The 60,948-nt window shown below is 45.1% G+C and overlaps 1 protein-coding gene across 1 annotated transcript; it reads right to left on the reverse strand.

The window, feature by feature from the left end:
• Positions 1-21,887: 21,887 nt before the first annotated feature.
• On the reverse strand, positions 21,888-59,386 carry atp2a3 (ATPase sarcoplasmic/endoplasmic reticulum Ca2+ transporting 3). Its single transcript, XM_070843193.1, has 21 exons — positions 59,201-59,386; positions 48,061-48,078; positions 47,649-47,731; positions 42,940-43,044; positions 42,267-42,405; positions 37,593-37,673; positions 37,275-37,360; positions 36,625-37,089; positions 31,495-31,583; positions 30,362-30,464; positions 29,236-29,367; positions 27,574-27,690; positions 27,238-27,456; positions 26,119-26,454; positions 24,978-25,198; positions 24,690-24,892; positions 24,330-24,415; positions 23,832-23,965; positions 22,980-23,097; positions 22,553-22,670; positions 21,888-22,308 (listed from the first exon to the last, which is right to left on the reverse strand). The coding sequence occupies exons 1-21, from the start codon at positions 59,316-59,318 to the stop codon at positions 22,265-22,267; spliced, it is 3,015 nt and encodes a 1,004-aa protein (XP_070699294.1). The 5' UTR covers positions 59,319-59,386; the 3' UTR covers positions 21,888-22,264.
• Positions 59,387-60,948: the final 1,562 nt, after the last annotated feature.

Genomic DNA, 60,948 nt, shown 5'->3' on the forward strand with positions numbered 1-60,948 from the left:
ATGCATTGTGTTCTTCAGGATCAATAGACTTAAAAAGATACTCATATTGTTCCTGTTTCACGTCAAGTCTTGTGTAACAGGAAACAAGGGGGTCGATCAAGGGGCCAATCTTCTCAAATGAGCAGAATTGCTGCTTTTCCTGCAGCAAACTGAACATTTTTGGATTTGGACAAACCTGAGGAAGCCATTTTTCATTTTTCTAACGTTTCATAAGGTCCACCAAATGACTAATCTACTGAGAAAGTCATTCAAATTAAACACAAATAAATCCCTTTACAACTGCTGAAAGAATGTTTTCTAATCGGACATCCCTACGAACAGGATGACGTCATTTCTCTCCAAAACGGTTACAAATCACTGGTGGAAATAAATCTTAAATCCATGTAAAAAAAGGGATGTTTGTTGATCCGTCCTGCTACGACCTCCTCTGTGGACTTTGTAGCTCTAGAACAATACCTGCTCACTCCCTCTTTTGCTCCCATCACAATTACTACTGTCACTTCTTCTTCACCCTCTTCGTCTGAGGGCAGTCTAGAAAAGTACTAGATTAATGGAAAATAATTGTTAGTTGCAGCGTGCTCTCAACGACCTGCAACATGGATTGAAGAACAGTAAAACGATCACATGTTGCAGGGTTGTCTCTTGCATTCATTTTCCTCAAACGTGTATCAGCTGCTCTTCACTGACTTTTCTTTGAGATATCAGGTTAATTTTCTGTGGAATGCACGTGGAGCAGAGTGACTGCTGATCTGTGTGGCACACAGACCCCAAAAACATACAGCAAAGTCACCTAACCACACAGAGGAAATGTCAGGCTGTGCTCTTATCTTACATTTGATAGTACGAGCTGAACCTTTGATCCCTCCTGCGCCAAACTGAGACGGGAAAGTTCTAAACATTTACATTCGTGTGGCTGCTGAGGCAGCGTGCATATATCAGACTGTTGGATTTGTGTGTATTCTGTTGACTCTGCTGGGTCCATTTGAGTCTTTGATCTGATCTCAAGTTGACCTGTGGGCCAGAGGGACCGTTACAGTAGACTTCAACAGTGCAGCTTTATCTCCACTGTTCACAGCATTAAAGAAAAAAACACATTCAAAGCTCATTAACGGACAAATGTCAGGAATAATTGTGCGTCTAATTAAAGGGCACCGTTATCACATTAACTTCATCCTCTAAATAGACTATTTCAGCAGATTAGTGTCACAGTTTGACCACTATAGAATTTGAAGGGACACCGTGAGTACAGATGTTATGATATAACATTTTAATTTGTGACCATTTTAATGTCAAGTCAATTGCGAAACAACAAGGATTCAGCGCTCCCCCTCCAGTGTTCAGAGCCTCGGCCGATTTGAAACAGCATTTATGCAATCAAGCGATGATAATCTGTACTAATTAGGCACTGGGCATCTTGTTCATCTTCAATAAAGAAGACACAGTTTTCCTGCAGGGTTTTGCACACTACAGACACTCCTCTCACCGGCCCTATTTAAGTCTTTCTCATATCAAATCAGAGCTCATACACTGAAGAGGTTTTTCCTTCCTTCTGCTCTGCTCCCCCCCCCCCACAGGTTGATCAGGCCTCGTCTCCCGTTGCCTTCTCTTGTCACATTTCATATACCTCAAAATGAAGGCTAGGTCACATTTACTGCCAAGAAAACAACACGCAGGAGAGGGAAGGGTGGATCGCCCTGCAGGAACGTCAACTGGCTGCTCCTGATGGATGATAGAGCGTGCCTCAGGAACAGCTTGCATTTGCATGGCTTTTGTGTGCATGCACACACGCACCTGCCCACTCAGACAAACCCCCACACACACATACACACTTGATTTTGTTTTTTTTTTTAAAGGATTATGGGAGACATTTCATCCCCCAACAAATACACACACACACACAGTAGAATTAGCGTTTTCCCATGTTCCTCCATCCTGTAGTGGTAGCAAACAGTTGGCAGTGATTATGTCTCATCATCTTTGACTGAGTGAGCCTCATTCATATGGAGCAGAGAGCACAGCATCTTAAGGGCCTCTGGAAACAGTGAGAGAGCATAGTAATCAGATATCAACTGTGATCAAGGGAAACTCTCAGCGGTACCAGTGATGATGACTATATTTCAAGTCAAAGACAACTTCTTCAGACAACATATGCAGGACGACACATCTAAAAAAGCCTCATCAGAGTCTGTGATTCTGCAGCCGAGCAGACTACAGCCCCCAGAGCGCACAAGAATGAACTTAGTCTTTGTATAAAATGAAAAGTATGTTCCCTCTGGTCAGAACTAGTCAGAGACAAAATTGAGAATAACTGAAATGTTCTTACTGGAATTAATTTATTCCAACTAAATTCATTCGTTTTACATTTGCTTCCTGTTTGTAACCTGGTGTTCTTGTGCAGAAGCCTAGTCAAACCTGAAAAGCGCTCCACCGATTTAGTACTGCACTCCATAAAACCTGTCAGACTCACGATGGACGTGGCATCTTCAATACCCACAATGTGTCAGATCAGGAAAGGATTTTAATTTCAAAAGGCGACGTCCTGTCGACAGGGCCGTCTGATGGGAAGCACCATATTTATTGTGCTGGAGGGCACAGACTAATGATGGACTCAGTCCTTTACCTAAGAACACTTGTTGATGTGATGTGTACTGAATGAAAACTGCAGCCAAAGACATACGACACTAACACTAGAGCTAAGTGCTCCGTTCTTTGTCCTGTAATGCTGCCATTTATATATTACTATTATTTATATGTCTACATATATTTAAAAAATCTATTAATAATTATCTTAATGAAGTTACATCTCCCCTCAGGACTACATAGGAGTGTCATGTCTTGGGTGCAATGAGTGAAAACAGTGTTCACAATGAGAATATGTCAACAACCACTGCTTCAGTTTAAGCGCTAAGAGCCCAAAGCACATACAGCCCAGGTCCTGGTTCACACAAACACTCTGTTCTTCATATCGCTGATGAGAAACAATTAGAACTGGCAGCGGAGGAAGTTCATGTCTGTTAACGAAACCACCTCCACAGAATCTAGCTTTAAACCCACGGGAACAAACACCGGTGTTCGTACTTTCCAGAAGAAAACACTTTCCTGTGTGTTCACCTGTCACAGACTAATCCCTGGAACTCTTTAATTCAATCCACAGGATTAACAGGCAACTGTACGGGACACAACCAGCTGTAGCTGCAAAACCTGTTAAACACATTCCTGTAGAGCCAATCAAAGTGGTGTGATGGAGAAAAGGGACAGATCTGCTCCCCGGGCTAGACACTGGATACAGGATCCATGAGCAGCGATCAATCTGACTAGACAGAAATACACTGTAGGACAATCCTGACCAAATCCAGGGCCACCCTCTCTGAGGCTGGCTGCCTCTGGCAATAATAAGCCCAGGATTACACAGGATATAAGAGTGCAAACCAGCAAGTTGGATGAGCCAATTATTTCTCCTCCACTCACACTGACAATGAGTCTGCAGCTTCCAGCATGACTGACCTTCCTGGAATCCTAGAAATGTCGCCTGACGAGGATCCCTCTAACAAAGACCCCCCCCACCACCACCACCACCCCCAGTCAGCAAACAGATGAAAACTCATCAGCAGATTTGTCTTGTAGAGGACTCTCAGGTGGGGCGGGCCGTGGTGGTGGCTCCACCCTCTGTCCTTGTGGCACTGCTCAGGTTGTCTGATAGCTGGACCTGCTCCTGTTTGATCATCTATATTTAGAAGGAGTTAGTAGCACTGGGCTGAGTCCGGAGGAGAGAGGAAGAGTGGCCCAAAGAGGTAATATAGAGGAGAAACACAGTGCCACCCATCTTCCATCCACCTTCAGAATTCCCACTCACAGCTTTCGGCACGATGAAGCTGGCTATCTGTGATGATGTGAACCTGCCGAAGGATTAATCTGTTGCTGCTGAAAACAGGAAGCCATCTATCTTTTCCGTTGGGAGTGATACTCAGTGCCCTCTAAATCCCTCACAGAGACAGAATATCCCAGTGATCTCTATCCCCTCTCATCGCTGTTAGAAACCTGTGGTCAGGTGGCAGGCAGGCTGCCAGGGTCGTCCTGGTGCACCGAGGCTGGAGCTGACTGCAGCTTACTCTCATTTAACTCACCAAATCAGCTGTGGTGAGATGCAGCCAGAAAACAAGTCCAAAGTCCAACAAACATGGCAACAGATAATGGTAACACATCCGCTGATCATTCATGTCTCACTGCAGAGACTGCCCAACAAAGGCATTTATTTTGCAGGCACTTTTACCAACCGACACCTTCGGCAGGCTCAAACTTTGGCCTGATGACAGCACTATGGGACGAGTCAGGAAATCACCAAAGTTATTAGAATCCATCCTGGGGTCAACGTGCCTTTGTTTATGGCCCCCATTCGATAGTTGAAGATATTTCACTAAAAGTCAAGAACGTCGACCTCATGGTGCAGCTCGAGGAAAGATTAGTGGATCACTACAGTCTGTAGGATTCATCCTCTGGGGATCGTGAATGTAAAAAGACTTAATGGTAGCTGGTGAGGGATTTCAGTCTGGATTAAAGCGGTGGGCCGACTGATGGATCACCATTAATCCACTAGCACGGCTAAAGACGCAAACAAAACCCATCCTTGGACCATGCTAGGTGTGTCACTTCCTACATCTTTGCTGACGCTGTGGTCGGTGTTGTGGGACACTTGATCTCCTGAGAGAACACACTGTCTACATGAACTACAGCGGCACACGGGGAAACCCCAGACGTTCTCCTCACACAGCACACAGCCACAGGTGTTTTACCCTCAGACTGTCTATATGCATGTGTGTGTGTTTTACGGTTTAACACGTGTCTACTGGCTGTGAGCGTGTGTGTGTGAAGCAGATTATAGTGTGGGCGTCTAAAACAGCACCATGATTGACCAATAAGATGATGATGTTCACGGCCTCTGACTGTGGATAATATTCTAATGAACACAATTAGTCCCGTAATGACACTGGCTGCTTATGGCCAGCTATTCTAAATGAGCAGGGAACAGTAATCCGACTTAATATAGCCTTTGCCTCTGTGACTTGGTTTGATGCTTGTAACATGTGATCGGCACTACTTTTTGTGCCGGCTTAAGTGCGAGCTCCCTCCTGAACTGTATTTCAGAGAATCATCGCTGCAAAAGAGGATGAACAGCACTTTGCTCTAACTAATCTGTCTCGCACAGCATTTAAAGCATCCAAACAACATTTTAATTTCTCGAGCTCTTATCTTTTTGGAACAGGGTCCTAAATGTGCTTTTGGTGGTTTGAATTAAAAATGAAAAAACCCTCCAGGTTTGAGGTTGTGTTCTTTGGTTGGGGGAAAGGTCAGAGGCAGAGGCATCACCATCAGCAGGCTGCTGGTATCATAGCAGCACATGTTCAGCCCAGCAGCCCTTTGGTGACTTCTTCTAAAATGATCATCATTCACAGTATTTACTGATCAGTTGATTGAATGTCCTGGCCTACTTTCCCTTATTATGATGCCGAGCATGTTTGCAGCTTTGTTTAACACTGGCAAAACAAATCTTTTAATCTAACAAATGGCTGATAATTATGTCATCTTAATGGTGATGTAATGATGAGCCAGTTAGTAGATTAGTTGATCGCTAGGAAAGTAATCTGCAACAATTTTGATAATCAATTAATCGTTTAAGTGGTTTTTCAAGCAAAAATGCCAAAAAGTGTCTCTTTGTACCTGGGTTAAAGGGATGGGTGAGTATTAGTGGATTTTCAATTATTTCTATGTGTATATATTTTCAGTTTTCAGCTGGTTGGTCAAGTTTAGGCACTAAAACTACACTGGGACATGTTTTAAATAATAAATAACATTATCGAGATTATTTTGTGATTTTTTTCTTACATCCCATTATCTAAATCATGTAAACAGTCTAAATATTTAAAGCTTACTTTCTGCTGGGTGTCAGGAGGACGAACAGCTTGATGCAACAAGCACTGTTGACTGTTGACACCTGGGTGTAAATAGCATCTACCAAAAATAAATGCTGTTTTCAGACTCTCACATAATAGATTCTATGCTTCTCTCTAACAGAGTCTCTTTGCACTCGGAGAAACTGGGATGAATGATGGACTAAACGGCTAATCAAGAAGCAAATGAATCAATAATGAAAATAAGTGCTAGTTGCAGTCTGATAAAGTCCAGTAGGTCTTTTTTCTTAATAGTTCTGGGATCTATCTCAATGGTTTTTTTGACATCAAACATTCTCCTGTTATTGCTGAACTATCATTTTGTCAAAAAGGAAAACAAAGCAACCCACATTTAATGTCACACTTGATTTCTCCAGTTTAGAAGTCGTCTTGTTACGTTTACTGACAGCGATAACTGACTAGCGTTAGCATCTTTCCTTCATCTGACGTTCTACTTATATGTGCTTTTCTTCCTGAGAAATACAAGAGTTTCAGCCCTCTGAGCTGTGAGCCTCTCTCCCCCCTCATTAATATAATGTTAGCAGCCTTATTCTCCACCCTGGTGCAGGCTACAAAGAGAAATTTAGATGCAGGAGCCAGGAGAGGGGAGCTGAGGTTGGACGATTCTCCAGAACAGGAACGGCTTGCTCACTAAAATAGGTTGCCTTCTCAAAAGGAGAGTGCTGGTGTCAGCTGGCTCTGGGTCAGATTCTGCCTCTCACTCCTCCAGGATTTCATCAGAAACACTACCAGCTCTGTTCTTTCATACAATTCCATCATCCACACAGAAGGCTTTTTCTACCGGCCTATTGCAACGAGACCTGAGCAGAAAGCCGACAAGCATGTCATACATACACACTCACAGGGACTGTCAGCAAATATCCTAGTGCGGTTTACACTCCTCTTTAGCTGGCAGGACTCCCTGACATTAAAAAAAAAGAACCCACCTATGGAGACAAAGGAGACCGTTCCTCCACCAGCAACACCGTCACTGCTAACAATCTGCCAGAACCTCCTCCACCCCCGCTGAACACGTAGTTTGTAGTAGAGAAGGAGAACTTTTTAAAAATGTATAATTAGTGATTTTAATGTTGGCACGGCACAGGGAGCACTGGAAACATTATTTGTTGTTGCTGGTGGAATAAATTAACAATAAATCTTGCCAGGTACCTGCCACAGTCTAAATAAAGAGTCACACTGACTGGCTGCCTCACCTGAACCCTGGTGAGTCCTGGGTGGAGGCATCCTTCCTTTGGGTTAACGTATAAACTAGAGCCGAGTACTTCAGGGATGAGAGCTGTTATTCAGTGTTCATCACTGTTGCAGCCATAGTGTGTTCCCCTCTCCTTCCTCTAATAGGCTCACATTGGAAAAGGCACAGCAGCCGATCAATAGGAAAATGACGACTGACCATGTGACACATGCTGGTTATAACCAGCATATTTACTGGGGTTGTTTCTGTCACAGTTGGTAACACAATATACATATTTTTCTCTGTTTTTGTGCACATGTGTGATGAAAAATGAAAACCAATGTGGAAGATGTGGAGGTTGAATCAAGGATTTTGCTCTTTAAGGGATTTTAAATACATACGACAATTGCAATTCATACGTGTCTGCACGTGTGATCAGTCCTTGCTGATGCCACCTCTACAATGTTGACACCTTAACCTACAACAGCTATATGGATTTTCTACATATTACACACACACACACACACACACACACACACACACACACACACATATATATATACATATATATACACGCTTAAGGGTGCCACACACCCCCTGCTGTGTGCAAGTCCACCCATGTATCACCCAGATCAGACGTAAACAAACAAAATACCATCTGCTCATGCATATCTGTACTATGTACTATCTACTATCTACTAGTGTTAGATGGTTGCCACATGTGGGTTGGGTGGCAAACTAGAAAAGCCCCCGCCAGTGTGTGGGCATCCCTTTGAAATCAAACAGATAAGCATTTACTATTTTTAACCATTTGTCATTGGAGCTAAAATCAATCCCTTTCTGCATGTTGTTATGCCCTGCAGAGGGAAATGAAATGACATTAAAGTACAGAACAGAGGCTAACCCGGAGAGGCGGCAGGGCTTTGCCTGTCTGCAGTGTACCCAAGGGAGTGGACTGCGACAGGCGGCCACGGAGGGGAAGCTGGTGTCAGGGCTTGTGGAGTAGTTTTGGACAGCACACAGACAAGCCTCTCCAGAGGACAGACACAAACTCAACCAGCCATCAATTATTCCAGTTAGCTCACCGGCCATATGGAAATAACAGCAGAGCTCTGGGGACGCACAGCAGAATAACACCTTGAGCCAATGTCACACTTCGAAGATCTGAACAGATTTAAGTGCTACTACTTTTCTAGGGACTGGTATAGATGCTATGTTAAATGCGATGTGGCTAGAAAACCATGACACCGCTGCAGAGTCACATTTGAATACTTAGCTCTTTGTTTTTTCTTTTACCTTCTTAGAGCTCGCTCTTCCAATAAACATGTTCTGATAAGAGGAATGGTCTGGTGCGGGTTCCCAGCAGGTGTCCTATTCATGCTGCCGTCTCTCATACAGGCTGATGGGGATGGGGCTGAAGTGCATGTTGGGTGGAGTGCAGGCTAGCACTTGGAGGAGGTTAAGTGAAAGATCTGAGAGTCCCCCCCCACAGTCCCACCCCCCACCCAGTTCCCACTGGTCCTGCTTTGAATAATGAAAGCTAATGTGCAGATGTGGTTTTGCGCCTGGCACAGTATGAACTAATGAGGACCTGTGAATGTATTCATGTAGCTGCTCTCTACAAACATTTAGAAATGACTTGTCTCCTTTCCAGGTTCATGGTGGTGTTTCTTCTAGTGTGGCTCACATTTGATCAGATTTAGGATAAGATGGTTTGAATGGTAACATTCAGTTTCAGCATGAGGCCCATTTTCCAGGAACTTTGCCTTTGATGCATTCGACTCACAACATGGTTCACAGTATGTTGCAACACAAAAGCCTCATCTTAGTGAGGCTGTATTTAGGCACACCGGTGTTCAAGTATAGACAAATTAGGAATTATTTGACCCTTTTACCTTCTTATGAATAGTTATATCAATAGCAGACTGGCTCCATCGACCCCAACTTTGAGTCCAAGGTGTAAAAAGGCGGTACGACGGAAAAGAGCAATTTAGCTGGTGTCTCCATCCCATGATTTACCACTGTGAGCTCATGGCAGTAAAGCTCAGCAGATGACAGATGCATGTCGCAGCTTGTCTCTGCTTGTCTGATCATGAAACCCATATCAGGATTCTTTGACTCTGCACAGTAAACGATGTGAAGGTGACAGAGTGGATAAGCTGCAGCTCCCTCTGTCCACCACCGACGTCTGCATGCAGGGCGTCGTCACCGCTGCATGGGTGCACCCCGGTCGTGCTTGTGAGGCAATGAGAGCTGGGGATTGTCCAACCCCTACATTAGTGTTCTCTAGGGGGCGGGAATGTTTTGACCCGACACTGCTGGAACCAGTAGCATTACTATTACATCTGTGTTGGCAGGCACTAAAACAAGTTCATGGCTAAAAGGTGCTGCTTCTGTGTAGGGCATACTCCCTCCTGTTTGGATTGGAAACACATGTGGATTTTTGTCTTAATCACTGTCAAATCCAGCCGAATGCCTTGCTGGAGGCACAATCAGGACAAAGTGTTATTTAAAGGAATACTCCAGCAATTAAATTATACATAAGCAAAAAGTGGGAGGGAGGGAGAGCGACAGATTAACAAGACTAACCCTGCATTCACACAAATAAAGACATAATAATAGGCAGTCTGTCCTCTCACAAACCTGTGGCTCTGTTACGTCCTTCAATGGCCGAGGTTCCCTGACTTTTTTAGTCACTAGTACAGGAAATGACCCCCAAAACACTGGATCTTACCTTCCCTTAATCTGGAAAATGTCTTGTGCCAGACAGCTAAATGTCTTTCTGTCTTTCAAACACCAGTTGGTAACGCCGGCTTTCTCATATATATTTGTCGTCTCCCTGTCCGTGGTGACATAAACCAGGTGACATCACACTGACATCATCGGGGTTATTTTCTCTAATGCTGTAAAGCTCGGCCCAGAGCCCCAGAGGACATTATGCAGATGTTCTTTACTGGCTGAGTAGTACTCAACATGAGACGTGAACTGACCTTGATGTGTACAATGTGAAAATGGGGGGCGTCCCTTTAAGAGGACCACAGGGCAGATTTGTTGCATTTAAATTACGAGGAATTGATATAGAGCAGGAATTTAAGACTAAAGCCAGACACAGCAAACCCTTGACGTGCTCACACATCACTCCTAACATGCTTTCTACCAGTCAGCTCAAAGGAGACAGAAGGCCTGGCAGTTACCCTCCTGTTACCCTCAGACACTGTGTACACACTGGAGTGATTCCATGACAGTGGAGCTCCGCAAGCGCACCTTGAGAGCTTCCAGGAACGGGGGGCTGATTCCACAGAGGAGGTGGCGGCCGCAGTGCTGCCAGTGACAGAAACACTACAGCAGGTACAGCTGCTACTCTGCTCTCACAGCTGTAGTATAAAAGCCTGTCAGACATCAAATAAAGAGCTCTTTGCTGTGGGCCCCGCAGAGCTGAGCGCCTTGGTTCTCCAGACTAAGCAACACACTTCAGTCACACATTAGGAGGAGTCTTACATCTCTGGGGGAAACCAAGAAAATGACACAGCCTTTCGGTTTTAGTCGTGGGCCGTCTTTTCGTACGCCTCTTTGTAAAAACGATAACTCATACCTTTAATGGATGTACATAAAAGCTTTGAACCCTACCAATGCCTCACCCCTCTAGGTCAAGGCCACGCATGGATTGCAATTTTCATCTAGACTGAGTGCCTGTCAATTTGTCTCCATGGCCACACACACACACACACACACCCAGTGGCACCCAGAGGTGTATCCCACTGATGATGCATTTCACGTGTGGTATACATCGAGCAATCACACGTCGAACAAACACGGGTCTTTTGGTTCGACTGTATTTGAGAAAAGCACTTCCAAATTGCATGTAGCTCTGCTGTGATTTAGTGATCACAATCAATTGGCATGACGACCGAAAATAGAAAAGTGCTGCAATAAGAGAAGCAGCAGGGCACAGCAGCGTTCAGCAGCCAGCACGGAGCCGTCACAGAGCACAGACGCTCCCTGTTCATTCTCTGATTCTCAGAGTTTAGCTTTGCTTGCTTGACATAATGTGGGGCAAAGATGTCCAGGCCGCCAAGTGAAACAGTTTCTGACATTTATTAATGACGCTAATACAGTAATAACAATATACAAGCAAACCTGCAGATGTTCACTCGAGGATACAAACACACACAAAGCTGATTTCTTCCTCCCCCGCCTTACTCAAGTGATTTCCCAGAGGGGCCGAAGGTGCTGGAAGCTGTTGACATGTCCTTGTTTTCAGTAGCTGGGCCGTAGCTCTGCTGTGATGTGAAGAAATGTTACAGCCATCAGCACATTCAGCAGCAAAACGTGAGCAAAAGAAACAGAAGTGATACTGGAGCTGCTAATTTAGGCCAAGCAGACAAGTGGTCTGGAACACAAGACGTGTAACCACAGGTGGACGTGACTGGAGACATGATGACACCAACGTAAACCTTCTGTCTTTCTTCTTCCATCCAAATGCACCTTAGACTATGCATTGTTTGGAGGGTTCAACCCAGACAGAAAATCCATTCTGAAAAGCTGCTATTGGCAAGACAACATACATTTCTGGACACATTCTTCACATTCTGTTCTCTTTACTGGAAAAACCACAATTTTGCTGCAAGATTTGGTGAATGCACAGGTACAACAGCAAGGCAGACCCACGACCCTGGCTTATGTGCAAGACGAGCATCACAGCCCCATTTCTGGCATTTGCTGCTCACAAAATTGTAAAAAAAAAACACACAAACCACAAACACACTATGAACCTGTATGAGGGAAGATGAGCTGTTCAGCAGTAATATGTCAATACAGTTGCACTACAGCTCATTTCAACTACCAGCCTGTGAACATTTGGATCGTCACACTTTGTGAGTCAATCAACCAAAACCGCAACCGGTGTTCTCTTTGCTGAGCAGACTTGATCCATTAGTTGAAGGTTAAGAACAAAAGGAACGCTACAGTAATCTGTTGCATGTAATTCTTGTGTTCACTGCTTTTGAAAAGGTGCAGCACTGGAGAGCCAGCTCATTTTGAAGTCATTCTTCAAGTCAATTCAAAGGAACAATTCAGCCCTGCGCCTCATGAATGAGGGATTAAACAGACTTGTGAGCAGGGTGCCATGAGCACCACTTGAGGAGGACATGAAGCCATCGCTTGTTTTAATTAGACGACGAGCCACCGTGGAGCAGTGAAACCATGCTTTTTGTTTGGAAAGACAGAGAAACCAGAGCAGCGCTCTGTTAAAGGGGGTCATCTCACAAAATAGGCCTGAGCGACTGTACGGTGCCTACAGTCCTGCTGACATGCAGTCTGTGCTGACTTCTAACAAGCTGCTACAGAACACTGCTCTGACAAGTCCAACATCCCCACTCATCGTTTAATCAGAACTAAATGCTTGAAAATACTGAAAACTGCTCATTTCCTTCAACCACACATCAAGTCAGCTGTCCAACTAACTGCCCAAAACTATTTAATCATTCCAGTTAAAGACTGAAAAATGCTCTAAGCTGTCACATTTGAGGAGCTGGAAGCAGAGAAACACTCTCATTAACATTAGTGTTGCTGTTCATTCATTTAATATCAGTTGACTAATGGTTCCACACCCCCGTGCTAATAGGTCAGAGGGGGACACCAGTGACCAAACCGGACATCCCCGTAAGGCACTGGACGAACTCCTGGAGGGAAACTGGGGGCCACTTACCTCGAGAGGCCCCTGGTTCGTCGAGCTCCACAGTTAAATCCTCAACACGAGTCCTGTGTTCGCCAGAGCAGCGTTTACTGACAGGTGCATGACACACATCAGACCACATCACTGGTGCGCATGCATGCTGCATTTCGGTGCAGCTTCCAGTTTCATGGTGCAACGGGCGTGCCCGCACACGCGCGTGCGTAAAGTGGGTGAAATCCAGAGCAACTGCAGAGGATTCAATAGGGGAGCGATCCAGTGCACAACAATAAAACACGGTGAGGAAACACGTGCAGTGTGACCCAGCTGCAGTGCCCGCGAGCTTCACTTCCCCATTTCCCCACAGCGCACACTGGCCCCGCGCGCCAGCGAAACACCGATGCACTTGAAATGAGATGATCATAAAAGTTTCACTCACGCAGATGAGAGCTCGGGCGTGTTAGAGCCCCTTCCAGCGGTCCACAGTCAGAGGGATCCGGGTGGGGTGGGGGGGGGTCCCGTTTGGACGCACGGTGCCCGTCTGACAGACTCTCCTCAGCCGATCATTACCGCAGCGCATCCGCACGCGCTGCTCTGGTCGGTGTGCGGCAGGAGCGGCCGCTGACCTGAGATGTGTCCCATGTTTCACACCCTCTCTTCCGGAAAACACGGTCAGACCAGCCCACGCCACCAGCAGCCTCTGTCGAGCCTACAGAGCGAGGACTGCTCTGATGGATCCACAGCCCGCAGCTGGCTCTGGGGGCGCCACTGCAGCGTGCACACACTCAGCGGCACCACGGCTCCTCGGAGCACTTTGACACCGGAGCCACGCACGTCCACGGCGCGCGGATAAGCCCAACTTTTATTATTCGACAAGAAATGAAACCGTGGGTCCTAAGACCCGCCCTGTTCCCGCAGCATGACCAATCATCCACTGCACTACTGCACACCACGGGGACACACGTGATGCTTTACAGCATGAACTATAACATTATAGGTGCCTACAAAGGTATATCATTACACCTTTGTTCGCACAGGTGCCACGTGAAATGTTCCACAGCGCAGCTCTGTTATAGATTGGCTGGACTGGAGTGGATCTGTGCAGCAGGAGCACAGCTAGTGCCTCTGCTGGACAAACACGGTTCATCTCTTCATACTATTCAAATGAACGTGTGAGCAGTGGACACGAGCAGAGCGGTGATCCCACTGCAGAAGGGCCACAGTGTTGTTCCTGATTCTGTTGCAGGCAGTACATTCATCAGTTGTTAGCATCAAGATCAACTAAATCACCAGTGGATATGGGTAACCTTCGTGTTTGCAGTGTATTCTGTGTGGCTCAGGGCTGCACACACCTCAGCAGCACTGGCCTCCACCTGTGCTGTCCTGATCCTGCTGATCAGCCCACGTGTTAAACTCAGATTTAAGGTGAGCACAGAGAAACTGATGACAGTCTAGACTAACTCTGCACATACATCATCCTGAGGAACAATGAGCAAAACACCCCTCTGTGTGGAGGGAGGGGGGCTTTAAGGCTTTACTGGTCATACAGGAGCCATGATATCCTATTGAGTGAGAATATATCAGCCTCATGGGACACTGACATGAGGACATCTACTGCAGTCTCTGATTGTGTAGAGTGTCTCTGATGAAGTGAATATGTGACGTGAAAACGAGTCCACAGTCTCCCCCTTCATATCCAATAGAAGTCACTGGAGGGGAGACACGTGAGAACCACTGTGATAACTGAGGACAGACTACAATCTAACATACTGGGCGACATGAAACATCCACTCTATTCAGAAGCTAGTATGAGGATGGATCGCACGTCAGGAGGAGACTAACAAACGCTGACACTCCTAGCAGGCCTGCGTCAACATGATTCAGGCTCATAATGCCTCAGACACCAGCATCCTCCTTCAGCCCCCTCTCTGAATACTCCAGCGCTCGTCAATTGAGTTGTTGTAACGGAGAAACATTCCTTGTAACAGCATGATTTCGAAAAACTAACCAGCAGATACTGTATCTGGCTCAGGCTCTGACCACTTCCTCCTCCTCTGAGCAGAGGAGGAGGAAGTGGTCAGAGCCTTTACTTGACTAAAAGTACTAATATTGCACCATAAGTACACTCCATGACAAGTAAATGTTTCTTTAGTAAAAGTAAGAATAGAAAAGTAAGAATAATCAGGAAAGTATACTTAAAGTATTATTTATTGCATCAGTTGGAAAAGGTGAAGGTTTCAGATCATGTTTGGATCATTTTTAAATTGTTCTCAAAACACCATTTTTGAGTGAGTCTTTTGATTGTTTGGCTTGTAAAACAGAGAGAAACGGCCTTCACAAGCACCCAGAGCACACAGTGACGTCTTCCATACATAAAATAAAATAGAAATAATCAGAATCATCACATCTGAGAAGCTGGGACTGTTTAACTTTTGGTGTTTTTGCATGAAAAAAGGATGTAAACTAACATCAGAATGGTCGATAATTAACTTTACCACTCATTAATTGTCTGAGCATTTCATCTCTAATTATAAAAACTGTTGAGCTTCATGTGCGACGAGCTCCTCATATGGTTTGTATACATAAAGACACTGTCAGAGAACGTGAAGAACCTCTCTCTGTCCTGAAGCACAGGACTTGAGTAACTGTGTTTAGTGACGTTGCACCGCTGCCTCCACCCGTACGATGCAAACAGTTGAGTGTGTTGGAGCATCTGTCAGCTGTCACGGTGCAGTAGCTGCTCGGTGGTGGTTGTGGTGGGGGCTGCGGCCTCTGAGAGCTCTGTCCCTTCCCTGTCAGCTGTGGGGGGAAGTTCACCCTAAGTTCATCTAGTTTCTTGGCAACAGCCTCGGCCTCACGCACAACACTGGGTGACACCATGGGATAAAGGGGCAGAGTGTCCTCCCTCACAGCACCGTCACCCCCCCACATTTAAAGGGTTTTTCTTCCAGATTTTTTTTTTTTTATCTCATGGCAGTTTTCTCCCCGTGTGACCGCTGCACAGCGAGCAGCCTCTGTTTATTCTCACATGAGTCATCAGACACCACACAGCCTTGTATGTGCATAGTAAGGCCGGCCTTCTGGGGGCTCAGTGGAGGACCAGGACATTATCAGCCGCTCGTGTCAGAACCTTCTGCTGGTTTCACAGAGGTGAGGTTTTTAATGATATCCTCTGTGGGAGTCCATAACGAAACAAAGATTATCTTCCACAAAGGTAAACAGTTCAAAGTCAACAGGAGCAGAAAAGTGTGAATCATAGAGGAAGAAAACAGAGGAGTCGTAAAACTCCTTTGATTCCAGTCCTCTTTCAGCAGACTAGTCATTTCAGTAGCTGTTGCCTTTGTTTGTGCACAAAGACCAGGACATCAAGGTATTTTCTCATGCTGTATCAGTGTTTCATCGCCTCTTTTGTCTTTTATCTCGGTGTAAATGTAGACGTTATAATCCTCATCACAGGCACTTGTCATGCTTTGTGCTCTTGGAGAGCTGTGACTGTAGCAGAGCACAAAGTTTAATCAGAGGAAGTGTTGCACCCCATTATTGCAGACAGTGCTCGTGCAACACGGACACTACTTAGGTTACGTCAAGTTTTCCCAGCTGCTCTTCTTGGCCTGTGTGTTTGTGTGTGCTTCACTGGGACGGTGTCCCTGCTGACTCCCCCCATCCTGCAGCCCTCTGAGGCTCAGGATGGAAATTACGGGCTGCTACTAATGAGATCTTCTTCTATTTTCCCAGCAGCCCCTGGGATCCCATCTACGCTTCAGGAACTTCCCCTGTGTCATTTTCCCATGTGAGATCTGAGGAAGAATGACAAAGCACTTGTGTCTGTGTGGTAATTGTTAGGCAGCCAAGCAGGTGGAGGTGCACTTGATTGTGATGATGTGTCTGTGCACGTGTGTGTGCTTAAGACAAAAGCAGCAAAGTCTCCTTTAGCTGGTCTTTATTACACAGCAAGCCTCACTGCTTTTACCTGAGAAAGATGTAAAACACTGTGACATGACCAGACTCCTTGTGGCTTCATACGTGAGGCCAAGCTGGTGTAACACCCCCCCCTGCTGGTTCAGAAGGTTCAGTGCTCATCTGCTGATTTGGCTCCAACGCTGCACCTGCAGTGATGTAGTGATGTAGTGATGTAGTGATGGAGTGATGGAGTGGTGGAGTGGTGGAGTGATGGAGTGATGGAGTGATGTAGTGGTGTAGTGATGTAGTGGTGTAGTGATGCAGTGATGCAGTGATGTAGTGATGTAGTGATGGAGTGGTCACCATTCACAATCCAGGCTTCACACAGACACCTAGCACTTAGGAGAATGATTTTCAAAGCATTTAGTTCTGGTGCTGACTCTGACAGGCAGCTTCTGCCTGATCTACTGTGTGAGGACGTGAGGTGGTGCAAAATGTTGGAGTCTATAATCAACCCCAGGTTGGTTACCTGGATCAGTATGCAGTAGGGAGTTGATGACACAGACTTCAGGAGAAGGGAAGGTAAGAAACCACCTCTTGAAATTGCAGCAAAACCAGTTTTCCAGAATTCCTGCTAACGTCACATGGGACAGCAACCCCCACACACAATGTACAGTGTGCCATCATTCTCACTCCCAGTCTGGTTTGGCTACTGAAATGACGGATCACTGCCAACTAGGTGGAATATTTTGTTACTGATTAATCTGCTGATTATTTTTTCAATTCATTGATTAATCTTTTGGTTTAGTTTATAAAATGTCTCGGTTTGTCCAACAAATACTCCAAAGCCCCAAAATACTACTATTCATGATGAGGCACAGACCAAGAAAAGCAGCAACTTTCCACATCAGAGAACCTGAAACACTCAGAGTTAAAACGATGAAACATTTATCAAAGTGTTGATTAGCTTTCTGTCGATCAACTAATCGATGAATCGACTAATAGTTGCAGCTCTTCAGCCTTCAGCCTGTCAGTTTATGAAGCTGGGCTCCAAAAGACTGTGAACAAAAAGCTTCCCTCCTTGTTTTAAACCTGAAGTCTGCAGTATTCTACACTAAACACCAGACTGACTTTGTTGGCTTTTGTTTGACACTGCTCCCTCGCTGTGGGTCAGTTTGCACTTTTGTCATTTAAACTCTTTACACAAGTAATATTTTATTTTCTGCTTCCTCTGTGTAGGATCTCTGCGATCGTTGTTTCCTGTCTGGATCATTTATGTGAGTCACGTATTACATTTTACCATTTAATATGTTGTGTGCAGTGTCCTGCAGCTCCTCTGTGATTGGTCCATTGTGACAGTAGACTGACTCTGGTTCAGGCAGATCACAGTGAGTGACGTGTGAAGCATCTGTGTCCATGTTGCTTGTTCTGCTTTGTGATGTTTGACAATGTCTGATGAAGATCTCGGTTAGACTGAAACGATCTGGTAAATGTCATTTGCCGGCAGCTCTCGGTACACTGTGAAGGGCTTTTGTTTGACTTTTGCCTTCTGTTTGTTTTTTTGCTTCAGCACCTGTAGAATTTATTCTCCAGGTGGTGCCGTGAATAGCTGCCAGAACTGCTTGTGGAACATGCGCTTCTTTTGCAGGTGTAAACAGTTTGGGTGTCTGTGCCACCTGTAACTTTAAAACCAGACCTCTTGTTTCTAACAATTCATCAAAACATTGCATGACCCATTTCACTCTACTGCTGCCGTCAGCAGTATTTAGTTGGGACTATTTCTTGGGTAGAAAGTAGTTCTAATGAATACTGTTGGCAGAGATAATCTCAAATGGTGCATGAAAAAAGAAGACAAGCTCTGAATAAATAACAAGATAAATTATCTTTATTTCCACGTCTTTGTCATTTATAAAATTATGTGTCCACAATTAATATTAACAAGGCAATACAGAGAATCCTTTTAATTTCTCAGAGGTGGAACTCGGGCTCTAGAGACTGTTTACTCGTCTAAACAGACAAAGAAAAAGGGAACCGTTGGTCAGATGTTATCGATATGAATGTGATCACTGCTTCACTGTTAGTAAAGGCAGTTATTCTTTTACAGGTGGCAGAGGACTTTGAGTACCATGCTGGAAGAGTTGTCAGACCCAAAAGGATTGTCACGGGTCTCTAGAGCCTGCATCCACACCAAGCCCTTCAATGTACAGTCACAAAACTTCATAACCCAGGATTCATCACCGCTTAGCGCTCAGTGTAAACCAGACACAGTTCATTCACAAATTCTTGAACATTCTCATACCGGGTAACTATCACTGAACTGATCAGCGTCATCGTCATTAATTAGCGTAAGCATGATTCTTGTCTATCTTAAACATGATAACGTCATATTCTTTGCCCTACAGTAAAAGACACAAAACCCCAGCAACTGTAAAAACCAAACGGGAACAATGAGGAAACAACCTCTCTACTCTACGAAACAAAAAATGAGATCCTTAGATACCATGTGCTCAAAGAAAAATAATAAAAAAAAGGTTTCTCGCAAGTCTGTCCGTTGTTGGTAAGTAGGTTTCATTGATGTAAGTTATTAAAAAATTAAATATTATATACTGTATAGGTTATTATTACAGTAACAAGGTTCCATGCGATCATATTCTCATCTTCTGTACAGAGTTGAGGATTCAGTAGTAAATAACAAGGCTATACAGACCTAGTGCCTGGTGGCCAGAGTGCCAGCATGTTACAGAGCCACGGAGACCTGGGACAGGGACGGGTGGTCTGCTGCTCTGGACAGAGGGGCCACACTCCAATGGTAATGACAAAAACCTTAAAAGAAATCATTGAACGTGAGGTCTGTTTTAAAATCAAACCATTATTTACTCAAATTCAGCTTTTGGTATCAAACTATGAGGAATATTCCACCCTTAAGTCTTCACACATCCACATAGCTCATCGGTCTGTGACATTCTAAGGAGTTTTGTATCTGGTGATGTGTTCTGATCTCATTTGTTAGCCTACTTTCCCACAGTTTGCTTCACCCGTTTCTCCTTAGGTAAGCCAGTTCCTACTGTAAATTTCCAAAAATGACCCCATGTGGAGCTAGAAATGTCTGGAGTCGATGATGTCATGCCATTTAAGTTTGGCTAGTTATCCCCAGGAGTAAGAAACAAACATCACCAGGCAACAAAATAGATGAACACAACTACACGCAGTCCTGTGAAGCAAGTTCACTAATGCTGAAGTGTTTAAGGATGGAGCTTCCTTTATATTCTACCGTGTGCTCTATGTCACGCTGCGGGAGTCCGTCCTGTTTGCCAGCCAGAAAAGGAAGAAAAAGAACCTGCACAGTGTGTCAATAACTCTTTTCACTTCTTCAAAACAGATCCTCACCAGGCAACGGTTACCTTGAAGATCTCTGTCATCTAAATGCTGCTGTTTTAAATCAGTTCAACTCATCTGAGGCAACTAACAAAGTGTGCAGATCCTATTTCCTGTTTTTGATCCAGCACTTTCTTTCTTTTTCTTTGAATGCGTACACTCTCCTCTGTCCCAACAAGAGACCAAACACACCACTGACCCCGTCCACAGACACCAGGGCCAACACACAACCCACGATGAAGACTTAAAGACACAATCCAAACCCTGTGGGTTCATTCAGTCAAATACATTACTATTTAGTCATTAGAAAACAATACCCAAGTGAAACGCTGAAGCACTGAGAGAGCAGGAGGAGCTGAGGGGGGGGGGGCAGCGCACCAAAGCACAGCAAAAAGGGTTTCCTATCAAACATGCCTCAGACCGGGTGGACATTCAGAGTACTTAAGACCTCGAGTGATCAGAATGAACACCGCTGTTAGGGCAGGCGTGAGTGAGAGCGCTGGAGGGGGGGGGTAAAAGGGTAATTAAAGGCTAGCAGAAACACATTCATTTCAACCACATATTCAATGTGGAGTGCAGTGGGCTGTATAAGGCATGGATGTTACATGTACTTAATATATAAATGATACATGAGCAAGAGAGACTCAGACAATCAAGCAGTGTAGGTGCCATTCCTTAACTTACTTTAACTACATCGATTCAATGACTGACGAGCCTGAAACAAATGGGTTTAAGTAAGGCTACACGCACACATGCACTGATGCAGGGTTAGAAATAACTGAAGACATTAAAGGCAGATCAACAACACGATGCTCCAAGACAATTATTCTGCACAAGCAGTCATGGAGCTTCGTCCTGTTGTTGAGATCTACGTTTAAATTTAGATATTAAAACAGCTAAAACTCCAATGGCAGCGCAGCAGATGGACACTAACGTGAGGCTTAACAGGACCAGCTGGGTGGACCAGCTGACAACTACTCTACTGATATGCTGGTTTGGTTGCTGTTTGACATTTTGATTTCTGTACGTTATTCTATTCTTTTGTCTGTGAGCTGACCTCAGCTCCTCAAATTAAGAGCCCCGAAGGAAGCGGCCAAGCAGCGTAAAGCTATTCACACCTTTAGGTGGAGCGACATCTCCACGCCCCAACTTGAGAGCCCGATAAGGCCTCGACCCCGGGCCCACAGCTGCCTCCTCAACAGAGAGCGAGAGAGAGAGACAGAGAGACAGAGAGAGAGACACAGGGGGAGAGAGAGGGAGAGCAAGGCAGGCAAAAGGAGAGAAGGTCTGCACGAAGCGTGATCTACAGGGGTTAGACTCTGTATGTGGTGAGAGAGAGGACGAAGAGCGATGAAGGAGCAGCGCTGTGACAAACTGGCCAGAGATACAATTGTGTTGTGCTGATGAGGCCGTGCTCCTGCAGAGCTGGCTGGAATTCAGTGCCAGTAGTGTGGGAGGCAGGAGCCTGGGCAGTACCTCCAGATAATGTTTTTGTGGACACATGCAGGTACGATGGCTCTCTACATGCCGCCTCCAGATCCGCCTGCTTTCACCTTCCACATTCTTGCTGATGCTCCTCTTTCGCCGGCGTGTACACCAGCCTCCTCTCCACGGCAGGCCTCTCCATCTCGCTTTTGGTCTCCGTGCTAGTGTCACCCCCCCTCCCCTCCCCTCCCCTCCCCTCCCCTCCCACCCAGTGTTGTGTGTTCGTTCCCCTGTCCTCCCTCTCCTTCCCTCCCCAAAGTCCAGTTACTGTACCACTAAGTTTGTATTGTACAGTCAAAAAAAAAACAACGAGCAGAAATCTTTAAAAAGCTGAGCCCTGGGCAGTTTTATCTCTCTTTTTTTCTGCAGTTGTTTCTCGCTCTCGCAATTATAAAGACAGGCCTGCATCTGCCTGTTCACGCACACACACACGCACACACACACACACACACACACACACACACACACAGTGCTCAGCTCATTTACTCACACACTCGTACAAAGCCATGCCCGCAGGAACACGCATGCTCCCTTTCTTGCACACTCATTCTCATGCAAGCCCTGCTCATTTCTAGTGGTGGTTTGTCGGACATGCAGGAGTGGGGAATGAGGACAGGGGAGAGAAAAGGTTCCTAGCTCATAAAGGGAAGAGGGTAGGCGTGTGTCTAAGTGTGTGAGTGTGTTGAGGGAGAGGTCTTAGTTCAGCTGCCATCTCCTCCGATATTTCTTCTCCTCATCACCTGTCCGGGATCAAAAAAACACACCGATTTAGTATACATAGCATCTAATGCGATCAGTCTGGAGAGAGAGGGAGGCATGAAGAGGGTGGAAATAGAGTACCTTTTCATAGAAGGTGAGATAAAAAGAATTTAGGCTGGATTAGGAATGCAGGAGGAAAAAAAAGAGCAGAAGAGACTTGTTAGCACAACCCCTCAATCGAATAGAGCTCAACCTAAAATATTTTTTAAAAAAGGCTCCACATACCTTCTAGATGGTTCCTGGACATATATTTCAGTGCCTCATCCAGGAGGATGACTGGGATGGAAATCTTCAGGACCACGATCCACTGGGACCAGTGCAGAGGGGTCACCTGGAAGATCAACTGAAGGGCAGAGGAAATCAGACAGTCAGAGACTCTCCTCTAAAAGTGCATCAGATGTTAGACAGAGCCGCAGTAGACGCCATGCAGGGAAGCAAAACACAACCAGATACAGAAAGCACAGGATGCTACACATGTGTTGTCCATTTAGTTGAGATGTTTTTGTCATTTGGTCGTGTTTTGCTCATTTGCATATGTTTCCTTAAGGGGGAAGAGCTCTCAGGATACGTTTGTCTGCCATTAGAAACAACACTCAGGCCAAAAGGAAAAAGATCATTTGATTCCACAAGTGTCCCATAGATGAGCACTCACCGGCAGAGGCTCAACATAGAGGATTAAGAAGTGGAGGGAGAGGGAGAGGATGATGGCTCCCAGCAGCCAGATATTGACCCAAGGAGGCATTCTGACCAAGGACTGGTTCTCAGACAAGCTGGAGGGGAGAAGTTTCAAAAGATTTAGCTGCTCAAAATGACATTAGGGATTAACATGGAATTATCATTCTATCATGCTGCAAAGATCAAACAAGAAAGATTCTCATCAGCTCACTGACTTTAAACTTCTATTAGTCTCGTTACAGCTACATGACCATTACAGAAATAAGCTGATATTTAACTAGAACACTGTATGTGTCATAAAGTCTTGTACGGGTGATAGCAGCCATATAGACATGTGTCCCCTCTCTTGGGGTAACATTTTCATTTGTCGGGCAGCTCTTTATTTGAGCCTTTCCTGTCTCAGATTCTTTCCTGGATGAGACATTAGCGTTTGTTTCAGTAGGGAGCTACTGACAGACTTGCTCCATGAGCAATCCTGGCAAAAACACGGGGAGTTTTCCCTTCATACCACTGTTCCTTTTATTTTCTGCCTCCCCAAATAACCATTATTCCATTTCTTAAGATGTGTGGCGAGGTTAGACTTCTTTGCCACAGTCACCGAACGCAGATTCTAAAATATGTGGCCGTTATAAACAGCAATGCTCCTTGTCCTTGAACAGCTCCAACAGCAGATGTTTGTGATGGATGTGTCATGGAGACCGTGTTGTGTAATTCTTCCTCAGAGGAGCCGCTCTCTTGCTGGATGACAGTGTCTTCTTTTTAATAAATATCAGACAGCCGTGACATTTACGGAGTGTTCGCTCCGACATCACAGCAGAAGACCACTGACCTGTTGAGCGCGTTGAACATTTCGATAGTGACCAGCACAGACAGGGCCATGGTTGTGGGATAGCGGGACTCAAACACCTCACAGTCTATGCCCCGGAACATGGGGTTGTCCTCAGTACACTGCATGAAGTGTCTCTGTAGAAAGAGATAGACAGGCGTTAGTGTGTGTGTGTGTGTGTGTGTGTGTGTGTGTGTGTGTGAGTGTGTGTCAGCAGGATGTCACCAGAACCTCTGCGACCTGGTTTGATGGAGCTCAGATCTGATGGGGGAACAGCTGCAGAACCTTGGCCTTGTTCCCACCCTGTGTGCTATCAAACCACATGGGTCTCACTGCACTTTCTATTTCTGTGCACTGCTGGGATCACTAACCATTACTGTGTCTGACAGCAGGGAATGTAAAGAAGGCTGGGAGAGGCAACGTGTCAAAATATTTGAAGAAACCAAAAGAAATAGCAGGACTGTGCCGCAGAAAAGAAAAGAGGACTGTTTAGCCACTTACCAGCTGATAGAAAGACACTTGTGGGCCGTCTTCATCAAACAGGTACCACCATGTGGCAGCACCCACTGTTCCAAGACCCACGTATCCTACAGGAGAAACAGTCGGAGACATAACGTGTACGGCTGGTGCTGGCTGATGACGTTCGTCAGCTAAGAAAGTTTAAAGATTCTAGGCTATGGACAAACAATGTGTTTCTTCATGAGGCCGTTTTGAGACATGTGATCAGGTGTCTATCAGCATGAGGTGTGTAATAAAAGCTATCACAACAATTTAGGAACTTTTGTTCAACCCCCCTGCTGGAAGCTCTTGACATAATCACACATTGATTCAGGGAAGTTTGTCCAGCTCAGATTAATGCACCTCCAATTGCCAGATATCTGAAGAAGAGCCAGCCAGAGATGAGAGGCTCCTTAGGGTTGCGGGGAGGTTTGTCCATGATGTCCAGGTCTGGGGGGTTAAAGCCCAGGGCGGTGGCGGGCAGGCCGTCAGTCACCAGATTAACCCACAGCAGCTGGACTGGAATCAAAGCCTCGGGGAGACCCAGGATGGCCGTCAGGAAGATGCTGCAAACGCACAGTGAGACGACACACAAACATGAGCCGGCGGTCCCACACGGTGGATCTACCAGAGCGCGTGTGCGTTCCTCACCAGACGACTTCGCCCACGTTGGAGGAGATGAGGTATCTGATGAACTGCTTCATGTTGTTGTAGATGGCTCGGCCCTCCTCCACGGCAGCCACGATGGTGGAGAAGTTATCATCAGACAGCACCATCTCAGACGCCGACTTGGCCACCGCTGTGCCGGAGCCCATGGCGATGCCAATCTCTGCTTTCTTCAGGGCCGGGGCATCGTTCACACCGTCTCCTGTCTGTAATGACAAACGATGCTCGTGTCATGAATGCACCTGAAAAGCTGAGCTGCAGAACGTATTCTGATTCCAAAACACTTACACATAAGACCCATTGTTTCATTTAGGGTCATTTTCTAGGGCTGCAACATTGATGGTAAAGAGAATTAAAGACTTAGTTTCAAAGCCAAAAGCTGCATAAACCTCTTTGAAGAAGAGAAATTGAAATAAGTTTGTTGACACACACAGACCAGCGTAGTGTGGAGTATTAAATGTGACATGTTTGTCTAAACTTGTTTATTCTTAAAATAATGAGCCCACGTTATATTTTAGGGGAGATTATTCTCAAGACAGAGACGGTTCTAACAAACTAACGATGATTGAAAACAAACCGTCGTCTCATTATGCAAAGTCTCGTTATCGTTTCAGATCCAGACAGGATTAAGCCGTAGCTGAGCAAGTGGGATATATTAATGTGTCACGGCGGGACCTAAAGCGGCTTTAGACTGCTGTGATGGTGGAGTTAGTCTGACAGCCAAATGGTGATATTGTTGTCTCCCACCCTGCCATCTTCCCCTCGGATCAACCCCTCTTCTGAGACGCACGTCAGATAGGAAGCGGCGGAGCGAGCTGCAGATGACAGCTTTTGATAGCAGTGTCTGAGAGAGCAGCCTCACAGAGACCTGAAACATGTCACGCCTCACTGACCTCTCCTCATGCATTCTCCACAAGTCACTCACATTTCGCACAGCTGAAGGAGGGAGAAAATGCATTTTTTCCCCCTTGTGACAGGCACAAAGAAATATGTGACAAATGAAATATACAGTGTGTGTGTTTGTAGGAAGCAGGGCAGACAGTAAAGGTTGAAGGGGGTGGGTGGGTGCCAGTGTAGGGCAGGAAGAAGAAGCAGTAGGAGAGCACGAGTCATCCCTCCTCCTCACCATGGCCGTAATCTCATCGAAAGACTGCAAGTATCCAACGATCTTTGACTTGTGAGCCGGCTCGACTCGGGCGAAGCACCGCGCCCGTTTGACCGCTTCCCTCTGGGCCTCCGGTGGGAGATCGTCAAACTCGCGGCCCGTGTACGCCTTTCCTGTCACGTCCTCTTCCTCGCCGAAGATGCCGATTCGCCTGCAGATGGCCACAGCTGTGCCCTTGTTGTCTCCGGTGATCATGATGACACGTATGCCGGCCTCGTTGCACAGTTTCACTGAGCCGATCACCTCCTTCCTGGGTGGGTCCAGCATGCCCACACAGCCAACAAACGTGAGACCCAACTGAAGGAAAGCAGAGACAAAGAAGACAGAGAGAGGAGATTTAAAATGGAATTCACCTCTTTTCATTTGTACTGCTGCTGAAAACATCAAACAGACTTTTATATGCAACAAAGGGAATCGATCCAGATCTGAGCGTAGAAGCCGTCTGCTTTAAGTAGATAAAGATTTAATCAGGACTGCAGTCTAAGGAAAAGAGAAAGAGCAGCACAGACAACAACATCAAAGCACTAGTGACATTTTGGAAAATACACTTCTTTGCTTTCTTGTTTAATATTAGATGAGAAGACTGATACAGCTCTAATATCGGTTTGTTGAATATGACACCACTGCCAGGGGACAGCTAGCTTAGCTTAGACTGGAGGCAGAGGAAAGCAGCAGGCTCTATGGTAAAAGGACATCTGCCCACCAGAACTCCTAAACTCACTAATGTGATGCATTACAGAGCCGAAGTAAAGCCGAAACCTAAAGATTCCCGTTCACCAGTAAGTTGTGTGCTTCACTCCACGTGTCTCCATATGAAAATGACCTTCATTTCTAAATATCTAATATCTGCTTGGGATATATCTATTTAAACATATTTAAAGATCTAATATCATTATTGATCTTGTAATTCATTTTTTTTTTTTACCCTTGGACAGAAGCAGGTTTCGAACTTCTCATTTAACATTTGGCAGGAAAGCAAACAAACATATTTCCCCAAACTGTTTAAAAAAGGAGGAGCCTATGTGAACAACATGTACTCCTAAGCTAAACGTCCCATGTTACCACAGCCCTCTGTTGTACCTCATACTGCGCAAACTTGCTGGCATTCTCCAGGTCCATTTCCTCTTTGCGTGGCGGAGTGTCATGAGTGGCCAGCGCCAGGCAGCGTAGGGTGTCCCTGCCTGTCCCCCAGTCCCTGATCTTAGACATCAGCTGGTCTCGCAAGGCCGGTGTCAGTGTCACCTTCCCTGTTCCCACCCGCAGGTACTGACAGCGCTCAATCACACTCTCTGGAGCACCCTGTGAGGAAGAATTTAATTGATTTAATTAAGGAACACGAAGCAATCAAGGCAACTGAATGGAACTGAGGAAAAGTACATCTATCTGTGTATTGGGCATTGAATTATTCATGCATGCCTTGATAAACATCTTGCTCTGGGAGCCCGGCTTGACTGGGGTGCAGTAGACAGACATGGACTTGCGGTCACGCGAGAACTCCAGGGTGAACTCCTTTTTCATCAACTGCCTGATCACCTGACGGATGGAAAAGAGGGAGAAATGAGCAGACGTGTCAGAGGAGAAGAACGAGAAGGAGAAGAGGCAGACGAGATTAAAAGGAAGAGCTGAGCTGAGTACGGTATTCGTGGGCAGCTGTCAGCTGGCGGGTGACTGAGAGGTTGGGCTGAACCACTGACAGCTGACGGATGATGCTTCAGGCCAAGCGCTCATCCACCTTGTCTGTATGTCTGCCTCAGATGTCTGTGTACAACAGCACATGATAATAATGTGGAACTGGGTCTGGGTGGTTAACAACTGGTAGAATACAGAAAACCACAGTAGGCCACAATACCTGAGCGTTACTGTAGAACACATCTGTGATCCTTACATGCTGTGATATCAGCTGTTGTCAGGTCTCCTTTTACCAGTAGGTGTCCCTCTAGTTCAGAGTCTGTACTGATCCCAGAACAGATGAATGCCTGAAAGGTCAGCACTGATCGTGCTCTCTGTCCGGCCAGATGACTGTCATGTACACACTGGGCACTTCAAAGATCTGACGGACGAGATGAGACAAACTTCTCCTCTCTATCAAACAGGGAGAGCAACAGGAGTTTGTCCTGACGTGGCATGCTGGGAAATTATCCCCCCTCCCTCTTCCTTCTGTCTTCTAGCTGAGTACGCCCACAGAGATTTGGAAAAGTTAAGTTCATCTCATTAAAAATTACTCATTTCAAATTTGCCGATGGTGCATTTTATTGTTCAGTATTTATCAGTTAGGTGCACCGGGCTGATTCAGGGGTCTGAATTACAACCAGAAAACATTCAGACTTCTGCCTCTCTGCCCTTCTGTCACTACAAGGCTCAGCTAATATGAGACTCTAAAGCCTTTGTCACTCACATGCTGTGTTCTTCTTGGAAGCGAGACCAACAGGGATTTTAGTGACCTTAATCTACAGTGGAGAGAAAAGTCTTGGATGTGCCTCACTCTGACACAGTTGGATGACATGTCCCTCAGCACGGAAACAGCAACAGCAGCTGCTTGTGTGTTCAGACACCAGGACACACTCTCATGCACAGGTCTGACTTCTTAAAGGAGATCAAGCATTTCATTTGTGAGAAGCTGCAGTGAGCTTGGTGAAAAATTGATCAAAATTCAAAGTAATGCAGCAGGCGGGCCTCCTGCCTTAACAGCTGTTTCAAATTACAGTTCAAATATTCTCCTGGGAGACATTTTTAAGTCAAACAATCACAAAGTCAAACATGTTTCTGTCAGCAACCTTGTGATTTAATAAATAATCCTTCATAAGTGATCCCTGACCTGTTGAGTGTGGATAAAACTGTCACTGAAGGTGTTGCGTCATCCCCTACGATGTTGCACACATCCTCCTTCTCTGTCAAAATCTTACAAAGAACCTACATTACCCATGATGCAACTCGGCCATCGACAGTTGGGTTAGGAGATGTGGTTGTGTATTGCTAGCAGCACTAGTTCTCTCTCCCTGCCATCTGGAAACAGACTTTGGTGTGTAAAACCAGTCCAAACATCACACTACAGGCACATCCAAATCACTCATCGCTTACCGAGTTGCAGGTACCGGCACGTTCCACCTTGCTGAGTCCAGACAGGTCAGTCTTGAAGACATTCATCTTCTCCACCAAGGTGGTGAGAGCCGTCTCTGTGGCTTCACCCACCTTCTCATAAACCCCTTTGGCCTATGAGAGAACAGGAATACATTAGCACATGCTGCTGAGCTGCTTCTTGGGTTTGAAAAGTATTTTACAGAAGCCGATAAGTGTTACTGTATCAGTGACGGAGTCATTTAATTCAGACTCATTCACTAATGACACATTTTAGATGTGATGCTGAAAACAGCCTTGCACCCGTACACTGTCTGCATTGTTCGATATGAAGGACCCTCTTCACAAGCATGACTCCTGAGCAAGTGTGTAGGTCATTCACCTCTGCCTCCGCGAACACTGAGTCATAGATTAAAAGTGCTTTCAAGTGTGTGCCATTGCCAGCTGAGATGAGGAGTAGGTGAGATGAGGCAGTAATGGCGTACCACACATCATTTGTTTGTGTGACCGGGCATAAATGGCAATAAAACACCTCGCTCTCCTCCAGCACTCGGCCCTCCTGGCTCCCTTTCTTTCCTGCTTTAGCACACTTTGATCTCACGCTCAGGCTCTTTATTCAAAAATGTACTAAATTGGTGGCAAAACGACAATTTACGCAAAACAGAAAGAGATAGCCTGGGAGGATACATGGGAGCTGAGAAGTGACTTGTCCCTGGCCTCTCTCCTCAGCATGGTTACCAAGATACCATGGTGATGACGAAGAGGTGAGAAAAACAATCCAAACCAGAGAAAAAGATCATGTATCAGAGTAAAATTAGCTCGGCTGAAGAAGAAAAGAAAGCTTTCTGTAGTGTGTGTTGCAGTTTTACCTTTTATGGAGTCATTGCAGTGTGTATATACGTACTGCCAGTGCATGAAGACATTTGCAAAGAAAGTGACCCTGCACAACGCTGTATGGGCTACAGATGGCTTTACCTGCTGGACTCTTTATTAGATTGTTTGTTCGCTTACACTTGTTTATTTCAGTGAACTTTGTAAAGCACTGTGAGACACTCTGTTGTGATATTGGGCTATACAAAGAAATTGAATTGAAAAATTGAATTGAACTTTGCATGTGTGTGTTAATGACCTCATTGTAGTCCAGTGAAGAGTCATTGCACATAGAGCACACAGTGGCCAACTCCAGAAGTCCATCATAGTCTCCACACTGGACGGGCCTGTCTCCTTTCAGTCTGGAAGGAACACACACACACACACACACACACAAACACACACCTTCACTCAAAATGACAAGATACAAGGGAAACACAGTTCACAGTTCGCTACACTTCAGACACGGTAACTTCATTAATATTTATTAGAGGGGAAGATATTCAGTTGTTTAGCATTCTAAAGTTGACCGAAGAAACAATGGTTGTACAGTAGTAAACAGTGTGTGTGTGTGTGTGTGTGTGTGTGTGTGTGTGTGTGTGTGTTCCTGACAAGCAGTGCCGATTGCATGACAACCATGGATCCCTTCCCAGTAGAGACTGCAGCCGTTGCTAGCGAAGCTCCCACACAATAACCCACACTCTGCTGTTATGAAATCGACAGGTTCATGCAGAGTCACAATGCTGTACTCACCAAACAGCAAAATAAACAGCATGTGTACAAAATGAACAGCAGAGCCCCCCTCCTTCCTAATGACTAGCCACCTACCTACAGTCCTCCACAAATGCGTATTTACCAAGATAAGAAAATATATATTCTGATCCGGCAGAGCTAAGAATCACCCCTCGACTAAAACCCTTTGTTCAGTTTATCTGCACAGTTTCACAACACTCTTATCACCAAGAGGCTATGTAATGCAATCGGAATACGGTGCGGCTGAAGGTAGATGCTGTTGTGATTTTACGTGATAGTTACTATGACTGTATTTTTCTTGAAGTGATATGCACACATAAAAATATGTGGCAGAAGCACCCAGGACTACAAACTGTTCCCCTGGTTAGCGCACAAATTGCCATAGCAACACATATACCACAGCCTGAAAACGTTTTTTGGGAATCATTAGTACTGATGTAACCAATCTTGGACCTCAGACCACATCCAGTTTCACGTGACTACATCTAGTTTTGAAGTAAACTACTCAGACTTTGATCAAAACCAGAAAAAGGGGAAGAAGGTTCAGCATAAAATGCTTTAAGCACTCAGATATGTGTCACATAATGAGGTCAGACTTTGCCAAATAAAAATAATACCTCTTTAAACTGTGACACTCACATTTGTCCCTCAGGGGCATATGTAGACCCAGTTATAGAGAACTCATGGAGGGCGCAGTTTGAATCTTCCACCTTGTCTGCAATGAACATCTGGAGAGGAGAAAAGACAAAGACAAGAGGAGGTATAGTTAGCTAACAGGTCAACACTGCACATCGAGTAGATCCTGTATGTCGTCAGAGCAGTGACCACAGTACATTCAGACTACTGCTGTGACCACTCTGTCAACATAAGAGACAGGGTGTGCAAAGTGCATTTTGTATAATAAGGGACTTTTAAATAAAAAGGGAATGAATTAGATTCAGCTAACAAAAGAACAGTTCTTCCTGCCTCACGTTTTGACTCTGTAAGAAAAAACTAAAAAAACATATCAAGGTTGAAAAGTATTATGGAAATCAAGTAATGGAAGTAAACAGGAAGTCCTCCGCAGGCTAGGGTCACCGGAGAGATGAGATCCAAACTGCAACAAAGGGTCAAGAAACCCCCCCCCTGCCCAAACTGAAGGACTGACCACCACTTTGTACAGCGATAGCTTTGTTATCGCCTCTTCCCCCTGATGTTTTAGTGTTTCTAAACACGCAGGCAGCATTGGGAGTTGCACTGCTCACATACATTGCTGTAAAGCTTCATCAGTCACTCACACTGTCTTACACGCTCCAGTCAACTGCTGGAAAACAAAGAACAAAGTCAGAGGAAGCAGGAGAAAGAGCTGGAGTCCCAGAGCTGTCCAAGGATTTGCTTTGTTGGCTGCTTTGTTGGCAAATCTTCCTCCTGAAATTCCCCCAGGAAGGGGCGGTCCATGATGCACTGGTAATACTAATACATCGATAAAAACAAGAAGGGGGTGTTGTGGCTGGTGGTTCATAAGAATGAGATACACCACCGCTCACACTCCAAGGCCTCTCTGTGCACCTCATCACCTCATGTGAAGGACATACACACATTTACAGTAGGCTTACAGACTGACCTTGACCTCCAGTCCTTTACTAACATTCAGATTGTTTAAATAACTTGGCACACACAGAGGGAAAACACCCTTACGGCCTAGCTTAGCTCTGTTTGAGACTCCATTACATCTGACTGATTGAAGAATTAATGAAGAAGCTATTTGGTTAAACTTCAGTGTGTGTGTGTGTGTGTGTGTGTGTGTGTGTGTGAGTTCGTGTCGCTGACTCACCTGCACTCACCAATTTAAAAAGGAACACAAAATCGATGGCAAACTTCAGATGAGAGGTAGCTGTTGTCCCTCTAGCAAATGAGCCTAAAAGGTACGTTTTAGCCTTTTAATGGAGTAATTATTCCTTAACCACTCTCCACGGCAGCAGGGTTACTACACTCAGTCTGCTGACGTAGTCTAGTCTGGACACGATGGAAGTCAGCTTAAATAACTGTTCTACTGAATCATGATTAAAGCCTTTGTGAGATTATAGCTTTGGTGACAATGTGTAATTTTGTGTAATTTTTGACATCAACAGTGTCGACGTCTCCAATAAACAGAGGTAATATTGAGAGTGAGAATTGAAGTTGTAGCTTCCTGTACAACTGTAAAAACTTAATGGACTTGTGGTTTGGAAAAAAAAAGAGAAAACCTTGTTGGCAAAAAAATCATGTTTGATTTAAGTTACAATCCACAAGATTTTCATGGATTCAAACTATGTTTTTACATGACTTCTGGTCTGTAATAACCATTAAATGGATTTACATTCTGTAATTACCCATTTATACACAATAGTAGTTTTCATTATTAGTGGCGGGGTCCGCCATTCTGACATGAGATCCTACAGTACACACAAGGTCTTCACAGAAAGAGATGCATGCATGTAAACAAGTGCTATTGTTTATCTCATTTAGATCAGCTTGGCTGTATTCTAACACAGTATCAGAGCTGTTGAGCTATTTCAGGTGATGTCATGTTTCCATGGTGCATATTGTTAAATTTGAGCTTAATCAGGAAAACAGGGACCCAGTAATGATAACATGGGCCCAAACAGCACAGGTCTACCCCATTATTCCTCATACAGTATTTTTATTCATCCACTTTTCATTTAATTTTGGGATGTAATGTCTAAGAAACCTGAAGAGCTTCAACTCTTAATTTGACAAAGGTTGTCAGTCTGGGTACTCTCTGTTTCTCCGCTCTACAACAAGTCAACAATGACCACAAAGGGAACCGATAACACAAAAGCACACACAGAGCACAAAAAGCAGAGCCAACGGAACAACATCAGATTGTATTTTCATCTGTGGTCAGTTTTCTCTCACTGTGTGATCTGCTGTGGTCTCCAAGGAAACAAGGCACATTGTAATCCATGTGACTCAGTGGTAGTAGCACGTTACGTTCTTCGAGTCACTTCCTCTGAGCTCGTGTGGGGACGAAAGATGAGTAACCCTTTTTATGTGTGCATGTGTGAGTCTCCTTGTGTGTGTGTGTGTGTGTGTGTGTGTGTGTGTGTGTGTGTGTGTGGGTGAGAAGGGAAAAGGGAAGTACAGTGTCAGGATACATAGGGGAATCCCGGGAAAACCCTGCGGATATGGGGATACCCCAGGGCAGCCACTGGCTGGATACCAGTCTAAGAATAGGCACAGACGGATAAGCCTGGGCAAACATTCATGAGGGCACTTAAACCTTGATGCACAGACACCATCAATACAGAGCAGAACAGACAGCAAACACAAGGAGAGAGGAGTTGAGCAGCAACCACAAAAATTACCATCTCCAGGAAGCACGATGATGAAAAAAACCTGCAAAGCGGAAGTTTGATTTGTGAGTGTGTACGTGGCCCTTTGTCTTCCACCAGAGAGCTGAGAGCAGCAGGACGGGGAGTTTAGGTGGAAGCAGAAGGTCAATATTTACCAGCGTCAGCCTGCCTCGCTCTCTTTCTGTCTGGGAGGGGTTCAGGATTGCAGTGAGATCACTCCTCCATTTCCCTCCTGCTAGAGGGAACTCCCTGCTGCTACGCATTAATCACACAGGTACCGCACGTCATCTTAAGGGGGGCGAGGGGAGGGGAGGGGAGGGGAGGGTGTTTTTATGGCACGAGAACTAGTGTCTGCCATACAGGAAGTACACAGTCCTCTGACACCAGCTCCATTTTGAAACAGCAAGAAAACAACATGCAGACACAGAGACAAAAAGGGTCATACAGAAGTCAAATGATTTGTTTCTCACTACAGGAAGTCATATTCAAACACATCCAAAGCACTACATGCGGTCAGTCAGCTTCTGCATTGACTTCAGTCATCAAATATCACAACGAGATGACGTTGAAAACCAAGCTTCAGCACTTACACCTATCAGGTTTTAAGAATGTACTGCTGCTCAGCACACATGCACACGGAGCCTTGCTTTTAACCCTTCATAGGGCACTCATTGAAATACTTAGAAGTTCTAAATTTCAACCCTAGACCATTACTGGTGGTCATTACAAGACTTTTTTACTTTTGTGAGTTTACTTAATGGTGAAAATCAGGGTCAGTGAAGTCACCATATATGGTTTCTTGCTGGTCTGTCATGTATGATTGTTGCCGATTGTCTTCTGGTAGTTCTACTGCCTCATGGTGAGGTAAGGGGGGGCATTTTGAACTCCCACTTAACTTACCAAATATGGTCCCTTGCCCGATAAAGGGTTAAGGGTCATAGAGTTACGGGTGTGGTTTTCAGTTGATTGACAGGTGTCTCAGGCTATCACACTCAGCCACACCACTGGGCCAACAAACCCTAGACTACAGGTCTTTATTGGTCTGGAGTGTTAGGATCACCATCTGTAGAAATCAGGAGCTTATGTAATTATTTATTCTTATGAATGACTTTTTTTGGACCTTAAATTGGTTAGATAATTATGATCTTCACCTCCAAAGTTGCTTACACAATGTTTTATTGCTGGTGCAGGTGGTGAAAACAAGACATAGATTAGTATTTGACAGAAGTAAATTATTTTGGTTGAAGTTTCTCTGACTTTACATTCACTCTTAGCACATCATGATGTTGCTGCTCTTTTCTACCGCCGGTGTTGGTGACGGCTCTCTACTAGAGGCAGTTTGGGTCGCCTCACATCATTGTTGTCTAGTCACATCAGAACTGATTTATGCACGTCACTTTACAGTAAACTTCTATCAAGAGTCCAGTTTCTCCAAGTTATTTTTACAAAGCATGGACTATTCTGGTACCTTCTAGTAGTAATGACGTCCCTTTCAGTAACGTAATGTGTGACAACCAGAGTTTCTGTTAGAAAGAAAGAAAGCTTTAGTGCTGCCCTGCTCATACGGGCCAGAACCTCGGAGCTCATTAGCTGAGGTGAGAGGTGAGATGGAGGATGTAAGGACAAGAGGTGTTAACTGAGATTATGTGTGTGTGTGTGTGTGTGTGTGAGAGTGTAGAGTTAGAGCCCTTAGCAGGAGCCAAGACAAACAGCAGTGCTGGCATTCACACACACACACACACACACACACACACAGACAGACACACACACAGACAGACACACACACACAGACAGACACACGCACACACACAGACAGACACACACACACACACACACAGAAAAGGGTGAGGCTACAGGCCTATTAGTCAATAGTGAATAGGATAAGATCTTTGTTGACTAGCTTAATTATATATAGACCATTTATTCAGTGAAACCTACAGGACAGTTCAGGATACGGAACTCTGTACTGTGTTTGTTCAGGCGCTGTGACATTTGGGAAACCTTCTCTGGGTATGTGTGAGCTAATCTGGTGAGATACTGTGGCGCTGTGGGTGCTGCTGGGTCATGCCAGCCTGTACTACTCCACCAGCAGCTATCTCAGACATGCCACACAGAGGTAAACATTACAACATCGCAAGGATTTTCCATTCCTCTTTAACCCCCACTAGCGTGAAAAGAAAAGAAGAAAAAAACCACAGGGGGAAAATAAAAGATGGGTAAACTGCAGTGAACAGCAAACCTTGTAGAATTCACCTCTTTTACACCCTATTCAGAGGAAATTCAGGGAAAGTGTCAATCAAATGATAAGATGTGGAAATTAAACACTTAAGATGTGGTTTCTGCTGTGGAATGGAAAGAATGCAGTAATATGTTTGTCTGTCGGCTAAACTGTGCAAGCAGCAGTCATTCCTCACACTCAAGCAAGAGCGCTTACCCTGCAGACGGACATCTGGTTGGTGGTGAGGGTGCCCGTCTTGTCGGAGCAGATAACAGAGGTACAGCCCAGGGTCTCTACTGAGGGCAGGCTGCGAACTATAGCGTTCTTCTTGGCCATGCGACGCGTGCCAAGGGCCAGGCAGGTGGTGATGACGGCAGGCAGGCCCTCGGGGATGGCGGCCACAGCCAGGGCCACGGCGATCTTAAAGTAATAGATAGCCCCTCGGACCCAAGAACCGCCGTGGACGGGGTCTCCAAAGTGGCCAATGTTGATGACCCACACAGCCACGCAGATCAGGGAGATGACCTTGGAAAGCTGCTGGCCGAACTCGTCCAGCTTCTGCTGCAGCGGCGTCTTCTCTTGCTCCGTAGCTGCCATCTGATTCCGGATCTTACCGATCTCTGTGGCGACGCCGGTAGCAACGACAACACCTATGGCTCGGCCTGCAGCAATGTTCGTGCCCTGAGGAAGACAGAGAGAGGAGGAGAGTGTGGGACCATATAAAATCATTAAAAATGAATTGAGTAATAAATCATAAACAGCGACAACCTTTCTGATATTTGCAGTAACTATGTGTTTAATGATAATGACTTCAAATGCTGATATGAAGATAAACATGACTGCGAGCTGCAGGGGGATGTTCTTACAGAAAACAACATGTTCTTCTTGTCTTGGTTGACAGCTCTGGGGTCAGGAACAGGGTCAGTGTGTTTGATGATGGACACAGACTCCCCTGAGGAACAGATTGTTCAGGATTAGATCGGTGGGTGCGACAGGTGATTATTAGACCAACAATGGAATGTCTCTGCAGTGACGGACAAAGTTACAGTCACAGCCTAAAGGGATAGAAAGTATTATCAAAATACCACAGAGAGTTCAATCATAGAACACTTCTAACCTTAGGTCTAAGTTCCTGCAACATAAGGTGCAAACTGTCTGGGTAATGTGTGAAAGTGTTGAACTACCTGTGAGGATGGACTGGTCCACTCGCAGGGTGGTGGACTTTATAGAGGTCACTCTGATGTCAGCAGGCACCTTGTCGCCAACTAACGAGAAAAATCAAAAGAGGAAAAGTCTGTTTAACTTCAACAAGACCACGAGTCTACAACCATGCCTGCAGCTGTGTGAGGCACCGGGGTACTTTGAGCTACATGTTAACACCAGTGGTGTATGCTAACGTCTACAGTGGTTTAGCCTGTTGGCATTAGCACTAAGCACAAAGCACAGCTGAGGCACAGCTTAAGTAGATGTAGCACATTTCATAGCAATCCATTCGATCGATGTTGAAACATTTCACTCAAAGGAAAAGTCAGGGCCTCACAAAGATCTTTACAGTGTATCATCTGGGAACTATGAACATACTTCCAAACTTTTTGCCACTGGCAAATATCGAGCACTGAATAAGGCGAAATATTGAATTGAATATCTGTAGGAAACTGCAGAAAGCCATCCAGTAGTTGTCAAGATATTCTATTCTGAACCACAAATGTCAATGTGCTCGCAGCACTAGAGGAAAGATCAGCGGATCACCGCCACTGTAACCCCTGGAGCCATGCTGCTGACATGGTTAGGACGACCAGACGGCCGTCCTACAGCAGCAAACAGCACTATGATGAAAACAGAAATGGCGTTTGTCCTCGGAAGGTTTGGCTTGTGTTGGACCTTTCAGGTCTGCAGGGGAACACTTAGTTCCTCCCTATCGAATGTCCGTGTTCAAACAATAAATCCTTGAGCAAAGACTCATCGGAGGGTTCAGCCCAAACTCAGGCTGCAGCCGCAGGTAAACAGCGACTCAATATAACCTTGATGGAGTCATGTAGCTGGTTTAGAAAGATCGATCATTTCCCCTCCCTCTTGTTCTCTCTTCGCTCTCTGCAGCTCTCTGATGCACCACTTCCTCCTAACATGTCAGACATAAGCTTCACACGAAGCCTGCATTCAATCTACAAAACACAGTTCATCTTCTCTTCCACAGTCTTGCACGCTGCTTATTTAGCCGCATATTAAACTAGTATTTTATAGCCAGAACATAAGTATCTAATGCGCCACAACAAATTGGTTGTTTCTTCCTCTTTGTCAGAGCCTGAAGAAGAACGTTTCCATGATGGCAGGACAGAGCTAGCTGAAAAACGAGTGGTTTGATGCAGTCACTGACAATGATCTCAGAGCACAGGAGAGGGAAATTGCTCCAAACCCTCCAGACAGATGTAATATTCTTCACTTGCTTCTTTCCAGCATGACAGACCTGATCATTATTGTGTGTAATAAGCATCTCATTAATGCCAGCTCGGAGTTCTCAGCCAGTCAGTTCTTCTCAACGTTAATTGCAACAAAAACAAAGACTCCCGGAGAATCTACCCCGGCTTTTCAGCACCGATAAGGTTGTAAATCTTGTTGGATTTCTGCTTTTGCTCACTGACACCCTGAAAGACACTCAACAGGCACTACATCTTTTGTAACACGCTTCACTGCGAAAACTCTTCAGAGTGCATTTACGCTGATTTACTGAACTTTCTGTATTTCTATCAGAGCTCTATCATCTCCCCTTGACATTTGTTCAACGTTCCGAGACTCGAGGGGAACTTTTCACAGTCTCTCTCCTGACGGGACAGAGATGGTGAGAGGGAGAGAGAAATGAAGAGGCCCCACTGCACGTAGCTGAATAGCCGGCACTTCCGTGTCCGTATTCCTCCACATCCCTCAGCCTGACACCCATGGGTTGTGAGAGAACAAGAGTGGGAGAGGCGGAGGGGGAGAGAAGTGTGTGATGTGTTTGTGTGGGAGATGGCTGGGGGCTACAGGTTCACTGTAGCAGGACTGGCTGAGGGCAGAAAAGAGAGGCTTTTCAAACGCCTACCCACAGACTCCTGCTCCCCTATCGAACCTCCACTTTCTGCCACGGCCTCCCACGGACTCTCTCTCCATCTGCTAGAAGAGAAATTTAAATCCTGATTCAGCCACGCTGAGTTCATATAAGCAGTCTTTTAAATAGCAGAAAGATCGGAAAGTTGTCTGACTGTCATTCGTGGTGCTTTGAGTACCGAAAAGTGTTAAAGATTAGCATCGACCACAGAATTCATGACTAAACTGGAACGTAGCACATCGAAACAAATGCGGAGGTCAGCTGGTTGGGCCAGACGGAGCTCTTCCTTCCATTTGGTAAAACTGGGCTCCAAACTAAATCTAAAGGTCTTGCATAATATACTGGCAAAGAGGCCTCCTTCACTCGCAGGATAACCGTGACCGCTTGCTGGGAATGGCTCTGTGCAGGTTTCCATCTCTTCAGGCCCTGTGTAAACCCTCTAGGAGTTCCTGAAAGCCTGACCGCTGCAGTCACTCCATTTAAAAAAAACCCAGGAAAGTTCCAGTGGAGGCGCAAATCACAACTGTGTCGTAACCGTGGCTGGCATGGCCAAAGCTGTACCTACAAGGAGGCAGGCGGGCAGCAGAGGTGGAAACTCGAGTAAATATATTTATGTTCTTTTCTCTCCTCAAAGGCACTTGTGGTCAACAGTGTCCTTTTCCAATTTCTCCACACAGCTTATTTTACCCCCTATCATCGCGTTCCAATGGAATAACCACCGGCTAATCTGAAGTGCAGGAAAGCCTGGGAAATCAGCGGGGGAAAGGAAAATATTTATTTGTTTTCTTTGTCACCATACCCCTACATGATGGTGTGCTTGAGGAACCCTGACATATTTTCTAAGTGAGCGGAGTGTGTGGTGCAGCACCTACCTCAGCTGTTTACCCCTGTTTAAGAGTGCTTAGCAACAAGATTATGTCAGAGAAAACGCAGCGCCTAATATATGACGATGACTGTATATTTCACTAAAACACAGCCATCACACCATCTTCTTAAAGTAAACTCTGACTGTGAATGCATTCTGTGCTTAAAACACTATGAAGCTTCGACTAGTGTTCATCTTACACAGAGAGGCTTCACACTTACACCTAAATCCAGCCACCTCAGCGTGTTTGGTCTGCTGTGTGTGCCAACGGCAGACCAAAGAGACAAATTCAACTGTTAAAAATGCCTTTTCTCCACCACCATGAACCTTGTATAAATGTAATAATGTCTACTATAACGTTTAGTTCAGGCAATAAGATGATACTCATCTGGTTTTCTCCATTTCTAAGCACATCTGAATTTATTTTATTTGTGTTTTACCAATTTATCTATCAATGCTCATTTATCAACACTGGCCTTGAAAACTAATTTCCATCCATTGCCCATGGCCAGTCGTTCAAAAGGCACCCTAAAATAAGAATGAAACAGCAGCCCCCCCCCCACAATGGGGCACTGAGCAGCTGCTGACGACCAGCAGTAATATCAAATCCCTTATTCAAACAGCAGATGGTTCATTTTAAGTCATATCTGTCTCTGCGCCGCACTGTCATCACAGGTGTCATTAAAACCTCAACCCCTCGTGAACCTCAGCGTCACGGAGATGAGCTGAGCGGAGCACGGAGCGTTGTCATGGTGACACTGTTGGTGTTGTCAGTGACGGTGACGGCGGTGGTGGTGGTAGGTGGGGGTTGAGGAGAGTCATTTTGGTGCCTGATACCTGTGTGGGCTTGTCTGCGTCTGGCTGTGTGCGCACGCATGTGTGATCGGCTGTAACAAGCCCAAATTCCAAGGAAGTGCTATCACATGCACACGTGGTGAAGTTCCCATTTACTTTAAAAAGACGGGGAACCAATCAAGTAAATTAGTGTGTGGTTAGTCTGAAAAGCCCCCATGATAGTTACTTGGATGGATGATTTCATTTTCATTTTTTAAAACATTGAGCTGAAATCCACCAGCGCAGAGGGCCAAGGCTTCACTGTAACCAACGCAGCATGTATAAACCCTCTCCTTGCCTCTCCGTGCTTTGATTATGAATGAACGCTGTGATCTCTCGCGTGCATCCCTAGCTCTCCCTGCTTTCCCACACATCACTCCAAGCTGTCTGAGGCGAATCGCTAACCACGCAAAGTCAGGGATTACACTCCCAAAAAGCAGTCCTCCATCTCCTTGGTACCACATGTGTGCACGCTCACACATTAACTCTGGCATACACAGATGTTCTGGAACCAGAGTGACAACAAGACTATTTTTAGACAAGGCTGCCCACACATGGGCGAGTTTACAGCAGGGGAATTGTGTGTATGTGCATGTAACGTGGGGGAGTGTGAGTGAGGAGCTGACAAACATCCAGCAGTGTCCAGGTGGTGAGACTGAGAGCATGGAAAGCAAAGGGAAAAGGGGGAAAGCTGTGGAAAATTAAACTGGGCCTTAAATACAAGGGGTGACCACAGCCACTTACACAGAACCTCTCTCTCTCACACACACACACACACACACACACACACACACACACACACACACACACACACACAAAGACACAACTGGGTAGCAGCCCTGGCACCTGCACATCCAGAGAAAAGACTCTTATGTAATCTAGTTTGAGATATTCCAATAGTGTTTCCAGACTCATGAATGGGTGGCAAAGGCTGTGTGAGTGTGTGTCTGTGCACGCTGGTAGCATCCAGGCAGCCACAGTGGGTGACAGCAGTGAGAGTCCTCTGGAGGCAGACGGAGCATAATTTAGTCTCAGTGAGTGACAGTAAGAGTTTGGCTGGGTGCAGCCGCAGCTTACCTGCCACCTCCACTATGTCTCCGGGGACGATGTCTCTGGCTTTGATCCTCTGGACAGCCTTCCGGTTCATGCGGTACACCTTTCCCATCTCTGGTTCGTACTCTTTCAGAGCCTCAATGGCGTTCTCAGCATTCCGCTCCTGCACAGACGGATGTGGAAAAGACAAAATGATGCCGAGGACATTTTTAAATTTTTTAAAGTTTTAGTTTTTAATGTGTCTGCATTTTGGTAACAGTTTGAAGAGTTATCCACTTGTTACACTGTGTCCTGGCACCAAGTGTGCATAAACTCAGAGCATTGCATCAAAAATTCCTGCTTCCTCTTCAACAGAAATGAAGTGAGACAGGATTCTGCATGAGCTCCCTGGTTTAGTTATGTTGTGACTTGACACACATATTCGGCTGCTCCAGTGTCGACGGCCTCATCTTGCTGCAATGTGCTATTTGGACGCACAGATGTTAGCACAGTTTGAATGGAGAACATTCATCGAGACACCCAAGACACCCATAGACACCCATATGTCCTGAAACAGCCGGTGGACAGGATAAATGTTTTGGCTTTTGCTGTCTTCTTCGCTGTTGGCAGGCTTCATAGCCATGTGAGCACCTTGTGGAAAAGAAATGTCACTCATGTATAGACTTTATACAGACACAGGGTGAAGTGTGTATCTCACCTGCCAGACTCCGATAACAGCATTGGCGATGAGGATAAGAAGAATGACAACTGGCTCAACAAAGGCGGTGGTTGTCTCCTCTCCCTCTTCAAACAGAGCCAACACCTACATGAACATACAGGACACATGACCTCAGCAGACATCTTACGCTGCAGCTCCTCAAGTCCCACGGTAGCTCGGTTATTTTCAGGGATAGGTTGCTCTGAAACCGTGTTTGGAAGGAAACGTGCTTGCAGTGTTGTGGAAATGTGGAGAAAGAAAACTGAACTCATATGGTATTTAGACAGGGGAGCTGCAGTATTACCTTAAGCAGTGGTTCCCAACCTTTGTTGTGTCTGATGGACCTCCACAGCCCTCTCACTTGAGCTAAAGTGCTCCTCCATCCAAACTGCCATGTTCCAAATGGGCTCATTTTAATGGATTTTAAACTGGATGGTATTTAACACTAGTAATTATGTTAAAGTGTTAAAGTACTTTTCTCACGCAACTGAGAGTGTTACAGCCATCATTCTGTGACAGAGGCTGGACATTTCAACCATTTATCCATCACTTTTACCCCTTTTAAATCCTTTTAGCCATCTCTCTGAGCTGTCTATCTATTACTTGTGGCTAAATGGACAACACTTGTTTGGTGCCTTTGACCACTATACTCACATTCACCCATTAATAACTCACACACAGTACCTTGCCATCGGACACGTCAGCACTCTGACTGAGCCGGACATTAGGGGATCGAACCACTTCTGATTAGTGGAAGACCCGCTCCACCTCTGAGCCTTAGCCACTAATTGTTTAGACCTCTCTGCTTGCTCGCTTCTTCGTGCACTCAGGTTCACTCGATACTTCGATTTTTTTCTTTAAATCAAATTGTAATTTTTCTTTTTCCATGTTCCCCCTGGTAAGTGCAGTGCAGTACAGTAATACCTGGGGCACAACTACCTCAGGTACATTCTGGCATCTGGGAAATAAAACATTTGAGACTGGAAATGGCTACAAGAGTAAGAAACTGCAGGACACAGTGAAAACACAAGAAAAGCAAACATTCAAAATAAAACAGTATCTACATGCATATAAAGTAAAAACAAAATTAAATGATTTGGTTCCAGTTAGTCTAGTGTGCATCTCTCTCTCCACTCAGTAAACTGTGTCAATCGTTTTATAGGTTTTTCATTTTTGTGGATTCATTCATACACATAAACATGGACAAACTCAATGAATCCAAATGAAGGGTAAGATTTTAGAAGATATTATAAAGAAATAGATACATTTTTAATAGAATAGAATAGAGTCTCAGAAAAAGTAATAACAAAACCCATTTATGTGGGTAGCCTAGAGCAGCAAGACGATGCCAAAAATGACAAGGGCAATAAAAATGAATTAAATCCTGCAGGAAATTAGATCATTGGGGAAATAAAATCATTGCGATTACACTAGATGAACTGGGCTGATTCTAAAACACTGTCATTCTTATGAAGCGCAGTTTTGCAGGAGTGTAATTTGCAGTTTAGGTCCAGTACACTAAAGCTTGGATGGTAGGAAAATCACACACAAATGAACATTTACATGAGGATTTTGTGAGATCAACTTCTTTCTGTGGTGCAGTGTCTTTTCAGAGGACCAGAACATGAGACTTGCATGGTTTGAATGACAAGACAAGTTAACAACTAAAACAGCAAAGGTGCAATTTGCTTTAAAAGAAAAACCACATGCTCATTTACCTGCATGTTAAAAGAATTTGGAATGTTTGATGAATAACAAATTAATTTCTAGTCAGTTATCCCTTCAAAATAATCATGTAAAGAACCTTTGATTTTACCAATTCATTAACATCTTCTATAGATCGTCATCGTGTGAATTAGTAAATTAGTAAGTACAGTATTTCCTCTGGTTTTTATGTCAGATGACATCTGACCAAAAATGACCGAACACACGACTTAAACCTGTAATATCACTTTATGGCCACTTGAACGCCGCAGAAACAAGCTGCTAACACAAGAAAGACATATAATCACCCTTTAAGTTTCTTTGGGGAACTTGCTGGAATAGCATAGTCTATTTACACATCCAGCAGATATGGAGCAAAATTAGCATTTCTTTTGAGTCCTGTTTGTTGCCATCTTGTGAATGTAAGTCCAATTTAGACCCCTTGCTTTTAGCTCTGTTTTTGGTCCCCACCAACCCCTGAAATAAATATCTAGCTATCTATAAAGACACATAAAAAACCACTTCATAGTGCCGGGGGGAACTACGGAGGCAGATAATAACCACGTGTTGGTTCATCACAGCCGCTTTAAAGTCACATACCACAAAAAGGCTGCATGACGTCCAGTCGAACTATCATACTGTAGACCTCCTTCACCTGCATAAACTGAAAGGAACTGGCTCCAAGAGAAGTCAAATATACTATCACTCTTATGTTACTATACTTTTCTGCCACTTCTCTGCAGCCAGATACAGCATGACAGCTGAATACTAATGGGTGTCAGACATGGCAGTGTCTCAATGCTAGCTGTTATAATAAGCAACAAAGTACATCTTCAGGAGATTAGAACAGAATAAGCTCCCCACTGCAACACAGAAATTACCTCATACTTGTGCTTCTGCTATCTTATCAATGACAGGTATAGAACCTAAAATGACTGCACAACAAAAGCAGCAGAGAGAGAGAGAGAGAGAGAGATGAAGCGGGTCTACTTTTCCATGATCTGATGGGGCTTATCAGATGATAAAAGAGTCTATTCTCCACAGAGAATGGAGCACCACAGCGTACGTCACGGCAGCCTGAGCCTGGTCGATAGCTCATCATTCCACATCATTTGGGACGGTAAATCTCTCCTCTGACTGAGCTGAGATTGGAGGGCAACAATGGCAGAACGATTCTAAATACCCTTCACACAATCAGCACACATTCAGAGAGAGGCCTGAATGCCTAACTCCTACTTTCACACTGAATAGGAGTTCCAGTGGAGGGACGAGAGGGATTTCTTTTGGGTTGTCGAGCTCATTGAGGTAATCTGGGGGACATTTAAGTTAGCGTTTGTCAATCTGAGGCCAAATTAAGCTCAGAGTCCGTGTTGAGCTGAAGCTTCATCACCAAAATAAACCTCTTCTTAACGCTTTAAACATTGCTCTCCTCACACCCCACATGCATAACTGAACAGATGGCCCATTATATCTGGACGTCACCAGAGTTTTGGAACATCACATGGTGCTCCGCAAAATGGAAAAAAACATTTTATTCAAATCAAGCTGATCAGACAAAACACTCTTAAGGTCACCGACTGAAAAATGTACTATAAACAAAGGAGGCTTGAAATCCAATTCAGCTGTCACTTAACTTTTTAAGTCCCTTCCTGTACTCTCCTGACCTCCCCAACATTAACTCAACATGCAGTGACGTGGAAAGCCAAATAAAAAGCCTGCCTTCTTTCTTCCCTCTACTCAAAGGGAGGAAGTGTACCGATTGTTTCAGGTGGCTCGTGTGGCTTTTTGTGTGGCTCTGATCCATTAAAGCCCTCGTCCAGACTCGGCTCACTATGCACTTGTTGCTTCAGATGAATTATCAAAAGGATCTAGTATAATAAAGCGGTTTTGATAACTCGAGGCATGGTTAAGGATAAGGCTCAATGAATTGTTTGCTGTAAATTTGTTGTCATATAGATATGATGGAGTAGCCTAACCTGCCCCGTTTGGTCTGATAATAAGCTTCACTCGTGCCTCATGCAAAGGAGCCAGGAGAGTCTAATCATCTCAGTTTGAATATATACAAAACAACAGCCAAATGAGTCCCAGGCGAAGGTTCAACTTTCACTCCACTGTAGCCACTCCCTGATTAGTCCGACACAGCAAACAGTGAGCAAATAGAAAAGTTAAAAAGGTTATAAAAGGACTACAAGAACATCATTCATCAAGAGACATGATGTGCACATTGGTACAACGAAGACAAGCTGCTCTGAGGAGTAATATATTTGTCATTCAGAGTCAGATCAGGTCACAAGGAGCCTCACTTTAGCTGCAGAGCTGAAACCACTCCAGGCAGCGATGACACTGTGAAGCATTAGGGTCTGTGCGGCAGTGGAACAGGGGCCGTGTTCCACTATAAACAACCTTTTTTAAAGTTAGGAAAGCCTGATTTACACAAGGAAAAGTGAGTCCTGCAGTTACGGCCCACGCCTGCCCTTAAGAGCCTCTCACAAACACGACAACAGTTGGAGAATTTATATTGTGTCATATACATTTTTAGAGCATTTTTCCTACTTTCAGAAATAGAAACAGCAATTCCATCCCGAGACACTGGGGACGTGCTGTAATAGATGGAAAAAAGTTATTATGCAGTCAGGATTCCCCCACTCCACCCCTCTCCGACCTTCACCACCCTCAGACAGGGTCACAATTTGAGGCGCTGCAGCAGAGGGAATTTTGATTGATAGCTCTGTTTCCAGAAGTGCTCTGCCTGTTCCCCTCACTGAAACCATATCAACACTGTTTGGAAAAGCCTGTAATACACAAGTTTCCACATGAAGAGGGGCCGCTAAGTAGGCTGAGTAGTTCTCTAACAGGGGAATAAAGCTGCCTAAAGCTAACAAAACACTCTATTAGGTGGCAATTTCCTGGCCAATGTCCAATTTGGGTCTCAATCCCATAGGGATATATATACATATACATATCTATATACACACAGGCATTTTAATTAGCCAAGTCGTACTTACAAAGGAGACACAGGCAGCTAGCAGCAGGATCCTGACCAGGAGGTCTTCAAACTGCTCCACCACCAGCTCCCACAGGGACTTCCCTGGAACATGCAAACACAAATACACTCAGTCACACACCTTTATGCACTCAATTTAAAGTTTGAGGTTTCCACTGTGAGGGCTCAAAGGTGCCCTCGTGCATGAGGGTGGAAAGGACCAGGAAATGTATTGACATTAGTTTTTTGTAGTGATCAGCAGCTGGAAAGAAAGATGATCCCCGTATTTACAGAAGAGTAGTGGTGTGTGTCCACGGCTGTACACTCCCACAGTTTAGCCCTTCGTCTACAGAAAAAAAAGATCCTGGCTCAAGACACTTAATCAGGAGGTAAAGGGAGGAGGATCGCAGCTCACTGGAAAAATCAATATTTACCTTCTTCAGCTGGGAGCTCTGCGAATGTCACACCACGACGGTTGTAAAGGAATCAAATTCGCAGGGCCGGCGAGATTGGAGAGGGTGGGGGTGGAGGGTGGAGGAGAAAGACAAAGAGCAGTTAATACATTTGATTAACTCAGCCTGACTTTGAGATGCATGGACACGTACAAATTGCTGTGCAGAATCGTTCGGCTCGGCTCTGATGATTAAATGCTCAGTGCAGACCAGCAGCGCCGTCACATTCAACCGGATTATTATCTGCTGCTGTATTGTTACTGACATGAACAGCTACACATCCAAGGCCAAGATGTTCTATAGGGACAAATGACCTTTTATGGACGTTTTAAATTCCACCTTCAGTACATATATGGAGTAGCTTGGCTCCTTCGGTGACAGCTGCATAGTGACTCTCAGAAACCAGTCAGCAAGCACACTGTAATAAACAGCTTCATAAGACCTAACGAGACCTTTGGAACCAGTGTGATTACTCATCTCCTGCTCCTGTAAAGGTTAGCTGAATTGATTCAATTGATCATCCTCATTATTGATTAATCTGTCCATTATTTTCATGATTAATCTTTCGGCCCATGAAATGCCAAAATTGTTTATGAATTGTCCATCACATACTCCCAAAGGTCCAGTTGCTGGTTTTGTCTGACAAATGGCTCAAAACACAAAGATACTTTGTATAATATCACAGAAGAAGAACAAAAAAAAAAAAACAGAAAATATTCACATTTGAGAAATTGGAAGCGGTGAGTTTTCATCATCTTTGTATAAATAAATTACTGAAATGATTTCAAATCTTCCAGGGTCCCATATGACCCAGTTTAAGTTCAGGTCACACTGCTGTTGTAACGGGTCATCGTGAGGTGGATACTGTTCAAAAGATGAATCCAAACAAATGGGTCAGTGCTGAAATGACTGGTAATGAGCAAGAATTTTAATAATCACTGTTTGAGTAATTCATTAAGCCTTTATCTATCTATATCTATGTGTAGAAATGGGAACGTCTGTCAGTTTGTACGTCGGATGAAAAAAGCAATTTGAAGATGTCATTTTTTCATTTTCAACCAAAGTCACAACATATTTTTAATTAACTGAAGAAATATCTGAAAGATAAAACAATTCAAATAATAGTTGGAGCCCTGACTGAAATTGCTTTTAGAACAAAGGCAACCTGTTGTTGAATTCCTGAATCGTTGGGTCTCTCTCTTAATTAAAGAGTTTGGTCTAGACCTGCTCTCTCACACTGTTATGAATTGGTGCTATATAAATAAAGATTGATTGATTGATTGATTGTCCAGGTGACAATTCTCCTCAATCAGAGATGAGGTGATGTCACACACATTCACACACGGACTTTATTTCTCAGTCTCAGCCCCCCCCCCCCCTTTTGTGCACCAGTATGTGGGTAAGCCCCCACAAAAAAAACAAGACTTAGAACATGTTGCTCTTTTCTTTCTTGTCATTTTTCATCTGTCAGTTGAAAAGAAAAGTTGGACTTTTCAGACGAGCTGAGCATCTTCTCCTCTCTGCTTTAAGCACCAGAGCACAACACCCACCACGGATATGAGTCACTTGTGCGAGTAGAAAACACATCAGTCATATTCTAAAAACATTCCTATTGACAAGTGCTCTTGATCAGTGTCACCACAATGAGCCACCGGCGTGCTTAGTCACCGTCTCTGTCAGGTCGTCAAGTCCAACGCAAAGCTTCGGCCAGTCGGGTCCAGCGTAACGAACCACATCCGTCACATCTGAAGAACTCCACGAGTGATGACAGCGTACATCTGACTGGCAAATGTTGGGCTCCATTTTGTGCATTCGTCTTTCCATCCAAGTCTTTGTTTTTGTCACGATTTCTCTCTGGAAAAGTGGGGTTTCTCCTGTAAGTGGTGGAAACCTCATGTTTCTCTGCAGGTTTTGACCAGACTGCACTCCAACGTGTAGCAAACGTGACGGAAAGAGGAAGAGCCATGACGAGAGCCCGCAGTCTCCTTCCAAAAACAAAAACCCTGTAGCCACTCACATCATGTGCGCCACTGGCGGAAAGAGGAATGATTTCACCTCAGGACTTCTGGTTATGTGTTTGCTGTGGTCAAAAGACCGATCATCTCAGGTGGAATGACTTTCCTAATTTGGTTTGTAATAAAACCAGGGAGAGTAAAAGAGACACTTGAGTTCCTAAATAGGCCTAAAGGGCAGTATTCTAGTTTGGTAACACCTTCAGTCATTAGAAAACAACCTCCTCCAGACAACCGATCCTTGTGCTGGGGTCGTCCCTGCGCTCCACAAACGGCCATCCTCAGCCTGTGTAATAACAGCTGATGAGTCGCTGTGAATAGCTTCTCAAACTGGCTGTCTGGAGGGTTTTCAGAGTTCAGGTTGGACACGGTTGAACTCACGGGGGACTTTTGGCTGCACTCTGCCAGCAGCAGCAGCAGCAGAAATGTGGAGAAGTGGGTTCTGCTGTTTTCCATGCTCCTCCAGTCTGACATAAGCCTGTTTCCCCATTACTGTGCCTCCCTGGTTGTATAATGTTTTTATGGCAGACAGGCTGGCTGCGACTCCAGAGCTGGAGACAAAGATGGACTGACTGAAAGGACAAGACTGATGAAAGGGGTGAAGGAAAAACAGAGACAGAGAGAGAGAGAGAGAGGGAGAGAGGGAGGGAGGGAGAGGGCTGGAGGTGTTGAACGGGGTTCCCCGGCTTCCCTCTGCCAAGGATTCCCTCACAGTCATCTGGGCCATGTCAACCCGAGGCTTGCCCAGGCACATTCCTGAATACTGACTTCACCTCTCTCTCTCCGTGTCCCCACAGCACCTCCCCACCTCCCCCCGCCTCCTCCCTCCAGGCCCAGACAATGAATAAAAGAGCTTGTTTACAAGCAGCAGAAAAGCGAGCAGCGCCGAGCGGAGGGGAGACACTTCCTGGAGACAGTTGCCAACAACAGCGGGTAGCTGGTTTCTGTGTCCAGAGAGTCAGGAAATGCAGGAGACTGGTCACACATCCATCTGCACTGCAAACGATGTGCTGATAACGGAGCTCCTCGTACGCCTCTCTTTATAGTCCATTAACAAACAACAGCCCAGATTACTGGGACCCCCGGCAGACATCACATCTGAGTGCGGTTAAGCAGTATTAACAAGCTAGAGTTCAGGCCCTCTTGTGTAAACTACAAAACATGAGATCGTTTTCAGCAGTTACCATGGCGACTTGGCTTATGAAGGCTCCTTGAAAACGAGTGTTTCACGAGGTAATGTGCCAGTGTCTGTCAAAATTTACCAAGAATAACTGTTATGCAATCAGCAGCCTTGACTCTGACTGCAGGCATCAAAAACCACACACATTCTGACATGAACAAGCTCATTTGAGGCCTCGGCAGGGTGCTAACACTCAGTTAGCATGAGCGATAGCATGCAGGCGAGCAGAGACGCTTCCAAAGAAGCTAGCAGCCAGCCGGCCATGTGGGCCATAGACATACAGTGAAACTGCTGCTTCAGTAAGCGGCTCCATCCAATAACCATGAGAATGTAAAACAGGCCTATAAATACCATGATGGTAACCCCTAATGACACGGTCTACTTTAGCTTCACTCTGCTAATGCAGTCATCCACTGGAAAAGGTCTGAATGCATTAACCGTATCAAATGTGAATTATAAGTGTTCCCCACTCTCCTCCCTAACCTTATTATCTGTGCTACACAGAAGGCATCGCAGGTAACTGCAGAGGAGACGTCTGCAGTCTGACAAAGTCGATGTTTCCGCCATTTACATAAATGTCAATGGAGGGTTTCCCTTCTCTGAGGAAGCTGTACGCAACCATGTCAAGCGGTGAGTGTCGGCAGCTATCTTTAGGAGCCTCGCCGACCTCTGAACAGCCACCCCGACGATCGGAGCGGGAGCAGAGGAGGAAGTGGTGCCAAGTCACTAATCACTTCTGTGCAGCATAATGAAAGCAGGACATGAAGCCCTGACATGCAGCTACTGTGCAGTCACTGTAGGCCCGGAGCTCTCATACTGCATTAGCTGGTGTACTCAAACGAGTAAGCATGTGTAGCTATGGTAGCTGAGCCGTGATGCTGAGAGCTAAATGCTGATGCTCACAATGACAATGCTGATGTGGAGCAGGCATAATGTTTACCATTTTAGTTTAGTGTGTCAGCATGCTAACACTTGCTTATTAGAACTGAAGACAAAGCAGAACTGAGGCCGATGGGAAAAGTCCTTTATGATTAAACACCTGCAAAACCAAAGCACTGGAAACACTGACCCGATGATGATGTAACTAGATTACAGTTTATCCCGAGGTGAACATGAATGTCTGTACCATATTTCACCAAATTCCATCCCTTCGCTGTGGAGATGTTTAACTAAAAAACAAAAACTAATGGTAGGACATTCACAGGATAAGTGAGCCTTTTGACCGTGTCATGGTGTTAAAGCCAGGGAGTCCTCTGAGGACCATGAATGCTCGACCAACATTGCCTTACCCAGAGCCAACATGGCCAAGAGCACTTATAGTCCTGAGGAGCTGTTAACAGCTTTTCAAATGGCTGAAATTAATTGTTAAAATGACTTTAGAGAGAGTTTTTATGTTGGTTCTATTAACAATCAAATTTTAATGCTTTACATTTGTGAGGATTTCATATTACATTTGAAGCAAAGTATAGTTTATAACTGGCCAATGGTTAATAGATGGAATCATTTTGGTGCACATTGAATTATGTGGAAAATATTCCTACAATGCCACTGAAGGTTTGAGGTCATTTGTAACTGATTTAGTCAAACTGGACTGTTTAAAAAGTTGTTTTAAGCCCCAATAGATGAATTAGTTAATTTACTGTAACCAGAGGAGCCTCAAGCTGCAGTAACATTTTCCCCAACTAAGATTAGGCAAAGCTGCTGACGCATTCAGAGTCCTGAGCCGAAAGGACTTTGACTTTAGTATAGTTTTGCATACAAAGACAGGAGACTAGAAAATAGGCCTGGTGAGATGCCCTCCTCAATGTAGTCCATTTTATTTTAGCCAATAGGTTTGATTAACTGATCAACCTGTAATTCTCTCCACGCTGAGGAAACAGAGAGAAAATACCACCAACTGTCAAATTATTATTATTTTGTGAGGGCCATCGTGTCAGACGGGAGAATTTGTTTCAAAGTGGAGATTTTATCTCTTCAAGCCAATTAAGACATGAGATTCAGCTCAACGGCTGCTGCGGCTGCCCATTGGCTGGACCGTTTCTGACGTCATCAAGCTGTGGTCAGGGAAAAAGAGACAGGATTTTTCCTCGTGATGTTGCACAGGGTAGCGCATGCCGAAATTAAACTGCAGCATCACTCTCACATTCGCCCTGTGAGAGTGTCCAGGACATTTACCTCTGCATGCACGCGCCATCTATACTCAAGCTACTAGCAGAGTCAGACTGTATGTTACTGAAAAGCCTCTTCTTAACTACATAATCTTCAAATCAAACCATTTAGGTCCGTCTTATTAAGACATTTTAACGGACACAAACATTTCCCCACCATAGAATATCTAAGCTGTGCAGTGAAACAGCTGATGATTATCAAATATAAGACTTCTGTGTTCATGCATTTCCTCTGATGACATTCATACAGTGTTTGATGCACATTAGATTCAGGTTTGAATAAACACACCAAATAAGAGCCTTGCTCTACTGTCGGGTTACAGAGGAAAAGGAAAGGCGCCTGTCAGCGGAGCAGGACATGCATGAGATGATTAGCACAGAGCTGATATCTCGTCAGGGCTCGGAGCTTCCTCTTTAAGGTCACAGCTGTGCAAAGAACCATTTTTTGAACATCCCAACAGGCTAGCGGGGAGGATGGCACCCGGCCACCCTGAAACCAATTGGAGAAGCTCAATGCAGTGAAAAATAGTCAGCAAACCCCCTAATGGCAGACTGAAATATCTATGTTACCACCACGCTATTTATAGGGTTTATTCTAGGTTTAGAAACCAGAGCGACACTTCTGTCCAACCAAATGCCACTGATGCCACTAACACTATATGTATGCATCACTCAAAAAGATGGGGGGACTTTCAAAACATACACTTTCTGCTTGCCCAAACAGGATTCAATTCCTATTTGAAAGTGAGTCAAAATGAGTCTGTTGATATTCTGCGTTTTCCATGAAAACACCAAAAAAAAACAACAATGAATTGATCTTCGTGTCAAACATTCTGCGTGTATCCAAACCCTGATATATGGTCTTCCTCTGTGCCACAGAGCTCCACGGTCGTCCAAAGACTATTAAAAGCACATCAGCGAACCGCGCTCTTGCACTGGGTGACATGTTCCATTGTTGCTGCAAACTTTGGTACTGCAGTTTATTTCATGTCAATTCCAACTGCAAATACTCACTGAAGAAACTAATGTGCAGCTGAAAATTAGTCCCTCACAAGTGCAGCATGAGTAACGTTTGCTAAAAAGCACAGTGGCCTGCTGTTTTATGAAATGATTCAGTCTTTAAAAAAATAATTAAAGTAGGCTATATATTTATGAGCTATTTTAAAGCTTTACATGTTCAGTAGGAACAAATGGCACAGACAGTATACTGAAAAACACATTTTGCCTTGTGGTCTTTTTATGGAATTTGTTGACATATTATCATTATCATTAGTATTAGTATTAGTATTAGTATTATCCCTAAGCTTGATATCTGGAACTTTGTCATGGTGGCTTAAACAGTGGAATTTCTCTGTTATCATATATTCTCTGCAAGACGATGTTTTCTGACAATAAATACTTTAAACTTAAAGTCACAAATTCATTTTCACAAGTTAAATGTATTTAAAATGTCAGTGGTGTCTTTGAGGAGACACATGAGGAGGGAACATCATTTATCTTATCACAAATACTATCTTTGTCTCTTTGTCTCAGAATGAATAACGTGCAGTGAGTTAGATGTTGCTATGGTGTCTGACGAGGTGGAAACAGCTCAAAAAGATGTGATTAGTTTGAAAAAATCATTAAGTGACTATTAAAAGAACAGCCATCCAAATTGGAAAAGTAAAAGGATTTGAAAATCAAAAGAGGTATCATTAGTCAAAGCTATGAAATAATGAATTCAATAACAAGACAAGTAAACAAGTTTCATGTGTCTTTATGTTATTTTCTGTTTTGAGCCGTTTTTTTGAACAGGTTTATCCATCAGATCCAAACAAACACATGACTCTCTGACTATTTACTCATCTTTCCAAATTCTAACGAGCAACATGAGTTACTTGCGTGCAGCTTATTCCACTGTACACACAGCTCACCTCTCTCATGCTTTTCGATGAGCTCGTGCTCACTTTACGGTGTGCCCTGAAGCCACACGCATACTCTACAGCATATGCTCTGTGTACACACAACCTCCTCCTTGAAACGCAAACACCTCCGAGTGCGCATCTCCTGCGTGGACCGGACCGCGCTGTAGTGGCAGTGCGTTGGAGTCCTGTGACTCAACATCATCCTGCCATGAGGGCACGATGGTGAGTGACAGATGCAGAGGTGGGAGGGAAGAAGGCAAGACAAGTGACAAGCTAGAACAGGATCACAGCTCCTTTGAAGGCAGCTGGGCAGGCTCACACAGAGCCCACTAGAACAGGGAAGTGACTCAACACCCCAAGGACTTCAAATTACTTTTCTACAACGTAACTCTCCTTTATCAGCCCACATACCTCCAACACTGTTAGCACAATGTAACTCCCAGCTGGACAATTCTCAGAACAACTGAGAGGGAAGTGGAAGCAGGCGACCACTGATTGAGGGGTGCACGGAGATGTGCAAACTCGAGCGTGTTAGTGTGAAGGAGGAGGAGGAGGAGCAGGAAACGGCACAACTTCTCTCATATTTCAAACGGAGTGAGTAAGTCAGGCTGCTGTTATGTCAAGTTGCAGAACAGGAAGAGAAACAACACTGAGGAAGTTATAATAAGTATTCATGGCAGAAACCAGAGCGAGGAAAGTTCAATAACATTGCACAATTCGCCAAGAATGATATCGCCTAATGATCACAAGCAGTAATGTCACACACTCTTGGGATTGCATCAGTGACATAAAACAACACACCTTGTAGGTGCCAGAGAGCTATTGCACTTCCACTCACGTGGAAACAAGCTCACATCTAATAGCCAAATCAGTAAAATGACTCGCATGGCATGATGTCGGTGGGATCGACAGAAGCTCAGTGGAGCTCAGACACCAACAGGTGAAAAGGCCGACAGCTTTGTCATCACTGCCACCGCTCAAAGTCAGCACATGTATCCAACATTGGACACTGCATCCCGATGGTGCAATGACTGCATGCATCACCGGGTTGTTTAACCTGAATGTGTTGCACAACTGTACTCTCCGTGAGGGAGTGTCAAGAGGATCTCAAGAGGCTCTTAACCCGAAAGGTGATTTATTTAACATGCTGTGATTAATAATGCCACTTAATTCAACCAACCATTCATATTTCATTAAGTGTGTAGAAGGAAATTTGTGAGATTATAAATACAAAATTCTCTTAAAAAGGTGAATCAATAAGTTGAGACTTCCTTTGAAAGAGCCCTTCTTCACCTGTGTGTCATCACTTTAAAAAATAAAAATGCTGCCCACCCCCCATGAGGACAACACACACACACACACACAGCCAGAGTGTGTATGAGTGAGTATGTGAGAAAGGCCTGCGACTACGTCTACTACATCAGAGCCAACTACTTCACAATGAAGGTGATAAACTGTCTTGTAAATTGAGGTGCTTCTAGTGCTTGACAGTAAATTAGCTGGATTTCTTTAGTGTGTGCATGTGTGTGTGTGTGTGTGTGTGTGTGTGTGTGTTGAGAATAAAGGAGCTGCTAGTGGACCATGAATGAAAGGTGTAAAGAAAAAGGCAGCCACATCCTCTCTGCAGCTCAGACTGCTTTGAAGAAAAGACTGTCCAGATGTGGCAGCCAAGCTCATTTTCCAGCATCTCAGAGAGGGATCAGAAACTCTGACGCTGCTCGGAGCGTTTCAGTGTCACAGCACATGAAAGTGACGATAAAGCCAGGGGGCCTAGGCACTGCTCACGTGTCTGTACTTACAGTGTGGAATAGACAGGCAACATTTGATGTTTCATAACTATACTTTCCTATAACTAGAGCTATAGTAAAGTGAGTCAACTGCCAGAATCTGTACCATAAACAACTGAGTCAAATCAACGCAGTAAGTCTCCTCTGTTAAGACAAAAGTGCAAAAACTTGAGGCCTCCTGCCATTAAAGACTGATTAGTGAGTCAGCTCAGCTTTAAGCTTCCACATACAAGAAGAAAAGCCCATAACAAGGCCAAAACATGTGACCTAAAGCAGACTGACCACATTTTCAACTTCCAAGTCATCTACAGAAGTAATGAGGCAAGACGCACCCTCATCATGCTTTAATTGTGGGGTTGAGGGGACGGCTGACGGCTAACAGACACTTCTCAGATGTTTCTAGAAGGCAGCAGTGATTAACCTCCCTCCTCCATCCCACAGATCCAGAGGCCTACGGAGTGTGTAAGACCTCCCCAGTCCCACGGAGGAGTGTGATGTCTGTGAGTCGTCACATCGTCCTCCCAGCATGCCAGCGCCTCCTCCCGCAGCACGTTGGCGGAGAAATAACAGCAGATCATTTCAATTTCACCTCCTGTTTGCCTCCTCTTGTCCAAACTAAGACATACACCGACTGCACGAGCACAGCCGCACAGAAGACATCTTGTTTGTGGACATGACCCTGCTGATAATGAGATCCTGCCTCAGAGTGAAACACTGAGCGTGCATGTCAGGGGGGGGCGAGGTAAGCACGCCGCCAAAGCTGCAAACAGCTTTGAACGGACGCTCCCTGGAACAAAGCAACAGAGCAGCAAGGCTCACACCGAGTCCTTGCAGTCAACTACAGAGTCTGCGGTTAGTGAGCAGAGGGGAAGGAGCCGTTTAGCAGCCGTACATCACTCTGCAATGACTTGCACTGAAATAATAAACCAACCCGAGCCAATTTAATGTCCTTCTCTCCCCTTTTTTGGGCTTGTGGAGGAGCAGCTGGAATGGGTGACCCCTTCGTACAGTCTGCCTCAAAAAAAGGGAAAAAGGGTATTCCCTCCCTCCAGCAGTTATCTGCAAAGCGCTCGCACAAGGCAGGAAGTTCACAGCTCAAAACCAAAAGAGATGTTATCTGTGGCAAGACGTTGCCTTTTTCCATGAAGTCATCACAAGCCCCTGGGTAGAGTGGCTGGCTGCAACAAAAGGGCTACTGTTTGACTGGCACAATATGCCGCTCAACTCCACAGCTTGGCCACACATGCAAATGACAGGACAGACAGGGGGGAAAGGTGTGGTGGTGTCAGGTCCGAGCTCAGAAATACTCATCAAACCCCAGCTGGGTGGAAAAGATGATGGCGGCTGAGCCACCGATACGATCTGGCAGCAGAGGTTAGAGCTTTGTGGTCCTCTGTCGCTCCATAATGCTACATTTCAAATGACTTTACATCCCCACTGCCCTCTCTTATCTCGTCATTTGAACTGGAAAGTATATACGCCACGTGGAGAGCAACTGCTGAAAGTGAAAACAGGTTGTTCAAGATTTTCTGTTTCATTATCTTCACCACCTCATCTTCTTCCAGGCAGTCCAAGCCTGCCTGCACTTCCTGATCCCTGCATGTCAGCCAGGGATGTCTGGCTTCACACACACACACACACACACACACACACACACACACACACATTACTGTGTCAGTACTTGGTCAGGGAGAGCACGAGAACAAAGCTTTTCCTCAGTGAACTACTCTATGTGCCACTTTCCAAACCTGACACAGGTCTCCTTCAGTGAATCCGATCATTACACGAGGCCGTTTGCATTGATATCTCAGATGGCTCAACTTCAACCAGTGTGACGTGCAATGAAGGATTTCAATGGAGACATGTGCACAAATGAATGTGCCACTCACATTTCCACTGACTGTGCGCCAGGGGGGGAACAGGGTTGTTTTTTACGCGCAAGATTTGCAGCATCCTGACAAATAGCGGAAAAATAACAGTTGGACATCCTGGTGAAGGAATGGTTACACACTGTAATACGCACCTGCTACCAAGTGAAATCAAGAGGAAGAAATTGTGCCAAAGTACTCACCGTTCGGTCCGTATTTCTCCAAATTGGTTTTGACTTGTTCCAAAGTCAGTCCAGTGTTCTCGTTCACACCGAAGTTGTCTAAAACTTCGGTCGCCGATTTAGTGTGCGCGTTTTCCATCTTGGTGGCCCGGGCTAGATGATCAGATCGAAATGCATGTAGTTGAATAACATCTATTGTGACAATCGGAGGGCGCGCGGGAGGGGAGTGGAGGGGGGGTGAGCCAGCAGTAATTTCCACCGACGGACGCAGAGGCGGCTGAGTCTCAGTCAGTGTGCTCTGTCACCTGTGCCCCCCTGAAGAAAAGCCTCCTGATCCGCGGTACAGACGCTGTTGCTGCTCTGTAGATCGGCCGCCGCTGCTACTTGGTCTCCATCTGAAGGTGTGCTGTGTGTGTGCCGGGGCGGAGCGCCTCGGCGCCGCAGAGCACTCCCACCTGCGCTCCTATTGGCTGCGCGCACCTGAGCGGACACTCCGGCCGCCCCGCGCACCCCTTAAAACCAGGAGACATGCGGCCGTGCCTGCCCTCACGTTCGTCACACAGCAGGTTGCCTTAAACTTTGCAGGTTAAAGTTGCTACTGTCATGTGACGTCACTGCATTGCTCCTCACGAGGAGGGGGGGGGGGGGGGTAACTTTTTGCGTACCGTCAGTCAGTCAGTCAGCTGCACGCCAGCGCCCCTGGAGCTGAAGGGGACAAAGTGCCTTGCTCAAGGACACCTTTAAAACAGTGGTGCACTCAGACTGCTGCTGTTCCCTAAGCAGCCCTGGGGTCAGTTGCACAAAGATTAGGTTAATCTAGTCAATTAGGACAGTTTTAGTTTTGCTCTGAGACTAGTGTGATGCAAGCCAGACACAAATGAGACAGACTAATTTTAAGCTTAAACAGATAACAACTCTCCCCTGCAGGCTGTTTTCCCACTGAGAAGATGTCCTCCAGCTGACAAGAAGAGGACAACGTGGCTCGTGATCTCTGCTTTGTTGTAAAGTCAGCAAAGAAATAATGTTCACATAGATGGTCACTTACATATACAGTGTGTTTTTGAATTTATGAATTTCACAGCAGCTTCAACAGAAGACAGCCGAACAGGTTGAACTAGTCGCTTCGTCAGAGTGAAAATAGTTTACATATGCTGAAAAATAGCTCAGACAGTTTGGAGCACCGTGTGCATTTAATGTAGCTGTCAAGTGTTCACTTAAAGTCTGTTTGTCACATCTGAGCCATTATCAAAGCGGATAGTGTGAAAGGTGCCCCTGATTTCCCAGAAGGCGTTGCAAGAACGATGGCAGATGGGACAGTCCAAATGTGTTGAGTCCTAATTTCAGAAACAAACAGTTTACAGTCATTTCTGAGTCTTTGCATTTTTTCTACAGTTGCAGGAAGCAAGTGTTAGTAGTGCTGCTCACCATCCACAGTAAGCACAGAGAAAGTAACACAGGGGGGGGGGCAGTTAAGCTGTATCTGATTTCTTACACAGGCATCAAAACACTAATAAATAAGTTTTGGCTACAGGATGAAGCACTTTTTAAAAAACAGGAAAGCACAACTGAAACAAGACAGACAGACAGACAGAAACGTTAAAAGCAGTTTCATGCAATGTAAAGACCAAATCTTCTAATCTGACAGGTGATGCTGGTGTCATCCTGCTACTGGCCAAATGAAAAGGACATTCAGAGCTGCACAATAGAAGCTAAACAGAATGTCTCAAACTCTGACAGCTGTGTTCTCTGTCCTTACAATCTCGCCAGAC

This window comes from Pempheris klunzingeri, chromosome 14 (assembly GCF_042242105.1).
Source record: "Pempheris klunzingeri isolate RE-2024b chromosome 14, fPemKlu1.hap1, whole genome shotgun sequence".
Taxonomy (NCBI): domain Eukaryota; kingdom Metazoa; phylum Chordata; class Actinopteri; order Acropomatiformes; family Pempheridae; genus Pempheris; species Pempheris klunzingeri.

Bases quoted from the DNA above. Each gene is read 5' to 3' on its own strand.
- atp2a3 (XM_070843193.1), bottom strand. From the start codon at position 59,318: ATGGAAAACGCGCACACTAAATCGGCGACCGAAGTTTTAGACAACTTC. The intron at 37,090-37,274 runs GTAAGAACATCC...TGTCTTCCTCAG, and splicing joins AGAAGAACATGTTGTTTTCT to GGCACGAACATTGCTGCAGG. The intron at 24,893-24,977 runs GTGAGGAACGCA...GTGCGTTTGCAG, and splicing joins AACGTGGGCGAAGTCGTCTG to CATCTTCCTGACGGCCATCC.